We start from the raw sequence: 72,089 nt of genomic DNA on the forward strand, positions 1-72,089 counted from the left end.
TTGAAGGTCAGGAAGGGTGATGGGAGGAGATACCCCTCATCCAAGGTAAGGAGCAGCAGCTATGCTTTGCTGAAGCAGCCGTGAAGAGATACTCCATGCCCAAGGTAAGAGAAACCCAAGTAAGATGGTAGGTGTTGCAAGAGGGCATCAGAGGGCAGAAACACTGAAACCATACTCACAGAAAACTAGCCAATCTAATCACACTAGGACCACAGCCTTGTCTAACTCAATGAAACTAAGCCATTCCTGTGGGGCAACCCAAGATGGGCGGGACATGGTGGAGAGGTCTGACAGAATGTGGTCCACTCGAGAAGGGAGTGGCAAACCACTTCAGTATCCTTGCCTTGAGAACCCCATGAACAGTATGAAAAGGCAAAATGATAGGATACTGAAAGAGGTACTCCCCAGGTCAGTAGGTGACCAATATGCTACTGGAGGTCAGTAGAGAAATAATTCCAGAAAGAATGAAGGGATGGAGCCAAAACAAAAACAATACCCAGCTGTGGATGTGAATGGTGACAGAAGCAAGGTCCGATGCTGTAAAGAGCAATATTGCATAGGAACCTGGAATGTCAAGTCCATGAATCAAGGCAAATTGGAAGTGGTCAAACAGGAGATGGCAAGAGTGAGCACCGACATTCTAGGAATCAGTGAACTAAAATGGACTGGAATGGGTGAATTTAACTCAGATGACCATTATATCTACTACTGTGGGCAGGAATCCCTCAGAAGAAATGGAGTAGCCATCATGATCAACAAAATAGTCCTAAATGCAGTACTTGGATGCAATCTCAAAAATGACAGAATGATCTCTGTTCATTTCCAAGGCAAACCATTCAATATCACAGTAATCCAAGTGTATGCGCCAACCAGTAACACTGAAGAAGCTTAAGTTGAACGGTTCTATGGAGACCTACAAGACCTTGTAGAACTAACATTCAAGAAAGATATCCTTTTCATTATAGGGGACAGGCATGCAAAAGTAGGAAGTCAAGAAACACATGGAGTAATAGGCAAATTTGGCCTTGGAATGTGGAATGAAGCAGGGCAAACACCAATAGAGTTTTGCCAAGAAAAGGCACTGGTCATAGCAAACACCCTCTTCCAACAACACAAGAGAAGTCTCTACACATGGACATCACCAGATGGTCAACACCGAAATCAGATTGATTATATTCTATGCAGCCAAATATGGAGAGGCTTTATACAGTCAACAAAAACAAGACCAGGAGTTGACTGTGGCTCAGATCATGAACTCCTTATTACAAAATTCAGACTGAAATTGAAGGAAGCAGGGAAAACCACTAGACCATTCAGGTTGACCAAAATCAAATCCCTTATAATTATACAGTGGAAGTGAGAAATAAATTTAATGGCCTAGATCTGATAGATAGAGTGCCGGATGAACTATGGAATGAGGTTTATGACATTGTACAGGCGACAAGGATCAATACCATCCCCATGAAAAAGAAATGCAAAAAAGCAAAATGGCTGTCTGAGGAGGCCTTACAAAATGCTGTGAAAAGAAGAGAAGTGAAAAGACAAGGAGAAAAGGAAAGATATAAGCATCTGAATGCAGAGTTCCAAAGAATACCAAGAAGAGAAAAGAAAAACTTTTTCAGTGATCAATGCAAATAGAGGAAAACAACAGAACTGGGAAGATTAGAAAACTCTTCAAGAAGATTAAGAAGCCAAGGGAACATTTCATGCAAAGATGGGCTTGATAAAGGACAGAAATGGTCTGGACCTAACAAAAGCAGAAGATATTAAGAAGAGGTGGCAAGAATACACAGAAGAACTGTACAAAAAATATCTTCATGACCCAGATAATCACGATGGTGTGATCACTCATCTAGAGCCAGACATCTTGGAATGTGAAGTCAAGTGTGCCTTAGAAAGCATCACTACGAACAAAGCTAGTGGAGCTGATGGAATTCCAGTTCAGCTATTTCAAATCCTGAAAGATGATGCTGTGAAAGTGCTGCACTCAATATGCCAGCAAATTTGGAAAACTCAGCAGTGGCCACAGGACTGGAAAATGTCAGTTTTCATTCCAATCCCAAAGAAAGGCAATGCCAAAGAATGCTCCAACTACCGCACAATTGCACTCATCTCACATGCTAGTAAAGTAACGCTCAAAATTCGCCAAGCCGGGCTTCAGAAATACGTGAACCATGAACGTCCTGATGTTCAAGCTAGTTTTAGAAAAGGCAGGAGAACCAGAGATCAAATTGCCAACATCTGCTGTATCATGGAAAAAGCAAGAGAGTTCCAGAAAAACATCTATTTCTGCTTTATTGACTATGCCAAAGCCTTTGACTGTGTGGATCAAAATAAACTGCAGAAAATTCTGAAAAAGATGGGAATACCAGACCACCTGACCTGCCTCTTGAGAAATCTGTATGATTTCTCAACAGTTAGAGCTGGACATGGAACGACAGACTGTTTCCAAGTAGGAAAAGTAGTGTGTCAAGGCTGTATATTGTCACCCTGCTTATATAACTTCTATGCAGAGTACATCATGAGAAATGCTGGACTGGGAGAAACACAAGCTGGAATCAAGATTGCTGGGAGAAATATCAATCACCTGAGATATGCAGATGACACCACCCTTATTGCAGAAAGTGAAAAGGAACTAAAAAGCCTCTTGATGAAAGTAAAGAGGATAGTGAAAAATTTGACTTAAAGCTCAACATTCAGAAAACGAAGATCATGGCATCCAGTCTCATCACTTCATGGGAAATAGATGGGGAAACAGTGGAAACAATGTCAGAATTTATTTTGGGGGGGGCTCCAAAATCACTGCAGATGGTGATTTCAGCCATGAAATTAAAAGACACTTAGTCCTTGGAAGAAAATTTGTGAGCAACCTAGATAGTATATTCAAAAGCCGAGACATTACTTTGCCGACTAAGGTCCGTCTAATCAAGGCTATGTTTTTTCCTGTGGTCATGTATGGATGTGAGAGTTGGACTGTGAAGAAGGCTGAGCACCGAAGAATTGATTCTTTTGAACTGTGGTGTTGGAGAAGACTCTTGAGTGTCTCTTGAACTGCAAGGAGATCCCACCAGTCCATTCTGAAGGAGATCAACCCTGGGATTTCTTTGGAAGGAAGGATGCTAAAGCTGAAACTCCAGTACTCTGGCCTCCTCATGAGAAGAGTTGACTCGTTGGAAAATAATCTGATGCTAGGAGGGATTGGGGCAGGAGGAAAGGGGGACGACAGAGGATGAGATGGCTGGGTGGCATCACTGACTCGATGGACACGATTCTGAGTGAACTCCGGCATTTGGTTATGGACAGGGAGGCCTGGTGTGCTGGGATTAATGGGGTCGCAAAGAGTTGGACACGACTGAACGACTGAACTAAACTGAACTGAACTGATTTTTTATATATATATATATATATATATATATAAGTTTTTGCCTGTACAATGTTTTTTTTGCTGGTCAGGACTTCTCTATTTGCAATGAGCTGGGGCTATTCTGTAATTGCAGTACAGTGGCTTTACAATCCTGTCTTTCTCCTGATGCAGATCACAGGCTCTAAGACACCCAGTCTCAGTAATTTGGGCCCATTGGTTTTGTTACCCTGGGACATTTGAAATCTTCCCAAGCCAGGTCTCAAGCACATATCTTAAGCACTGTAACAAAAGGGAAAACACTCTGGAAGGAATTTGAAATACATCACTTTTACATGAAACTGGCAATAGCCTATTTTTAAGCAGACCAACAGTGGATGGTCCACTACTTCAAGTAACCTGAGACCAGGACTGATTTAGCTTCCCCTTCCAAGTGTTCCTACAGCATCTTGAAGCTGTCCCCACCATGTCACTTTGTTCTTGCTTGAGTTTCTGAAACTCACACTAGAACACAGCTTCCAGAGGACAGGACTGTCACTTGACTCATCTGTAAGTATACGCCAGTAGATCTTGTCTCAGTATACCAGACTCTAATGTCAAGACAAGGCTAACACAAAGATCAGTTATTCTATTACGAGTGTTAGGTTACAGGTTCAACTACTGTAATCGAACCTTGAATAACATTGTCTTAATTACAATACAATTTCAATTATCTTTCATATACTATATGAAAGGTCTCTCCACAGAGATGAGGGCCCACTTCTTTCTTGTTACATCTTCCACCTGTGCTACTTACCTCTGGTCTAACATAGCTGTTCCAGCCCCTGTCATTACATGTGCATTCCAGCTAGTGGGACAGAAAATAATACTCGCATTCGGAAGTGACATATCACCTCTACTCAAAATCCAATGGCTGAATTATTTTCTATGGTCATGACAAACCTGGGGGTGGTGGGTCCATAGAAAGGCAGGGGAATGTGATCCTACTACAGAACATTCATGATAAGTAACAAGGGCCACCACCCTTCATTCATGTCCCTGTAATTCATTCTTCTTTTGTTCTCCCCACACAGCTTTCAGCCTGTTTTGGTCTACAGATATAGATATGGATGTGGTTATAAAGAAGAAATGGTCAAGACTGTACAAATATGGAGAAAACAAGAAATGAAAGAAGATAAAGTAACAATGCAAAATCTATAGGAAAATATGCTTATAATCATAATTTTGCAGTTATAAAATTTAGATATACCTGAGATTGATGAATCAATTCATAAAATAAAAATAAGAGAAGTGTAAAATATAAATATATTCACTAAATCCAACAAATTAATAAGGCTATATCATATTAAACAAATAGTATTATCAGGATTAGTTTGAATGCACATTGCAAGAAACTAAAACAACCATAACTTTAGCAAGATAAACTTGATTTTTCTCTCCCACTGAAGCAAACCTGGAGGTGGGCCAGTGAGAGCTTGGGTGGTATCCTTCTCCAAGGTTACATGATTGTCCAATACAACTGCAGGAGTTCCAGCTATCACAATTAAAATCCAGGGAGCAGTTAGGAAGAAGGCAGGGAATGGAAGAGACTCATCTCTCAGTTAAATCAGCTCCTTGAAAGCAGTCTTCCAAGAAATCCCTCTTATAGTTCTGCTTGCATCTCAGTCACCAGACATCACCAAGAGCACTGGGGGTAGGAGATGCAGTCCTGTAGCTACTGGGCTCATGGCTATATAACAAACTATTTTCAGTTTTGAAACAGAAGCATAGAATAGATCATTTTGAAGGCAGCCAGCAGTTTCTGCCTTAAAGAACAAACCTTTTCTGAACATATTATGCTGAATAGTTGGGCACAGTGTGGGAGACAGGAGGATGAGCACCAATGAAAGACAGCTGGATGGATCTGAACTGTGCTTCAGGAAAAAAGAAAAAAAAAAAAAAGACAGACTGGTCAGTAGAGATCTAAGGACTGAAGGGAGGAGTATACACACCACATGACCCAATTTGTTTTGAAAACTGCTTTTCCAACTCAGGTCCCAAATCTCTCTCAATTCTTCAGATTCTAAATACCTTGTCTTTGCTACCTCACATTCTGACCTACCTGTCTTGCCTTCCTTACTTCTGTTCGCATTACTTCACCATCCAGTCACCAGCATTGCAAGATTCAGTACTGAGGAGTTAGCAACACTTTCTAGAAGTGTGTAGAAACACAATGACTATTTCTACTTTCATATTAGTTTCTCCTGATCAAGGTCTTTTGAAGGACTGATATGGCTAGAATTATAAAGATCTCACATTTGAGGCCTTTTAGAAACCATTTCTTATTACATTGGTGTGTTGATGGTGATGCAGTCTCATAGTTGTTGTACGTCTGAGAAAGTATTTTATCTTGTTTTTGATATGTATTGTTCGTAGGTATAGAATTCTGAGTCAATTATATTTCTCTCAGCACTCTAAGAAGTGGTGACAGTATTCTCTGGCTAACGTTTCATACGCCTAATATGCTGTCTTTCACATTTTTTGTTCTACTGTGCCTGTTTTTCCTTCTGGTTACATTTCTTTGGTTGATTGTTTTTAACAATGAATTGTCATGCACCTTTGAATAGTTGTCTCATTTCTTGTCCTTGAATTAATTGAACTTCTCTGTTAATAAGTTTAAAGCTTTCATCATGTCTTGAAAATTTTAAGCCAGTAATTATGAAATTCTTTTCTCTATTCTCCTTCTTTCACTTCCTGTGGGATTCCATTCTCATATATTTCAGTGTTATTAAAATTTTTTCAAATAAATGTGAGGCACAATTAATTTTTTCCCACAGTCTTTTCATTCCATGTCTCTATTTAACACACTCAATATTCTTCAGCTTCATGACTATAAAAGTTATTAATCTAGGAAGCATTTTAATGTCCTTCCCTGCTAATTATGTAATGTATTTTTTAACTTTGCTTTTACTACTTGATTTTTCCCTCATTATGAATATTTTCTTGCTTCTTTACACACTGCAATTTTTTTTCTTTTTAAATTTATGTATTTATCTTAGAGTATAATTACTTTACGATATTTTGATTGACCTAGGACAAGTGTTTTCACAATTCATATGGAAACCTTAAATTGGATATTGGATTAGAAAACTGGTAATTATAACTCTGTATGTGAGACAGCAAAAGAGGCACAGATGTATGGATATGACAATTTTTACCCTTTGGAAACTGGATATTTTTATTTTTTATTAATTATTCCTGTGACTGTTTGCAAATACTGTTAATTTCTTGAAAACAATTGTATTTTATGAAGGCTTGCTGTTCAGGTTTTTTAGCTGATATAAGACCAGCCTTTAGACCAAGTTTACTATTCCCCACTAGTAAGGCAGTATTGTCTTCAGGGCCCTACTGATGTCATGGGAATTATGAATAATTTCCATGCTGGTGGGTGGGGATACAAAAAGACTTGGCACAATTTGAGACTCAAGGATTGCTCCCTATAATCCTGACCATTACTATCAACCCTCTGCTGAAAACTGGAAGGGTATCACCTGTACACTCACACAGTTCTCTGTGTGTAGCTCTCTCCTGTGAACTCTAAGACTCCTGTCTAGAGTCTGAAATCTTTCTTCTTGAGGAGACCGTTTGTCTCTGCCTAGATAGCCTTTCCATGTATGTGTTGGAAACTATTTCTAGAGTTGGGGAAATTGTAGAACTCACCTTACTTGCTCCCCGCTTCAGGAATCCATTCTCTGCTTCCTGACATTTGATGTATAAAACTGCTCTTTCATTTATCTCTTCTACTTTCAAGTTGTTTGAGACAGGAGGATAAATGTGTCCTTTGCTCCTCTATGTCTACCAAAATGGAGGTTCCCCTAAAATCAGAATTCTCTGAATGCCTTGTGAATTCTAGGCAGTAATTTCTGTGCATGGGTGCAGACTAAGTAGGGATATGTGTTGGGGATTTGGGGAGGCCCATCTTGTTGGAGAAACATGACAATTACAACTATCATTTGCTATGGGGTATGTTCAGTTCAGTTCAGTTCAGTTGCTCAGTCATGTCCGACTCTGCAACCCCATGGACTGCAGCATGCCAGGCTTCTCTGTCCTTCACCAACTCCTGGATCTTGCTCAAACTCATGTCATCGAGTTGGCGATGCCATCCAATCACCTCATCCTTTGTCATCCTCTTCTCCTCCTGCCTTCAATCTTTCCCAGTAATAGGGTCTTTTCTCATGAGTACGTTCTTCACATCAGTTGGCCAAAGTATTGGAGTTTCAGCTTCAGCATCTGTCCTTCCAATGAATATTCAGGATTGATTTCCCTTAGCATTGACTGGTTGGTTCTCCTTGTAGTCCAAGGGACTCTCAAGAGTCTTATCCAACACCGCAGTTCAAAACCTTCAATTCTTCATTACTTACCATTCTTTATGCTCCAACTGTTGCTTCCATACATGACAACCGGAAACAACATAGCTTTGATTTACTGAACTTTTTCAGCAAAGTAATGCCCCTGCTTTTAAAAACGCTGCTAGACTTGTTAGCTTTTCTTCAAACAAGTAAGCATCATTTAATTTCATGGCTGCAGTCATCATCTGCAGTGATTTTGGAACCCCCCAAAATAAAGTCTCTAATTGTTTCCATTGTTTTCCCATCTATTTGCCATGAAGTGATGGGACGAAATGTCATGATCTTCATTTTCTTTTAAACCAGATATTTCACTCTTCTCTTTCATTTTCACCAAGAGGCTCTTTAGTTTCTCTTCATGTTCTGCTATTAAGTGGTGACTTCTGTATATATGAGGTTATTGATATTTCTACCAGCAAACGTGATTCCAGCTTGTGCTTCATCCAGTTCGGCATTTCACATGATGTACTCAGCATATAATTTAAATAAGCAGGGTGGCAATACACAGCCTTTACGTACTCCTTTCCAGATTTGGAACCTTTCTGCTGTTCCATGTTCATTTCTAACTGTTACTTCTTGACCTGCATTATCTAGGAATACAACTACCTAGGGAGGCAAAATACTTGTACTCAGAAAACCGTAAGATACTAAACAAAGAAATCAAAGATTATACAAACAGAGATATATATCCTGTTCTTAGGCTGGAAGAAAAAATATGAAAATGACCATACTCCACAAAGCAATTTATACATTCAATGCAATTCCTATCAAATTCCAATGGTATGTTTTCTGAGAATTAGAACCAAAAATTTTACAATTTATAGGTAAATACAAGAGACCCTGAATAACCAAAGCAATCTTTAGAAAGAAAAAAGGAGCTGGGGGAGTAAGGCTCTCTGACTTCAGACTATACTAAGAATCTACAGTCATCAAATAATTATGGTACGGAAGCAAAAACAGTATAGATCAATGGAACAGGTTAGAAAGCCTGGAGATAAACTCATGCAACTATGGTCACCCATTCTATAACAAAGGAGGCAAGAATATGCAATGCAGAAAAGATAATGGTGCTGTGAGAACTGGACTGTTATATGTAAATGAATGAAATTAGAACACTCCCTAACACCATACACAAAAATAAACTCAAAATGCATTAAAAACCTAAATATAAGTCCAGATACTATAAAACTGTTGGAAGAAAACATAGGGAAATCACTCTGACATAAATTGCATCAAGTTCTTTTTTAATCAATCTCCTCTTTCAATCTAGAATAATGAGAATAAAAACAAACCAAAAGAAAAAAAAAAAAAAGATTTCTCAGAAGGCAGGTAAGATGGTCTGGAATTCCAATTTCAGTATGTTTTCCACAGCTGTGATCCACACTGTCAAAGGCTTTTGCATGGTCAATAAAGCAGAAGTACGTATATTTCTGGAATTATCTTGCTTTTCTATGATCCAATGGATGATGGCAATTTGATCACTGGTTCTTCTGCCTTTCCTAAATCTAACTTGAACATATGGACATTCACAGCTCATGTACTGTTGAAGACTTGATTGGAGAAATTACTTTGGTAGCATGTGAGATGAGTGCAACTGTGTGGTAGTTGAAGATTCTTTGAAGTCGCCATTCTTTGAAATTGCAATGAAAATGACCTTTCCAATCCTGTGGCCACTGCTGAGTTTTCCAAACTTGCTAGCATATTAAGTGCAGCAATTTGACAGCATCATCTTTTAGGATTTGAAATAGCTCAACTGCAATTCCATCACCTCCACTAGCTTTACTCGTAATGATGCTTCTTAAGGCCCTCTTTACTACACATTTCAGGACGTCCAGCCCTAAGTGAGTGATCACACCATCGTGTTGGTGTTATCTTGGTCATTAACATCCTTTTTGTATAGTTCTTCTATATATTGTTTCAACCTCTTCTTAATATATTCTGCTTCTCTTAGGTCCATGCCATTTCTGTCTTTTATTTGGCCCATCTTTGCATGAAATGATCCTTCCCTACATCTAATTTTTTTGAGCAGATCTCTGGTATTTCCCATTCTATTTTTTCCCTCTATATCTTTGCACTGATCACTTAAGAAGGCTTTTTAAAAAATCTGTTCTTGCTATATATGGAAATCTGCATTCAGATTGGTGTGTGTTTCTTTTATCTTTTGCCTTTTGTGTCTCTTCTTTTCTAAGTTATTTCTAAGGCATCCTCAGACAACATTTTACCTTTTTGCATTTCATTTTCTTGGGGATGGTCTTGATGAGTACATGCAGATTAAAAAACAAAGATAACTGCATCAAGTTCCATTATTTCATGGCAAATACATGGAGCAACAATGAAAGCAGTGACAGACTTCATGTCCCTGGGTTCCAAAAATCACTGTAGATAGTGACTGCAGCTGTGAAAAAATAAAAAAGACACTCGGTCCTTGGAAAAAAAAAAAAAGCTATGAAAAAATTGACAGCATACTAAAAAGCAGAGACATTACTTTACCAGCAAAGGTCTGTAGAGTCAAATATATGGTTTTTACAGAAGTCATGAACAGATGTAAGAGATGGACCATAAAGAAAGCTGAACACCAAAGAACTGATGCTTTTGAACTGTGTTGGACAAGACTCTTGAGAGTGTCTTAGACTGCAAGGAGATCCAACCAGTCCATTCTAAAGGAAATCAGTCCTGAATATTCATTGGAATGACCGATGCTGAAGCTGAACCTCCTTTACTTTGGACAATTGGTGGGTAGAAATGACTCATTTTAAAGGACTCCAATGCTGGGAAAGATTAAAGGCAGGAGACAAAGGTGAAGACAGAAAACGAAATTGTTGGGTGGCATCATGAACTTGATGAACATGAGTTTGAGCAAGGTCTGAGAGTTGGTGATGGACAGAGAAGCATGGCATGCTGCACCCCATGATATATATCAAGGAGTTGGAAATGACTGAGAGATTGAACTGAACTGATGTACAAAGGACAATCAGGGAGCAGGCAGAAGTCTTTAAGGAAGGAGGAAAGAACAATTTCTGGATAGCTGAAAATTTGGGGTCAGTAGGCCATTTCAAGCTGGAGAAGTTTTAGGGAAGCATTTGAATGCCAGGTGGAGAGAATGGTAAAAGAAAAGCAGGGTGGCAGTGCTGGGATTTCCCAGATGACTAGATCCCACTTCTATTAAACTTTTTTAATGGTCAATACTGTTAGGTTATTGGAAACATGAGAATTGTTTTTAAGTGGTAGAGCAATATTCAGTGGAAGGACTGATGATCAAAATGAAGCTCCAACACTTAGGCCAAAGATGTCAAGACCCAGCTCTTTGGAAGAGACCTTGATGCTGGAAAAAAAAAAAAATTGGGCAGAAAGAGAGGGAATGAAAGGATGAGATTGTGAGATGGCATCACCTACTCAAAGGACATGAATTTGAGGAAACTACACGAAATAGTGAAAGACAGGGAGGCCTGTTTTGTTACCGAACATGTAATCACAAAGAGTCAGACATGACTTAGCAACTGAACGATACCAGTGAGGACACAGGGTCCAGTGAAGGCTCTGGTCCTGGTTGGAGTGGAGAAAGACTTAGTTGGAAGGAGAGGCTTCCAAATATCTGGTGCAGGTCCTTGAATGCAAGTCAAGGAGCACAAAATTTTGAATGTGGTACCAAGTATTGTTTTCTAAAATACAAAATTTCTTTTCTGCAGGAAAGAGAGCTTTGACTGAGTTTTTTCTCTAGATTTTACTGAGGGATGTCGAATGGATCTGGAGTCTGATGAGTCTACAAATATCAAGTGACCAGCTGCTGCAGGGAGAAGCTTGTGGTAGACATTCTGCATTAGGTGGAAAACGAATCCAGAAAAAGTGTCCCTTCTGGCATGTACATGCCAATCTATCACATTGTTTCAGCAGATCACTTCAATGTTGTTTTGGAGCAAGCAAGAAATGGATGGGTGGTTTGCTTTTGTCAATTCCTGTGGGTAGTTAGATGACTAAATATTTGGTTACTTCATTGCATGGTTTGAATTATGCTTGGGAAAGAAAACTAGATCCAGCTCACACATATTTGGTCGTTAAACAGAAATCATAGGAAGGTTTCTAAGGCAACTGTAGGTAATTTAAACATGAAGGGCCAAATGGGGACAGTTTCATTTAACAGGCTGAGAATCTCCAGGTTGTCATAGCTGTTGCGATGACAAGTATCCATAACAGCTAGTTCTTGCTACGCTGGAGATGTGGGAAACTGAAAAGAGATGAAAAGCCTTACAACTCTCCTTGCAGTGTGATTTCAGGCTAGAAGTAGTTGACAAGGAAAGGCTGACTGGTAAGGCTGGGAAGGGAGCAATCTGATCCTGTAATCATTAGCTCTTGTTGGGGCCCAGAAAACAGAAGCATCAGCTCAGTCAGAGTTCTGGGTCAGGGTTCAGAGACAGATGTCATTTGGCTTCAATCAATATTTAGCCTTGGGAATGGCACCCATTACCTCTAAACAGAAGACTTCCTTCTCCCCAGGTGGCAGAGTAATTCACATTTTTTTTCCAGACTCAGGAACCCAGAAAGCCCTCTCAGGGCCAATTGTTCTTAGCGGGCACACATGCATCTAGACGTGGAATTATCATCATCGTGCCCAATGATCAGATGAGAATACTGAGGTTAAAGTACTTGATCAAGGTCACACAGCTAAGCATTTGAAAGGCCTCAAACCCAGGGTAACAGTCCTCAAATTGTATGTTTTTGCTCCACACCGACTGGAAGTGTTGGGTGGTGATCTGGCAACAATGCTTGGGCAAGCAGTATTCAGCCTTAAATTGAAGTAAGTAAGGAAAACCACTAGAACATTTAGTTATGACCTAAATCAAATCCATTATGATTTTATAGTGCAGATGAAAAATAGATTCAAGGGATTAGTTCTTGAAGCCTCAAGAACTATGGATGGAGGTTTGTAACAATGTACAGGAGGTGGTCACCAAAACCATCCCCAAGAAAAACAAATGTGAGAAGGAAAAGGGGTTGCCTCAGGAGGCCTTAAAAACAGCTGAGAAAATAAGAGAAGTGAAAGGCAAAGGAAAAAGGGAGAGATATATCCCATGGAATGTGGACTTCCAGAGAATAGCAAGGGGATATAAGAAAGTCTTCATTAGTAAACACTGCAAGAATTAGAGGAAAATAATAGAATTGTAAAGAGTATAGATCACTTCAGGAAAATTGGAGCTACCAGAGGAACACTTCATGCAAGGATGGGCACAATAAAGGACAGAAACGTCAAAGACTTAATAGAAGCAGATGAGATTAAGAAGAGGTGGCAAGAATGTACAGAAGAACTGTACAAGAATGGTCATAAAGACTAGGAGAGTGATGATGCTTGGGTCACTCATGTAAAGCTTGATATACTGGAGTATGAAGTCAAGCGGGCCTTAGGAAGCATCACTGGAAACAATGATAGGCAAGGTGATGGAATTCCAGCTGAGCTATTTAAAAATCCTAAAGAATGAGGCTGTAAAAGTGCTGCATTCAATATGTCAGCAAATTTGAAAAACTCATCAGTGGCCACAGTGCTGGCAAAGGTCAGTTTTTATTCCAATCCAAAAGGAAGGCAATTCCAAAGAATGTTCAACCTATCATGAAATAGAGCTCATCTCAATTGTTTGCAAGGTAATGCTCAAAATCCTGCAAGCTAAGCTTCAACACTACATGAATTGAAAAATTCCAGATGTACAAACTGGTTTGAGGAACCAGAGATCAATTTGCCAATATCCATTGGATCACAGACAAATCAAGGGAATCCAAGAAAATATTTCCATCTGTTTAACTGACTATCATAAAGCCTTTCACTGTGTGGACCACAACAAACTTTGGAAAATTCTCAAGGAAATGGGAGTACCAGATCACCTTACCTGTCTCATGAAAAGTCTGTATGTAGCTCAAAAAATGGCACTTAGAATCAGACACAAAACAACTGAGAGATTTAAAGGGGGAAAGAAATGTGACAAGGTGTACATTCTCACTCTGGTTATTTAATTTCTATATAGGATACATCATTCAATATACTGGAATGCATAAATCCCAAGCTGGAATAAAGATTGCTTGGAGAAATATCAACATCCACAGATATGAAGATTACATTGCCCTAATAGCAGAAAGCAAAGAAGAACTAAAGAGCCTCTTGGTGAGGAAAGGATATTCAAAAACTGGCTTAAAACATAAACATTCAAACAACTATTCACAAATTTATAGTCAACATTCATGGCACCTGATCGTACCACATCATGGCATATAGATGAGGGAAAAGTGGAAACAGTGGCAGATTTTATTTTCTTGGGCTCCAAAACCACTGTGGACCTTGACAGCAGCCACAAAATTAAAACACACTTGCTCCTTGGAAGGAAGGAAGGCTATGAAAAACCGGCACAGTGTATTAAAAAGCAGAGACTCACTTTGCTACAGAGATCTCTAGTGTCAAATCTATGATTTTTCCAGTAATCATGTACAGATGTGCAATCTGGACCATAAGAAATGGTGAATGCCAAAGAATTGAGCTTTTGAACTGTGGTTCTTGAGAAGATTCTTGGGAGTCTCCGAAACAACAAGGAGATCAAACTAGTCAATCTGAAAGGAAATCAACCTGTGACCACTGCTGACTCAGCTGAAACATCTACTGAGGGTCTCCAGGTGCAAAGAATGGTTGCTTCCACTGAAAAAGTGACTAACCATGGAAGCTCCAAGCAAAAAGTTTATAGCTCTACCCCTGGAGGAAGCTCAGAAAGGCTGAAGGCTCTGTGTAACCTGGTTCCCCGATACATGTGTTGCATTCTCCCCAAAAACATTGGAGGCAAAGAAGGGGCATTCTGGGCCCTGGAGGAGGTGTGATGGCTCAGGGATCCACTGGGGCTACCACTTACCAGGTAGGGCTGTAAAGGACAGAGCAGGCATATGTGGCAGATAGCTGGTGACTGGGGTGTGGGAAAGAGAGGGAATCATCTCTGCATGAAGTACCTCATCCAAAATCCCCTAGAGGAGAAGCCCAGTAATAAGATAATCTGAGATGGGACAAAAAGAGTCTATTTCATTATCCCTTATAATTCCTCTGAATGAGGACGTGGTGGAGTTGGTGGGTCATCACAAATTCTTCCATGGCCTAGACCATCTGCCAGTTGCTATCCTTGAGGCTGCCTCTCCCCAGCTTCAGTCATGTAGTTCTGGAGGAAACTGACAATCATGTGTGCTGCAGTGTCAGGGCCAAAGACCATGTAAAGCCAGTCATATGACCCCATGTCCCTGCCAGGATGGTTGATCTAGGGCTGTACATGTGATCAGAGGTGGGCCATTCAGGGAACACCCTTGAACTCTGACATCTGCTATCTTCTTTCCTTACTAGCTGATGCCTTCAGGATTTAAAACCCTAGGGCAGGTAGCTTGAACTCCCTAACTATTTGGAGAAACCTTATGGAAAAATGCTGCCAGGCTAAGACCATCAAAGTAGACCAAAGGGAAAGAGTGAAGATGAGAGAGAATTGATGACTTCTGATTTCTTGGGTCTAGTCACTGAGATCTTTGTATTTGCTCTGATTCTTGTTTTCTGGATTCCCAGAATCATTTCAGTGAGTCTCCCTTTTCCTTGAAGCCAGTTGGAGTAGGGTTCCTCTCAATTTTGATTCAGACATGGTTCTAGATCCTTCATTCCCAGACACAAACAGAGGCAACCATTTGTTTCAGCACCATTAAGAGTGAAACTCTTTATTCTTTACTGAGAATAGGGTGTACAGACCACGAAATACAGTTCACCAGCATCCTGGGGAGCAGTGCCCGAAATGTGACTGAGTGTGTGTTAGGAGCGTCCTTACTGATTCCTGAACCACTCCAAGCATTTACACTGCCAGTGCCAGGCCAAGTTGGTCATTTCCTCGATCAAAGACCGAGAAATACACCTTCAGGAAGACATCACCCAAGAGCCAGATCTCTGTAGATGAACTCAATTGGTGCCCTCTAAAGGTGGTATAGCAGCAGCCTCTAGAATCCTGGGGGTGTCAGAGACACACACCAGTCAGCATGAGCCCTTACCGGTGACTTCCCCCAATATCCAGACCCAGCACTATTCTTTGCTTTATTTCCCTCTTTTGTTAAGTATCAAGGGGTTTTCTCAGTAGCAGGGAATGCAGAGTTCATCCAAAATCAAAGAGGGCCAAGACACGAGGTTGTCATGAGGAAGGGTGTGATGAGAGGAGGAGTGGGAGTTGGGGAAACAGAGGAATGAAAAACAGCAAAGTCCTACTGTAGAGCATAAGGAACTATATTCAATATTCAGCCATAAATCACATGAAAAATAACAAGAAAAATATGTTTTATCTGTATAACTGAGTCACATTGTTGTGCGGCAGAACTTAATGAAACACTGAAGATTAGCTGCCGGGGTCCAGCCCTGGTGGATCCAGGGAAATTCGAAGCATGGATGGCGTAGGCAAGGAGAAACTTATTTTATTTATTTAATTAGAAATATAGGATTAGATTAGGAAGAAATAGTGTAGTAGGAAAATTAAGTGAAGAAAGAAAGCTGAATAACTTGGTTTATGTAGGAAGCCAATAAAGTTCCAGACAAGGAGCTTGCACGATCTACGTTAGGCCACCGGCATCCTCTTGAATACCAGGGGTGCCCCGCCTTGGGCTCCCCTTCTTGTGAATCTTAAAAGCTGGGACAAGTAAGTAGACATGGTGAGCCTCCATGCCCCAGATGGGAATTCAGCCAGAAATTAGAGAGGAGACATGGGGGAAACCAGTCCAGCGACTGGCCCATCCTCTATTGTTCAGAGGGCCTTTTATACTTTTTGATTATACATAGAGATCAATGGGTAACACAAAGTTATGCAGTGTTAGCAGCCCAGACTCTTATCAAAACCAGGCTTTTCACTCTGCATACCTAGTTGTATACACAAGTCTTAGGTAATTTACATCATCTTCTGGCCAAAAGGGCCAATTAACATTTTACAGCCTTTTCTCTGATAAGGGTTTGTCAACCAGAAGACTTATTTGTGTTGATCTTCCCAAAATCTGGTGCCACTCTCAGAAAGTACTAAATAAAGTTACATTCTTACATAGCAAGGACACAAGAGGAGTGCAGTGATATATAACAAAGAGAAAAGTAATTAACTCACAAGTCTAGTGTTTCTAACATCAAAACTATTATATATCTTTTTCCATATCCCATTTACATTGATTAACATCCTCCCAGGTGCCTAAGGGATAAAGAATATGGAGGCCTGGTGGCAATCATTGAGTCAACAGTGAAAACCCGTCACCAAAATGATTTTTAGCTCTTTAGAAAAGCCTCTGTACCTTTAAGATGCTTTAATCTTTGTGCCTCTCATGGTTGGGGGGCTGTAAGCAATTCACAAGCTGTAAGAGGTCCGGGGGACCTGTTAGGCAAACTAGAGAGCTATCAGAGGGGGGTTAACTGAAACATCCCTTTCAAATGCAGAAGACTAAAGCCCTGATTTGACTTTTTCCAGAGAATATCAGAAGAGCAGAGTGCAAAAGCTGGCAGATTTTTGGTTTTGGGGGTACGTGCTCAGGAAATTCCAGGGGGAACTCCTGAAGCCTAATCACATCTTTGCGTTTTGTCAGGCTTCCTTCCTCATGACCTTGTCATGGGCAGGATTCCTCATGCTGGCTCCCAGCAGTTAGCCACACTTCAATATAATTATTTAGAAAAGTACAAGAGAGTCCATAGTTCCCATCACTCCCTGTTTCTTTCCTTCTGACTCCTACTCCTTGTTTTCTCTGCAGAGAATGTTGATTCTCCTCCTGTGCCCTCACAATCCATACTTTATTTAAAAACTTTATTTTGTATTGGAGTATAGCTGATTAACAATATTCTGAGTTTCAGGTGGACAGTAAAGGGACTCAACCATATGTATCAAGGTATCCTGGTCCCAAGGACACCCCTCCAATCCAGGCTGTCATATAACTGAGCGGAGTTCCCTGTGATACAAAGTAAGTCGTTGTTGGTTATCCATCTTAAATAGAGCAGTGCCCACAACACGACTTAACTCAGGAACTCTGGGAAGCCTCCTTTGGCCCACACTCACCCTCTTTGGCCATTCCAGGCTTGGGTGGGTAACATACTCTTGTTCCTCATCCCCACTGGTCAGTCTGTTTCTCTCATCACCCCTAGGAAGTCCCCAGTGTCCCAGTGCAGAACACCTTGAGATGCTATTTGCATGGAATCCACTGCAGTTTTGCCTAGAACCAAGCAACCCTCCATATGGCTCAATGAGTTTGTGGTTTTAGAATTCCTGAAATTCCCTCTCTTCCTCAAAGTCTTCTTTGAGCCCATCAGCCTGCTTTGAACTCTCGCAGGGAGCTGACATGAAGCCTCCACCCTATGTCGGGGCTCAGCAGTCTCTCTGCACCCTTTATTCACCTTAGTATCCAACCTCCTCACAGAGGGGTCTGGTACCTCAGCTCACAATGGAGGCGCCTTGCTGGAACAGTGGGAAGATGCAGCCGAGAACTAGGCTGACCATGTAATTTATCATCCAAACCAGGAAAACTTTGAGAAGGGAACAGAGACTGTTACCTTATGCTGGGTCATCATACTGGGACTGTTCCCAGCCATTTTCCTTGTAACGTGGCCTGTTTCAGGGACTGCTAGAGCTGAATTTCATGTTCATGCACCTATGGGTTCAGATTCAATTGAAGCCCTTTGAAGACTGAAGACCTTAGTGTTTCTCTCTCCTTGTTACTCCCACCATGCCATAAAGTTTTGCATATCCACATTTATTTCAGGAAGATCAGTGTCCCACAGAGCCCTTACTTCTCAAGTGATTGGTTTTGTGGGAGCCCAAGCACAGGCCTCAGCAGCATCTATAATGGTGTTGCATGGCCTCCAAAGGGCGCCCTCCTCCCAGCAGCAGCCCAAGGGTTCCTGCAAGCTCCAGTTTGAGAACCAACTCTCAGTACTGTCCCCTCACCTTGAGGATGTAGGCTCGACCTGGCACTGGGTAGTTGATGCTATTGATGGTGAAGATAATAGAGGGCAGGGTATTGACCACAGAACATGAAACATAGTGCTGTTAGACAGAGAGGGAGAGAGGTTGGCCCTGGAGATCCTTGTTTTGTGTGGAGACTGGGAGTAATCCTGGGGCATGACTCTTCACTTCAGAACCCCGTGGCCTGGCGCCAATGAGCTTCTGGATGTTATTGACCAGTTTTCTTGGACCCATTATATCTGATGTTCCGGTGTCCACAAAGACCTAGCAGCCATCAGAACAAGCAATAACATTTCTGTTCATGAAGATGCTGAGAGACAGTGGAAGAAAGTGGGCATTTCCCCAGAGTTGCCCCCTTCCAGACTGTCTCTTGCCCTCCTTTCCTTTACTCTCGACACTGCACCTTTCTTGACATCCTTAAATGCAGTACTTGAATACACAAGGATCTTTTCTACCTTGACACAAGCTGGTCTTCCTTTCTAGAAGATTCTACTCCACTTTGACTAGCAAATTTCTTCTCATCTTCCAGATTCCACCTTCATTGTATTGTTTTTGGGAAGTCTTTCCCTCGGTGTTTATTAGTCTCCTATCTTGGTCACTCTTTGTAGACCCTTCCTCATGTCTGCTGCTGCTGCTGCTGCTGCTGCTGCTGCTGCTGCTGCTGCTGCTAACACTTCAGTAGTGTCCGACTCTGTGTGACCTCATAGAGCAGAGCCCACCAGGCTCTGCTGTTCCTGGGATTTTCCAGGCAAATTACTGGAGTGGGTTGTCATTGTCTTCTCCTCCTCATGTCTAGCGTGTACCAAAGTCACAATTCACTATGTGGGCAAGTCACTTCATGTACATCTGCCTTCTTAGATGTGAGGGTGAGTTTTATTCTCCTTGGCTCCCTAAAGTGCCTAGAACACAGTGGACTCCCAATGCTTGTCTGTTCAACGAGTGAATGAAGACTGAAAAAATAATAAGAAACATCCAGAGAGCTGCATCTGATGGGGAACAGATAACAGGTCTCACACAGGGTGAAGATGGAGATTCGCAGGGGTAACAGATTCTCATAGTAGAGGGAGAGGTGGGCTCCTCTGGGAGAGGGTGTCTCCTAGCACTGCTCCTACAACCAGTTCAGACCCTGAGACCCTGGCCAGGAAATACATGACTATCCCAAAAAACTCCAAAGGATAGGTTAGCTTTTGTCTGAGGGCATCACACAGAATCCTATCAATTATGCCTCTTGTCCTCAGTTCACTCCTGGATCCCACCTTCCTGACTCTGTTTTATAGCCCCTGTCCCACTGTGTGCCGTAGAACATGTGGTGACCTTTTTATTAGTTGCTTTCACATATTAAGACTGCAGCCAATCTCCACTGCTAGGTAGCTTCTCCCTAAGTAGATCGGTTTTTCCCATTTTCTCAGGATTGTCCCTGTTTTGAAAATGACATTTATCTGTACTGAGAACCTCCTATGTCCTAGGTAGCCCTGGACAGTCAGTCATCTTACCATAACTCTGTTCAGGCTGGTGAAATTCTCCCTGATTCTCTATTCACTCCACTGTAGAGTCCTCTAAACATGCTCCCCACCTCAAAGGGCAGTGGATGCAGCTCTCTCCCAGCTGCACAGACTTCTCTGGACTCTTTTAGGACCCTGGTCAGAGCCTTGCTCAGAAGGCCTGGGGATTATGAATGCATGGGTTGTTTGTGCATCTATGTGCTTGTGTGTTTGTTTGTATGTGTATTTCTATGTGTCTCTGTGTGTGCTTTTGTGTCTCCGACTAACTATGCATGTTTATATGTGTCTCTGTGTAGGTTTATATGTGTCTGCTCATGTGTTTCCATGTGTCTGTGTGTCTGTCTGTGTCGTTGTGGGTTGTGTATATGTCTGTGTGACTATATGTCTGAGAATGCATTTGTGTGTGTCTGCCTGTGTCCATGTACAGTATTGGGAGCGTTACTTGGGTTGTCCTTCAGAGAGAGAGGATTGCCGGTCCATGTGTACACTCCAGTCACCTGCTTCGATCAATGGTATCCAGTTGAACTCTCCCTCATAGTAGTGGTGGTCCACCCCACCAAACATCACTACACTGCCCTCCCACTCATTTCTGTAGAGAGAAGAGGGTGGGGGGGATCCTTGGAGGACAGTAACAACAGGACTGTCTGAGAGCTGTGCTTGTCCACCCATCGAGGCCCTAATAAGATCCCCATGTACAGATGCAGAAATCGAGTCTAGGAGAGATTGAGTTCCAGACTGAGGTCTGTTACTGGCTATTGAGTGGCACAGAAGAGGTTAGAAGCTGAATCACTTGGCTGGGCTCCACCCACTATGTCTTCTGAAGACACCCTGAACCTCCAGCAACCTGAGTGCTCAGACACCCTCAGAGGACATGGTACTGAAGTGTTTTGGTTTCTCCTTGTCCACCTTGTCATTTTTCAGAAAAATCAAGGCCTGGGTGTTCTAAGGGTGTGGGTTCAGTTCACACAGCATTGGCTCCACTGGCCTGTGAACTCTACTGTCCAAAGGGCCCCACACTCAGAATGGGCCCCACACTCAGAAGGGACCCCACATCTGCTCTCCCTGTCTTGAAATGCCTAATATTTCTTGAACAAGGGGTCCCACACTTTTGTGTCCCACACTTTCATTTCTCACTGGCTCCTACAAATTGGGTAGCTGGTCCTGGGCTCCTAGTACAATACTAACGAGGAAGGAAAAATATCCATCATCCTTCTCCTTCCTTCCTTATCAAATTCATAAGCAAATCCTAATGCCTTTTCCTTCAACTTCTTTTCTGTTGCCTTCCATTAAACTTCCTCCTTGCTCACCCCCTTAGATCATGTTACTGGTCTTGAGCCCAGGATTGTTCAGTGTTCTTAAAGTTGTTTCAAATCTTTGTGATGCACAATTATTTTTTTCCCACAGTGTTTTCATTCCTATTTTCCATGTCTGTATTTAACATACTCAATATTCTTCAGCCTTATGACTATAAAGATTATTATTCTAGGAAGCATTTTAATGTCCTTCCCTTCTAATTATGTAATGTATACTTTAACTGTGTTTTTACTAATTGATGTTTCCCTCATTATGGATATTTTATTGCTTCTTTACACATTGTATTTTTTTTTCTTTTTAAATTTATATATTTATCTTATTTAGAGGATAATTACTTTACAATATTTTATATTAGTTTTTTTTTTTTTTTTAGTTTAAATGCTAAGGAAATAAATAAGGAATGATAATGGATACACTCTATTGTTCTCCACATTCTGGTCAGGAAACTGAAGTTCAGAGACGTTAAATAACCTATCCAAAGGCCCTCAGCTAGGGAGTGGCAAGCCCCAATATGTGCTAGGGCAGCACAACACCAGAGTTTATCCTTTTAAAGTGTACAATACTGCCTTTAAGAAAAAAAAAAAAAAGAGAGAAAGAAAGAAATTTATTTATTTTAGTTGGAGGCTAATTACTTTACAATATTGTATTGGTTTAGCCATACCTCAACATGAATACACCACGATGTACATGTCTTCCCCATCCTGAACCCCCCTCACAATTCCCTCCCTGTATCATCCCTCTGGGTCATTCCAGTGCACCAGCCCAAAGCATCCTGTATCCTGCATCAAACCTGGACTGGTGATTCATTTCCTATATGATATTATACATTTTTCAATGCCATTCTCCCAAATAATCCCACCCTCTACCTCTCCCACAGAGTCCAAAAGACTGTTCTACATATCTGTGTCTCTTTTGCTGTCTCGCACACAGGATTATAGCTACCATCTTTCTAAATTCCATATATATGCCTTAGTATACTCTATTGGTGTTTTTTTGTTTGTTTGTTTTTCTTTTCAGATGATCTAAGGCTAATTTATTTATTATCTTTTAATATAAATTTATTTTAATTGGAGGTTAATTAGTTTACAATACTGTATTGGTTTTGCCATACATCAACATGAAGCTGCCACAGGTATAAGCAACTTAGATGTCCATCAGCAGATGAATGAATAAGAAAGCTGTGGTATATATACACAATGGAGTTTTACTCAGCAATTAAGAAGAATTCATTTGAATCGGTTCTAATGAGGTGGATGAAATTGGAGCCTATTATACAGAGTGAAGTAAGCCAGAAAGAAAAAACACCAATACAGTATACTAACACATATATATGGAATTTAGAAAGATGGTAATGATAACCCTGTATGTGAGACAGCAAAAGAGACAGAGATATATAGAATAGGCTTTTGGACTCTGTGGGAGAGGGAAAGGGTGGGATGATTTGGGAGAATGACATTGAACATGTATAATATCATATATGAAAGGAATCACCAGTCTAAGTTTGATGCATGATACTGGATGTTTGGGGCTGGTGCACTGGAACACGTGTATTGGTGTTTTTCTTTCTGGCTTACTTCACTCTGTATAATAGGCTCCAGTTTCATCCACCTCATTAGAACTGATTCAAATGTATTCTTTTTAATGGCTGAGATGTCCATCAGCAGATGAATGGATAAGAAAGCTGCATTACATATACACAATGGAGTATTACTTTACAATATTTTGATTGACCTAAGACAAATATTTTCACAATTCATATGGAAATTTTAAGTTGGATATTGGATATGGCAGTTTTTACCCTTTGGATGCTGGGTATTCTTAATTTTCATAAACTATTCCTGGCACTGTTTGCAAACACTGTTAATTTCCTGGAAACAATTGTATTTTTTGAAGGGTTGCTGTTCAGATTTTTTAGCTGATATAAGACCTGCCTTTAGACCTGGTTTACTATTCCCCACTAGTAAGGCAGTATTGTCTTCAGGGCCATACTGATGTCATAGGAATTATGAGTAATTTCCATGCTGGTGGGTGGGGACACTATTAGAGTTGGCGCAGTTTGAGACCCAAGGATTGTTCCCTATAATCCTGACCAGTACTATCAACTCTCTGCTGAAAACTGGAAGGGTATCACCTGTACACTCGCACAGTACTCTGTGTGTAGCACTCTCCTGTGAACTCTAACTATCTAGAGTCTCAAATCTTTCTTCTTCGGAGACCGTTTGTCTCTGCCTAGATTGTCCTTCCATGTATGTGTTGGAAAGTATTTCTAGAGTTGGGGTAATTGTAGAACTCACCTTGCTTGCTCCCCGCCTCAGGAATCCATTCTCTGATGTCTGACATTGGATGTAAAAAACTGCTCTTTCATTTATCTCTTCTATTTTCAAGTTGTTTGAGTTCAATTCAGTTCAGTCGCTCAGTCGTGTCCGACTCTTTGCGACCCCATGAATCTCCCCACGTCAGGCCTCCCTGTCCATCATCATCTCCCAGAGTTCACTCAGACTCATGTCCATCGAGTCAGTGATGCCATCCAGCCATCTCATCCTCTGTCACCCCTTCTCCTACTGCCCGCAATCCCTCCCAGAATCAGAGTCTTTTCCAATGAGTCATTATTCTCCTGAGGTGGCCAAAGTACTGGAGCTTCAGCTTTAGTATCATTCCTTCCAAAGAAATCCCAGGGTTGATCTCCCTCAGAATGGACTGGCTGGATATCCTTGCAGTCCAAGGGAGCCTCAAGAGTCTTCTCCAACACCACAGTTCAAAAGCATCAATTCTTCGATGCTCAGCCTTCTTCACAGTCCAACTCTCACATCCATACATGACCACAGGAAAAACCGTAGCCTTGACTAGATGGACTTTAGTTGGCAAAGTAATGTCTTTGATTTGAATATACTATCTAGGTTGGTCATTACTTTTCTTCCAAGGAGTAAGCGTCTTTTAATTTCATGACTGCAATCACCATCTACAGTGATTTTGGAGAACAAAAAAATAAAGTCTGACACCGTTTCCACTGTTTCCCCATCTATTTACATGAAGTGATGGGACTGGATGCCATAATCTTCATTTTCTGCATGTTGAGTTTTAAGCCAACTTTTTCACTCTCCTCTTTCACTTTCATTAAGAGGCTTTTTAGTTCCTCTTCAATTTCTGCCATAAGGGTAGTGTCATCTGCATATCTGAGATTATTGATATTTCTCCCGGCAATTCTGATTCCAACTTGTGTTTCTTCCAGTCCAGCGTTTCTCATGATGTACTCTGCATAGAAGTTAAATAAGCAGGGTGACAATATACAGCCTTGACACACTCCTTTTCCTATTTGGAACCAGTCTGTTGGTCCATGTCCAGTTCTAAGTGTTGCTTCCTGACCTGCATACAGATTTCTCAAGAGGCAGGTTAGGAGGTCTGGTATTCCCATCTCTTTCAGGATTTTCCACAGTTTATTGTGATCCACATAGTCAAAGGCTTTGGCATAATCAATAAAGCAGAAATAGATGTTTTTCTGAAACTCTCTTGTTTTTTCCATGATTCAGTGGATGTTAGCAACTTGATCTCTGATTCCTCTACGTTTTCTAAAACCTGCTTGAACATCAGGGAGTTCACGGTTCACATATTGCTGAAGTCTGGCTTGGAGAATTTTGAGCATTAATTTACTAGCATGTGAGATGAATGCAACTGTGTGGTAGCTTGAGCATTCTTTTGCATTTCCTTTCTTTGACCTTTCCAAGTCCTGTGGCCACTGCTGAGTTTTCCAAATATGCTGGCATATTGAGTGCAGCACTTTCACAGCATCATCTTTCAGGATTTGAAACAGCTCAACTGGAATTCCATCACCTCCACTAGCTTTGTTCATAGTGATGCTTTCTAAGGCCCACTTGACTTCACATTCCAAGATTCCTGGCTCTAGATTAGTGATCACATCATCATGATTATCTGGGTCATGAAGATCTTTTTGGTACAGTTCTTCCGTGTATTCTTGCCACCTCTTCTTAATATCTTCTGCTTCTGTTAGGTCCAGACCATTTCTGTCCTTTATCGAGCCCGTCTTTGCATGAAATGTTCCCTTGGTATCTCTAGTTTTCTTGAAGAGATCTCTAGTCTTTCCCATTCTGTTCTTTTCCTCTATTTCTTTGCACTGATCACTGAAGAACGCTTTCTTATGTCTTCTTGGTATTCTTTGAAACTCTGCATTCAGATGCTTATAACTTTCCTTTTCTCCTTGGCTTTTCACCTCTCTTCTTTTCACAGCTTTTTGTAAGGCCTTCCCAGACAGCCATTTTGCTTTTTTGCATTTCTTTTCCATGGGGATGGTCTTGATCCCTGTCTCCAGTACAATGTCATGAAACTCACTCCATAGTTCATCAAGCACTCAATCAGATCTAGGCCATTAAATCTATTTCTCACTTCCACTGTATAATCATAAGAGATTTGATTTAGGTCATACCTGAATGGTCTAGTGGTTTTCTCTACTTTATTCATTTTCTGTCTGAATTTGGCAATAAGGAGTTCATGATCTGAGCCACAGTCAGCTCCTGGTCTTGTTTTTGTTGACTGTATAGAACTTCTCCATCTTTGGCTGCATAGAATATAATCAATCTGATTTCGGTGTTGACCATCTGGTGATGTCCATGTGTAGAGTTTTCTCTTGTGTTGTTGGAAGAGGGTGTTTGCTATAGCTAGTGCATTTTCTTGGCAAAACTCTATTAGTCTTTGCCCTGCTTCATCCCGCATTCCAAGGCTAAATTTACCTGTTACTCCAGGTGTTTCTTGACTTCCTACTTTTGCATTCCAATCCCCTATAATGAAAAGAACAGATCAAAAAACGAAGATCACTGCATCCAGTTCCTTTATTTCATGGCAAATAGATGGAGAAACAATGTAAGCAGTGACAGAGTTTATTTCTGTGGGCTCCAAGATAACTGCAGATAGTGACTGAAGCTGTGAAAACAAACAAACAAACAAACAAAAACAAAATAAAAACACTTGGTCCTCAGAAGAAAAGATATGGAAAACCTTGACAGAATACTAAAAAGCATAAATATTACTTTACCAGCAAAGATCTGTAGAGTCAAAGCTATGGTTTTTCCAAAAGTCATGAGTGGATGTGAGTTTGGACCATAAAGAAAACTGAGCACCAAATAATTGATGCTTTTTGAACTGTGTACTGAACAAGACTGCTGAGAGTCCCATGGACTGTAAGGAGATCCAACCAATCCCTCTTAAAGGAAATCAGTCCTGAATATTCATTGGAAGGAGTGATGCTGAAGCTGAATCTCCATTACTTTGGCCAAATGATGAGCAGAAATGATTCATTATAAAAGACTCTGATTCTGGGAAAGATTAAAAGCAGGAGGCAAAGGGGAAGACAGAAGACAAAATTGTTGGGTGGCATCATCAAGTTGATAAACATGAGTTTGAGCAAGTTCTGTGAATTGGTGGTGGACAAGGAAGCCTGGCATGCTGCACCCCATGATATAGCAAAGAGTTGGACATGACTGAAAGATAGAACTGAACTGATGTACAGAGGATAATCAGGGAGCAGGCAGAAGTCTTTAAGGAAGAAGGAAGGAACAATTCCTGGATAGCTGACAATTTTGGGTCAGCAGGCCATTTCAAGCTGGAGAAGCTGTAGGGAAGTAATTCAATGCCAGGTGGAAAGAAAGGAAAGAGAAAGCCAGGGAGGCAGTGCTGAGATTTCCCAGAGGACTAGATCCCACTTCTATTAAACTTTATCAGTGTTCAATATTGTTAGGTGATTGGAAACATGAGTTTTGTTTTGGAAGTGGTAGAGCAATATTCAATGGAAGGATTGATGATGAAGATGAAGCTCCAACACTTAGGCCAATGATGTCAAGTCCCAGCTCTTTGGAAGAGACCCTGATGCTGGGAAAGATTGTGAGCAGAAGGAGAGGGAATAAAGGATGAGATTGTGAGATGGCATTACCTACTCAAACGACATGAGCTTGAGGAAACTCCACAAAATAGTGAAAGACAGGGAGGCCTGTTTTGTTGCCGAACATGTAATCAGAAAGGGTAAGACATGGCTTAGCATCTGAACAATACCAATGAGGACACAGGGTCCAGTGAAGGATCTGGTCCTGGTTAGAGCGGAAAAATATTTCGTTGGAAGAGGAGGCTTTGCATTCTCTGGTACAGATCCTTGAATCCAAGGCAAAGAGCACAAGATTTTGAATATGCTACCAAACATTGTTTTCAAAAAAAAAAAACAAACAACAACAACAACAGAAATCTCTTTTATGCAGGAGAGAGAGCTTTGACTGAGTTTGTTCTCTAGATTTTACTGAGAGATGTTGAAGGGATCTAGAGTGGGCTGAATCTGCAAACACCAGGTGACCGGTTGCTGGAGGGTGAAGCTTGTGGTACACATCTGGCACTAGGTGGAAAATGGATCCAGAAAAAGTGTCCATTCTGGAGTGTACATGCCAATGTACCACATTGTTTCAGAAGATCACTTCAAAGTTGTTTGGGAGCAAGCAAGAAATGGATGGGTGGTTTGCTTTTGTCAATTCCTGTCGGTAATTAGATGACTAAATGTCTGGTTACTTCATTGCATGATTGGAATAAACTTTGGGAAAGAAAACTAGATCAAGTCCACAAATATTCGGTCGTTAAACAGCAAGCATAGGAAGGTTTCTAAGGCAACTGTAGGGAATTTAAACATGACGGGCCAAATGGGGACAGTTACATTTAACAGGCTGAGATTGGACTGTACAGGTTGTCATAGCTGTTGCTATGACAAGCAGCCATAACAGCTAGTTCTTGCTATGCTGGAGAAGTGGGAAACTGAAAAGAAACCAAAAGGCTTACAACTCTCCTTGCAGTGTGATTTCAGAATAGAAGTAGATGACAAGAAAAGGCTGACTGGTAAGCCTGGGAAGGGAGCAATCTAAGCCAGTAATGATTAGCTTTTTGGGGGGCCCAGAAAACAGAAGCATCAGCTCAGTCAGAGTTCTGGGTCAGGTTCAGAGTTAGATGTCATTTGGGTTCAATCAATATTTAGCCTTGAGGATGGCAGCCATACCCTCTAAACAGAAGATTTCCATCTCCCCAGGTAGCAGGATAATTCATACTTTTTCCAGACTCAGGAACCAAGTAAGCCCTCTCAGGGCCACCTCTTCTTAGCAGGCACACATGCATTTAGAGATGGAATTATCATCATCATGCCCATTGACCAGATGAGAAAACTTTGGTTAAGGGACCTAATCAAAGTCACATAGCTAAGCACGTGAAAAGCCAAGCACAAACCCAGGGTACCAGTCCTCAAATTGTGTGTTTTTGCTCCACACCCACTGTAAGTAGTGGGTGGTGATACGGCAACAATGCTTAGGCAGAAGCAAGCAGTATTCAGGCTTTAATTGAAGAAAGTAAGGAAAACCATTAGAACATTCAGCTATGACCTAAATCAAATCCTGTATGATTTTATAGTGGAGATGAAAAATAGATTCAAGGGATTAGGTCTGGAGGCCTGAGTATCTATGGATGGAGGTCTGTAACATTGTACGGGAGGTGGTCACCAAAACCTTCCCCAAGAAAAACAAATAGGAGAAGGAAAAGGGGTTGCCTGAGGAGGCCTTAAAAACAGCTGAGAAAATAAGAGAAGTGAAAGGAAAAGGAGAAAGGCAAAGATGTCCTCATTGGAATGCAGACTTCCAGAGAGTAGCAAGGGGATATAAGAAAGTCTTCATAAGTGAACACTGCAAGAATTAGAGGAAAATAATAGAATTGTAAAGAGTATACATCGCATCAGGAAAATTGGAGCTACCAGAGGAACACTTCATGCAAGGATGGGCACAATAAAGGACATAAAAGTCAAAGACCTAACAGAAGCAGATGAAATTAAGAAGAGGTGGCAAGAATGCACAGAAGAACTGTACAAAAACGGTCATAAAGACTGGGATAGGGATGACGTCTGTGTCACTCATGTAAAGCTACATATACTGGAGTAAGAAGTCAAGTGGGCCTTAAGAAGCATCACTACAAACAATGATAAGCCAGGTGATGGAATTTCAGCTGAGCTATTTAAAAATCCTAAAGAATGAGGCTGTAAAAGTGCTGTATTCAATATGTCAGCAAATTTGGAAAACACAGCAGTAGCCACAGTGCTAGGAGAGATCAATTTTCACTCCAATCCAAAAGGAAGGCAATTCCAAAGAATGTTCAACCTATCATGCAATTGTGCTCATCTCACTTGCTAGTGAGGTAATGCTCAATATCCTTCAAGCTAAGTTTCAACTCTATGTGAACTGAGAACTTACAGATGTACATACTGGTTTGAGGAACCAGAGATTAAATTGGCAACATCCATTGGATCATAGAGAAAGCAAGGGAATCCCAGAAAACATTTTCATCTGCTTCACTGATTATGCTAAAGCCTTTCACATAAAGGACCACAACAAACTTTGGAAAATTCTTAAGGAAATGGGAGTACCAGATCACCTTACCTGTCTCCTGAAAAGTCTGTATGTAGCTCAAAAAGCGGCAGTTAGAATCAGACACGGAACAACTGAAAGATTTAAAACTGGGAAAGCAGCCTGACAAGGTGTACATTCTCACTCTGGCTATTTAACTTCTATACAGGATACATCATTCAATATGCTGGACTGCATAAATCCCAAGCTAGAATAAAGATTTCTGGGAGAAATATCAACATCCACAGATATGAAGGTGACACTGCCTTAATGGCAGAAAGCAAAGAAGAACTAAAGAGCCTGTTGGTGAGGAGAGGAGATGCAAAAATTGGCTTAAAACTCAACATTCACAAAACTCTTCACAAACATATATTCAACATTCATGGCATCCCGTCCCATCACATCATGGCAAATAGATGAGGGAAATGTGGAAACAGTGGCAGATTTCATTTTCTTGGGCTCCAAAACCATAATGGACCTTGACTGCAGCCAAAAAATTAAAAGATACTTGCTTCTTTGAAGGAAGAAATGCTGTGATAAACCTGCACAGTGTATTAAAAAGCAGAGACTCCCTTTACTACAGAGGTCTTTAGTGTCAAAGCTATGATTTTTCCAGTAATCATGTACAGATGTGTGATCTGGACCATAAGAAAGCGTGAATGCTGAAGAATTGAGCTTTAGAACTGTGGTGCTTGTGAAGATTCTTGAGTCCCTTATACAACAAGGAGATCAAACCAGTCAATCTGAAAGGAAACCAACATGTGATCCCTGCTGACTCAGCTGACTTCTACTGAGGGCCTCCGGGTGGAAAGAACGGATGCTTCCAGTGCAAAAGAGTCTAACCATGGCAGCTCCAAGCAAATAGTTTGTAGCTCCACCCCTGGAGGAAGCTCAGAAAGGCTGAAGGCTCTGTGTACCCTGGGTCCCCTGATACATGCGTTGCATTCTCCCCAGGAACACTGGAGGCCAAGGAAGGGGAATTCTGGGTCCTGGAGTAGAGGGATGGCTCAGGGATCCCCTGGGGCCACCACTTACCAAGTAGGACTGGAAAAGACAGAACAGGCATATGTGGTGGAGACCTGGTGACTGGGATGTGGGAAAAAGAGGGAACCAGCTCTGCATGAAGTACCTCACCCAAACTCCCCTGGAGGAGAAGCCCAGTGATAAGTTCATCTGAGGTGGGACAAATAGTCTATTTCATTACCCCTTATAATTCTTCTGAATGAGGAGGTGGTGGGTCATCACAAACTCTTCCAGGGTGTAGACAATCTGCCAGCCAGTATCCTTGGTGCTGTCTCTCCCCAGCTTCAGTCATGTAGTTCTGGAATAAATTGTCAATCATGTGTCCTGCTGGGTCAGGGACAAAGACCATGCAAAGCCTGTCATAAGACCCCATGTCCCTTCCAGGATGGCTGATCTAGTGCTGTACATGTGAATTGAGGTGGGTGATTCAGAGAACACCCTTGAACTCTGATGTCTGCAATCATTTTTCCTTACTAGGAGATGCCTTCAGGATTTAAATCCCTAGGGCAGGTAGCTTGAACTCCCTCACCAGGTGTAGAAGCTTTAAGGAAAATAGTTGCCAGCCTAAGACCATCAAAGCAGACCGAAGGGAAATAGCAAGGGTGAGAGAGAATTGATGACTTATGATTTCTTGGTTCCAGTCACTGAGATCTTCATATTTGTTCTGAATCTTGTATCCTGGATTCCCAGAATCATTTCAATGAGTCTCTCTGTTCCTTGAAGCCAGTTGTAGTAGGGATCGTCTCAATTTTGATTCAGACTTGGTTCTAGACACAAACTTCACTCCCTGACACAAACAGAGTCACCCATTTGTTTCAGCACCATTAAGAGTGAAACACTTTATTTTTTTACTGAGAATAGGGTGTACAGAACACCAAATACACTTCACCATCATCCTGGGCAGGAGTGCCCAAAGTGTGAGTGAGTGTATGTTAGGAGTGGCCTTACTGATTCCTGAAGCACTTCAAGCATTTACACTGACAGTGCCAGGCCAATCCTGTCATTTCTGCGATCAAAGACTAAGAAATACAGCCTCAGGAAGACGTCACCCAGGAACCAGGTCTCTGTAGATCTCCTCACAATTTTCTCTTTAAAGATGGAATAGCAGTGGACTCTAGAATCATGGGGGAGTCAGAGACACATAGCAGTAAGCATTAGCCCTTACTGGTGACTCCCCCCAATATCCAACCCTGCCTAGCACAATTCTTTGTTTTATTTCCCTCTTTTGGTAAGTAACAAGGGGTTTTCTCAGCAGCACGGGATATGAGAGTTCATCCAAAACCAAAGAGGGCCAAGACATCAGGTTGTCATGAGGAAGGGTGTGGTGAGTGGAGGACTGGGAGGTGGGGAAACAGAGGAATGAAAAACAACACAGTCCTACTGTAGAGGGTAAGGAAATATATTCAATGCTTAGTGTTAAACCACATGAAAAATATATATATATACATATTTTTTTTTTACTTGTATAACTGAGTCACATTGTAGTGCAGGAGAACTTAATGCAACACTGAAGATTAGCCACACTTCAATATAATTATTTAGAAAAGAACAAGTGTGTCCATAGTTCCCATCACTCCCTGTTTCTTTCCTTCTGACTCCTGCTCCTTGTTTTCTCTGCAGAGAATGCTGGTTCTCCTCCTGCATCCCCACAATCTGTGCTTTATTAAAACATTTTATTTTGTATTGGAGTATAGCTGATTAACAATATTCTGAGTTTCTGGTGGACAGTAAACGGACTCAACCTTATATATCCAGGTATCCTGGTCCCAAAGACACTCCTCCCATCCTGGCTGTCATATAACTGAGTGGAGTTCCCTGTGCTACACAGTAACTCATTGTTGGTTATCCATCTTAAATAGAGCAGTGACCACAACACTTTCTTGAAAACTTAACTCAGGAACTCTGAGAAGCCTCCTTCGGCCAACACTCCAGGCTTGAGTGGGTAACGTACTCTGGTTCCCCATCCCCACTGGTCAATCCGTAGCCCTCATCAGCCCTAGTAAGTCCTCAGTGCCTTAATGCAGACCACCTTGGATGCCATTTGCATAGAATCCAGTGCACTTTTGCCTAGAACAAAGCAACCCTCAAAATAGCTCAATGAGTTTGTCATTTTAGAATTTCTGAAACTCCTTCTCTTCCTCAAAGCCTCCTTTGAGTCCATCAGCCTGCTCTGAACTCTCGCAGGGAGCTGGCATGAAGCCTCTCCCCTGTGCTGGGGATGAGCAGTCACTGTGAACCCTTTATTCACCTTATTATCCAACCTCCCCACAGAGGGGGTGGGTACCCCAACTGACAAAGGAGGAACCTGTCCAGAGCAAGGGGAAGATGCAGGCGAGAACTAGGCTGACCACGTAATCATTCAAAGCAGAAAAATCTACAGAAGGGAAGTCAGACTGTTAACTTATCCTGGGACATCACACTGGGACTCTCCCCAGCCATTCTCCTTGTTACATAGCCTATTTCTGGGGCTGCTAGAGCTGAATTTCATGTTCATGAACCTAAGGGTTCAGATTGAATTGAAGCTCTTTGGGGACTGACGACCTTAGTGTTCCCCTCTCCCTGACTCCCAATATGCCATATGGTGTGGCCTCTCCACGTATTTCAGGAAGATCAGTGTTCCACACGGCCTTTTACTCTCAAGTGTTTGGTTTTGTGAAGGCACTGGCCCAGCCACTGGGCTCAGCAGCATCTGCAATGGTGTGACATGGCCTCCAGAGGGTGCCCTCCTCCCAGCAGCAGCCCAAGGGTTCCTGCAAACTTCAGTTTGAGAACCAACTCTCAGTATTGTCCCCTAACCTTGAGTATCTAGGCTTGAGGTGGCAATGGGTAGTTGATGCTATTGATGGTGAAGATAATAGAGGGCAGAATATTGACTGCAGTACATGAAACATAGTGCTGTTAGAGAGAGAGGGTGAGAGGTTGGCCCTGGAGATCTTTGTTGTTTGTGGAGACTGAGAGTGACCCTGGGGTGTGACCCTTCACCTTGGAACCCCGAGGTGTGGCACAAATGAGCTTCTGTATGTTATCGACCAGTCTTCCTGGGCCTTGGATATGTGATGCACCAGTGCCCACCATGGCCGTGCAGTCGTCAGAACAAGCAATAACCTCTCTTTTCATGGTGATGCTGAGAAACAATGGAAGAAAGTGGGTGTCAAGGTCACTCTGAGTCTCCTCAGAGTTGCCCCTTCCTGACTGTCTTCTAAACAGCCCTTCATCTCTTTCCCTCTTTTCCTTTGCTCTCGACACAGCACCTTTCTTGACATCCTCAAATGCAGTACTTGAATACACCAGTATCTTTTTTACCTTGACACAAGCTGGTCTTCCTTCCTAGAAGACTCCACTCCACTTTGACTAGCAAATTTCTTCTCATCTTCCAGATTCCACCTTAATTGTATTGTTTTCGGGAAGTCTTTCTCCCGGAGTTTATCATTCTCCTGTCTTGGTCACTGTCTGTAGATCCTACCCCATGACTGCTACTGATGCTGCTGCTAACTCACTTCAGTCATGTCCTACTCTGTGTGACCTCATAGAGGGCAGCCCACCAGGCTCCACTGTCCCTGGAATTTCCCAGGCAAAGTACTGGAGTGGGTTGTCATTGCCTTCTCCTCCTCATGCCTAACATGTACCAAACTCACAGTTCACTATGTGGGCAAGTCACTTCATGTACATCTACCTTCTTAGATGTGAGGGCGAGTTTTATTCTCCTTGCCTCCCTAAAGTGCCTGGCACACAGTGGATGCCCAAGGCTTGTCTGTTCAATGAGTGAATGAAGACTGAGAAAACAATAAGAAACCTCCAGAGAGCTGTATCTGGTGGGGAACAAATAACGGGTCTCACACAGAGTGAAGATGGAGATTCGCAGGGGCAACAGATTCTCATAGTAGGGGGAGAGAGGGGCTCCTCTGGGAGAGGGTATCTCCCAGCACTGCTCCTACAACCAGATAAGACCCTGAGACCCTGGCCAGGAAATACATGACTAGCCCACACAAACTGCAAAGGAGAGGTCAGCTTTTGTCTGAGGGTATCACACAGAATCCTATCAGTTATGTCTCTTGCCCTCAGGTCACTTCTGGATCCCACCTTCCTGATTCTCTGTTATAGCCCCCACCTCACTGTGTGCCCTTGAACACGGGGTGCCTTTTTTATTAGTTGCTTCCATATCTTAAGAATGCAGCCAACCTCTCTCCACTGCTGGGTAGCTGCACCCTAAGGAGACCAGTTTTTCCCATTTGCTCAGGACTTTCCCTGTTTTTACAGACATTTATCTGTACTGAGAACTTCCTATGTCCTAGGTAACCCTGGACTGCTGGTCATCTTATCGTAACTCTGTCCAGGCTGGAGAAATTCTCCATGGTCCTCGGTTCACCACACAGTAGAGTCCTCTAACCATGCTCCCCACCTCAAAGTGCAGTGGGTGCAGCTCTCTCCCAGCTGCACAGACCTCTATGGACCCTTTTAGGAACCTGGTCAGAGTCTCGCTCAGAAGGCCTGGGGATTATGAACCCATGGGTTGTTTGTGTATCTATGTGCTTGTGTGTTTCTTTGTATGTGTGTTTGTATGTGTTTCTGTGAGTGCTTGTGTGTCTCTGACTAGCTATGCCTGTTTTTATGTGTCTCTGTGTAGGTTTATAAGTGTCTGCTTGTGTGTCTCCAAGTGTTTGTATGTCTTTCTGTGTCGTTGAAGGTGGTGTATATGTCTGTGTGACTGTGTGTCTGAGAATGTATTCGTGTGTGTCTGCCTGTGTCTGTGTACTATAGTGGGAGCATCACTGGGCTGACGCTCAGAGGGAGAGGCTTACCAGTCTACGTGTACAGTCCAGTCACCCACTTGGACCAATGGTACCCAGTTGAGCTCTCCCTTGTAGTAGCAGTGGTCCACCCCACCAAACATCACCACACTGCCCTCCTGCTCATCTCTGTAGAGAGAAGTGAGGGGGGGGGATCCTTAGAGGACAGTAAAAACAGCACTGAGAGCTGTGCTTGTCCACCCATCAAGGCCCTAATAAGGTCCCCATGAACAGATACAGAAATAGTGTCTAGGAGAGATTGAGATCCAGAATGAGGTCTGTTATTGTCTCATGAGTGGCACAGAGGAAGTTAGAAGCTGAATCACTTGTCTGAGCTCCAACCACTATGTCTTCTAAAGACGTCCTGGACCTCCAGCGACCTGAGTGCTCAGCACCCTCAGAGGACAGGGTGCTGAAATGTTTTCACTTTCCCCTTGTCCACTTTGCCATTTTTTCAAGAAAATCAAGGCCTTGGAGTTTTAAGGGTGTGGGTACAGGTCACCCAGAGTTGCCTCCACTGGCCTGTGACCTCCATTGTCCAAAGGGTCCCAAATTCTAAACGGACCCCACCTCTGCTCTCCCTGTCTTGAAATGCCTAATATTTCTTGAACAAGGGGTCCCACACTTTTGTGCCCCACACTTTCACTTCTCAGTCACTCCACAATTTGGTTAGCTGGTCCTGGGCTCCCAGTAGAATGCTAATGAGGAAGGAAAGATATCCACCATCCTTCTCCTTCCTTCCTTATCAAATTCATAAGCACATCATATTTCTTTTTCCTCCAACTTGTTTCCTGTTGCCTTCCATTAACCTCCTTCATAACTCACCCCCCTAGACCAACTTACTGGTCTTGAGCCCAGCAGTCGGATTGCGTTCCAATAAAATTTTATTTATAAAAGCCAGTGGTGAAGCCACGTAGGGCCCTGCGGTCAGATTATCCTTGGTTAGATTATCTCTCAGGATACTTGTTTATCAATTGTTCTATAATTTTTGTGCAACTGAAAGGGTATTACAGCTAAGTTGGAGAAAGGAATTGTCCATCTCGGACTTACTTGCTCAAGTAGAAGACAAAAACAGGCTCAGAAATGGCACCTAGATTCTTCAGCTTGTCAAAGATGGGGATGGCTCTAGAGAAGGATATGTTGGGGTAGTTAAGCCCACAATGCCATCAAAAGTTTTGTGCACAAACTCATATTGGGCCACGCTTAGACCGAATGGCTGGTCAATACTTACAAGGTCCCCAATCTGTGGGAGAGAAGAGTGTTCCCACTTACAGATACCTGAAGTGGGGCTAGGACTGGGCTGGGGCGCATTGCCATTAAATCCTCAGAGAAGAATTGAGGCTGGGCTCTGTCTTTGGTTTCCCACCGACGGTTAGAGCAAGGTGGAAGGGGAATTTGGGTTCCATTTGAGAGGGGCTGTGAATCTTAAAAAACATCTGTCCCTCTGAAAAACAACACCTGAGTGAGTCAAATTGGCCTCGTGGTTTCTGTACAGGTGGGGCAACCAAGAATCAGGCCAGGTCCCATTGGTGCCACCTTATGGACAAAACAATCGAGAGCAAGATAGCCTTCTCTTTGGCATCACTGTGACCTAATGACAGGAATGGACTGCATTCTCTGTAACGTACTGTGGATTCTGCATCTGTCCAGGAAGACAAAAGCTGAAAACACAATCTTACTTGCAGGATTCTATGAAATTACTGCTTGAGGAATTCACTTATGGGGATACGTGTATATTTCTGTGAGTGTGTATGAGAGAGAAAGAGAGAGAGGGGAACTACTTCAGTATTTGGGGGGAGGCAGGCTATAGGTTTATTAATTCTCAAGGGTCCTCTACAGGAGGACTCATTTATCAGGCTCCTTGACTTCTCAGGCCTCCAGTTTCCCACTCTGGATACCTGAAGCCCTTGACTGGCCCCAGGGTCCCCAGATCAGTTTTATCCTGTCCCCAAACACCCCACAGCAACTTCAGTCCTGAAAAGCCAGCCTAACTTCACCTTTTACCACATGTGTGCCCTCAGCAAGGCCCTTGCTGTCTGCACCTCAGTTTCCTCATATGTCTCATGACCTAATCAGAGTAACTGCTTTGTGGGGTTGTTGCAGATTTAAACCAGTTATCAGCTGAAAGTGGCTGGAACAGTCTGTGAATATAAAAGTGGGTGCTTTTATCCATTCTTCTCGCTCCCAGCTAAATGAAACTTGAACTGCTTGCTCATGGGTAGAGGAGCTGCAAGTCCACACCACAAGCCACTCTCTGGGTTAGCTAATTTGTTTGCTTGTGTGTCACCACAGGTACTGCCTCCCCGCAGACATGATCCTGTGGATAAGATGGCCAATATCTATGGAAGTTAGGCTAGGAAGGGTCCTGCCAGATGGTCCTGCGTCTGTTTTGCAAGCAGTGATCACTAAATAGCCAGTCGTGACTCAGCATTTGTTACACTGTTACCCGAACTGTGTCATGAACAACTCCTTTCATTCTCCCAGATCCATAGGTGATGCTGAAGGTCTTATTGATAAGCTGGAAGGTGGAAGACTGATAATGTCTGAACCTAGCTTGTGTAGCTGCAGACACAAGAAATGAGTGTCATCAGATGCAAGAGTGGAAAACAGGGTGGCAGGGCAAGTGAAGGATAGTTCCGGTAGGGGGTGTCTGTACTCTCAAGAGGATGTACAGTTGCGAACGATGGAGAGCACCCACAAGCCAGATGAGCCTGTGTCAAAGACAACCTAGAATTCCTGAGGGGGTGTTCCAATGGTGATGTTACTCACGTAGACCAGCTAAAGGGAGAAGGAGGGAGTGGGTTAGCACAGAACTGGCTAACCTCTGTTCCCACACTGATGTCTCCCTCTGGGTATCACATATATCTTGAGATCACTTTCTAACCACCGTGCTGCTCACAGACTTTGGTCACAGACATGTCTGCATTTGATATATTTTTCCTGTGCTTCATTGTATGCAAGATATTGACTCCATGACCAGGCGTTGAAGTGGTACCTCTTGCCTGGGAAACCCAGAGGCATAATCACTGGGCCTCCAAGACTGCTGGACACCCAGGGAAGTCTTTGTGCCTTCGTTTGAGAAGCTATGTAGTCTCTTCAAACCAAGCCTTAGCACCCCTTTCTCCAGGAGGTCCTATTTGATCAAACACAGCCACTCCCTCTAAACTCAGAACACATCCAATCAACTCCACACAGGTGACCCTTTCCTTTGACATGTATTTACTCTTTGCCTATCTCTCAGGCTGGCATGGGCATTCTTGAAGACAAAATAAGCCCTTTTCTAATCTAAAAACAATAAGCACTGTGTTAAATTCTTATGGCCATACACAGAATACAGGTTCAGTATCTTTTTTCTGCTGTCGTTGTTACATCTGTGAAAACTGAATTCCTCTACCTAGGGATTTACAATTGCTTTGCAGTTGGTTCTACCTTTTGATCAGTGATGGTTCACTCTTCATCTGTAACTGAGGTGCTCACTTAGTTCATAAGGAACAATCACCCTTAAATTAATGACACATGTTTGACACAGAAATGGATATTTACCTGCCACCTGGTTATTGCCAGGCCCAGTCACAAAGACCAACAGTTGAGGATGAGACTGCCTTCTCCTCTGGTTAGGGTCCCTGTTTTCCAGTGTCTCTGCCTCCTGCAGGAACCCCAACCCCAACATCCCACCTGACACCTCCAGATGAGCCCCATGCTTGTCTAGAGCACCAGGGGGCGCTGTGGAGCACCATTCTCCCAAATACTCACATCTAGGCTGTTTCTCAGCGGGTTAATTGTCAAATTCCAGCCACGGAAAGAAATCTGGGACAGTCTGTTACCAAACTCCTTCAAGAAATTGCTCAGTATGTTTTTTTCCACTGAGGGTTTTTCTCATGGTCTTCACTCTCCTTAGAGGTATTCTTTCACCAAACATTTGACAAAGAAAACAAAGAAGATGCCACAATTAGTTGTCAGTGTTAAGGTATAACTGTCATTGTAATGGCCCTGTGTGTTTTCCAATCATTTTTATGAGGCACATTTTTATCAGAATTTTATACATATACCATGGTAAAGGCATAGATTTAAATACAGGTTCTGTTCTGCAATTTGGGTAAGATATATGACCATGTAGTGTCTCAGTCTCCCCTTCGGCAAAATGGTGGAATGTAACAATATAAACCCTCCAAATAGAATATCTTGGGGGTAAGTGAAGTGATGGATATAAGGTACCTGTTAAATAGGAAGTGTCAACAATGATGGCCATTAGCATTGCTGTTGCCATCCAGCTCATTCCTTCTCAGAGAACCTCAAGGAAGGAGGTAGAAGGGGGACTCTTATCCTCTTTTACAAGGGAAAAAATTGAAATGCAAGAGGTTTCTGAGTTGGCTGTGGTCACACTGCTTGTCAGATATAAAACAGTGTATATAAAACAGGGTATCTTCCTCCAAGTTAAAAGAGAAGAGAGAGTTGAAAGAAGAATCCTAGATATAGGGAATAAGTAAGGGAAATTCAGAGGCTTGAGTAGGAAGGACACGTCAAATGAAAAATTAACAGCAAACAACACAAAGAGAAATATACTCCCAGTCACTTCCAAAGAGATGGAGAGATAAATGACAGTGATATAGAGATGCAGACATAGGCATATACACATTGAAGTAGACAGGGGGAAAAGAGGACATGTTGAATAAAATGTAGAAAAGTGCTATTCCTCAGGACCACATCAACATCTGCATAGACTGTGCACTGAACGGTTGCAAGGAGTTGCATTTTCAATAGGTCACGACATGACAGGACCCCAAGATTTGTGAAACCCAAATCTACACCAAAACCTTGGTATCCACAGTTCCTATAGCAAGTTACTTATCAATAAGGAAGAGTTGAACTTTAAGACTCTTAGGGAAATATCCCATTCCCTTCTAAACCTGATGGCTGGAAGAATAATCAGATGAAAAGAAAAATCTGAGAAATGAATATGATGTGACATATAGTCCCCTACTTACTTGACTATGCACTCTGAGAAGGCCACCAGCCCGAGGAGCACAAGCCACTTCATGCTTCTTTCCTGGCTCCAAGTACTCAGGGAGTACTTTAGGTTCTTAGCATGTAGTGGTGACCGGGAGCCCCTAGTTACATAAGTTCTGACCTACCCTAATTTTCCCCTTTTTTAGGCCACTAAAAGATCTGGAAAACACACACACACACACACACACACACACACACACACACACACACGTCTCGATAACATCTTTACCTTCATCAGTGTCCTTGGCAAGTGGACTTTGAAGCTTTTCAGAATACAGCGAATTGAACTGTAATCTCTTCCTTGAAGCTTGGGTGGAAAATCAAACTGATCTGCATGGACATCTAAGAAGACGGAGAATCTTGCCTACTTGCAGAAATAACTGCTAAGAACACCATGAAAATGGATACTAAGGCCCATGCTTGACACACGTGGTTTCATGTCATCTTCCGAGCCACCTCATGAGATATGCATTTTTGTCTTCACTGTTGAGGACATTGCTAAGATGATAAGTTGTCAAATGGCAAAGTGAAGACTTCAGGGAAAGCCCAGGGACATACAACTGGCCTTAGGTAGTGGGTCTATTGGCAGATATCAGGAGCATCTATGATACCAGGCTGCATCAAGGATTTAGGGCAGAGAAGTACTTCAATTGCATGGTTCCAGTATTGGAATAAATGTCATATGCATCCACAAGTGTTTTATATCATCCAACAGCTGTACAAAGAAGAACTGTGTGCTAGGTTCTGGGTTAAAGGCTTCAAAGTCAAAGTTGATCAAGACAAAATTAGTCTTTATCTTAAGAGAGCTAGAAGTCTAGTTCTCATGAACGCATGGCCCCAGGAGGCAGGAGAAATGATACTAGGGCTAAGTGGCCATGTTGGAATCTGGGCAGCACAGGCCTTAACTCTTGGGGCAGCCTTTCTTCCACTTCACCCATGCTGGAAAGCAGGCCAGTCAGTGATGTTTTCAAGAGAATCAGAAGTTTGTATATTTCTGTATAATCTACTGTTTTTAATGTTAGCAATTAATTTTATTTTCCTTGAAAAAAAAATAAAAGTGGGAACAAAATCTCCACAGCGATGTGCTGGAATCAGCCTTCAGTTTCTGCAGGTTTTTGTTTCTGGCTGAGAGCTGGGAGTGCAGTGGGGACAGAGAAGAATTTAATTCATGTTGATTTATTTTAAAAGAGACTGAATGCATACTAAACATGTTGACTCATTGGAAAAACCCTGATATTAGGAAAGATTGAAGGCAAGAGGAGAAGTGGAAGCCAGAGGATGAGATAGTTGGATAGCATCACCAAGACAATGGGCATGAGCTTGAGAAAGCTCCGGGAGTTCTTTATGGATAGGGAAGCCTGGCATGCTGCAGTCTTGCCGTTGCAAGGAGACGGACACAACTGTAGGATTCTACTGAACTGAAAAAACTGAGAACAAAAACTAATTAATCTAATTACATCAAGTTGTTGACTGGCTACCTATAACAACACATTACTTCAGTTCAGTTCAATTCAGTCGCTCAGTCTTGTCTAACTCTTTGTGACCCAATGAATCGCAGCACGTCAGGCCTCCCTGTCCACCACCATCTCCTGGAATTCACTCAGACTCACATCCATCGTGTCCGTGATGCCATCCAGACATCTCATCCTCTGCCATCCCCTTCTCCTCCTGCCCCCAATCCCTCCCAGCATCAGAGTCTTTGCAAATGAGTTAACTCTTCTCATGAGGTGGTCAAAGTACTGGAGCTTCAGCTTTAGTATCATTCCTTCCAAAGAAATCCCAGGGTTGATCTCCTTCAGAATGGACTGGTTGGATCTCCTTGCAGTCCAAGTGACTCTCAAGAGTCTTCTCCAACACCACAGTTTGGGGAGTGGGGGGTGGGGGGCGCCAGGCAGGTGGGGCGTGAAAGCTATGACTCTTCGGCTCTTCCTCCTCCCTCCCAGACCTATCTCCGCTTCCCGCTCCAACGCCCGGATGATCTGAGCCGCGGGCCTGGACGCAGCCCGGCTCCTCCCCTCCTCCTCCCCCTCCCCGGCCTGACCTGGCCGGCCGCAGCCGTGGTGACTCCCCTCCTGCCCCCTCCCCAGCCGCTGTCGCCGCCGCCTCAGCGGACCAGGGACTTGCCTGTCCGCGGCTGCTCCGGACCTAGAGAATCAAGACATAATGGGAGCATTTTTAGACAAACCAAAGATGGAAAAACATAATGCCCAGGGGCAGGGTAATGGGTTGCGATATGGGCTAAGTATCATGCAAGGCTGGCGAGTTGAAATGGAGGATGCACATACTGCTGTGATCGGTTTGACAAGTGGACTTGAAACATGGTCCTTCTTTGCTGTGTATGATGGGCATGCTGGTTCTCAGGTTGCCAAATACTGCTGTGAGCATTTGTTAGATCACATCACCAATAACCAGGATTTTAAAGGGTCTGCAGGAGCACCTTCTGTGGAAAATGTGAAGAATGGAATCAGAACAGGTTTCCTGGAGATTGATGAACATGAGAGGTATGTTGGAGAAGAAAAACGGTGCTGACAGAAGTGGGTCAATGTTATGCTCTGAGCCCGTATCTCCGAACAGACCAAGAGAGCAAGTCCACCACAGTATTGCAAACACAAGAAGGGAGTTTGTTTATTCCTAGCACGCTAAGGGCCCAAGTCTCATCCCACACAAGGGAATCTGACAAGAGCCCTGAACAAAGGAGTATCACGGCTTATATACAGGCAGTTCTTTGTCTCAGTTACAGGAGTAGCTGGCGTTACATGATTGGCCAGGCAGGATAAGCGCATATCCTGTCTCTTTCTGGTAAACATGACTCAGGTCCTAGAGCCCGTTGTTTGGTCCCTAACATTCCCCCCTGTCCTTAGATCATATAGAGGAAGCTTCATCTCGGTCTTGAGACACAGTTTGATATTGTTGTCGAAGCACAAACAGCTGTACTGTATTTATGCGTTTTTTTTACAAAGGCTATAAGTCTATTGATAATACATGGGCCAAAGGTAAGCATTAGTAAAAGTATTAGCAGGGGTCCCAACAAGGTGGAGATTAGGGTGGTCAACCAAGGGGATTGTTGAAACAAAGACTCAAACCATCTTTGTTGAGCCTCACGTTCTCGTTTACATTGGGCTAGTCCCTCTCTTATTTTGGCCATAGATTTTTTTACTGTTTTTGTGTGATCAGCATAAAAACAACACTTTTTTTTTAGGGCAGCACAGAATCCCCCCTGTATCTCCCCACAGATCTTTTAGTTATGCCTGGGCGCACCTAGACATGCCCAGAATGCATGATTTTGGAGCTTGCCCCTCTTTCAGGGTATATTTACCATCGGCTTAAGGTCAAAGTATAAGTCTGGCCACCAAGTATTTGGTGGATGTATTTCAGCGGTGGAGTTAAGCATCTCACGTATTAGTCTATTTTGCAGTTTTTAGGTGATTTTGACGGGTTGATGTGGGTTCACGCTGGCAACTCCGGAGCAGAGTAACTGGGTCATCCACAAGACGGCAGAGCCGAGTTGTCCTGGTCCTGTTGGCGACTTCGAAGCTTTAGCCTCAGGGGGTTGGACGGGTGCAGAGATGCTTCCCATTCTTTCTTAGCGTCTTCCTGCTCTGCTGAAGCAGCTGGGCATACGTGGTTCCAATGAACCCAAGGCCTGATACCGTCGACCTTTAGGGCAGTTGGGGTGGTAAGAAGAACAATATAAGGACCCTTCCATTTGGGTTCTAGTGCTTTGGTTTGGTGCCTTTTGACCCATACCCAGTCTCCTGGGCCAATGTCATGTGACGGAATAGTTCCCTTATTTTGACCCACATGTATTTCCCGGAGCAGTTTCCAGACACGAGAGTGCACCTTGCTTAAGGCCATCAAGGCCTCTTGGAATTGCCCCAACATGGGAGGCAGTAGTTTCTTCCCTTTAAATATTGGACATACAGGGGGAGTTCTCCCATACAGAATTTCAAATGGGGTCAGATTAAGTTGATAAGGAGTATTACGCTCACGGAAGAGGGCGAAGGGAAGGAGGGTCACCCAGTCCCCGCCAGTCTCTATAGCCAATTTAGTTAAAGTTTCTTTTAGAGTCCGATTCATTCTTTCTACTTGCCCTGAGCTCTGTGGACTGTATTCACAATGTAACTTTCATTTAGTCCCCAGGGCTAGGGCAAGGCTCTGAACTATTTGACTCACAAAAGCAGGTCCATTATCAGAGCTGATGGTCACTGGCAGGCCAAACCTGGGAACTATTTCTTCTAAAATCTTTTTTGCCACTATCATCATGGTTTCTCCCTTTGTAGGAAAAGCCTCCACCCACCCTGAGAAGGTATCCACCAACACTAACAAGTACCGGTAACCATTCTTGCCTGGCCTTACCTCGGTGAAATCTACTTCCCAATGTTGCCCTGGTCCTTCTTCCTGATACCTCAGTCCTGCATGTTGTCCTTTTCCTGGCCTCATCTGTTGACATGCCTTACAAGCATGCACTATGCTCTTTACAGTTGTCTGGTGCCGGGGAAATCGGAGGTGTGCAGTTTGAAAGAGCATCAGAGTCTTCTTTTCTCCCAGATGAGTAGACAAGTGCAAATGCTCACATAGTTGCCGTCCCAACTGAGCAGGGAGTATCAAGTAGCCGTCTGAGTCTTGGTACCATCCATTTTTATCTTTTTGAAGGTTGGTGTGTTTTTGGATCCAAGCAAGGTCTGTGGATGAATACTCAGGGGATGGGGGCAGAGTTCCCATACCAGGAGGTGGAAGTCCGATCGCCAACACAGGGGTGATGAAATCTTCATCAGCTACTTTTTGAGCTGCCAGGTCTGCAGCATGATTCCCTCATGCCGTGGGGCTGTCACCCTTCTGATGTCTAGGTACGTGTACTATTGACACAGCCTGAGGCATCTGTACACCCTCTAAAAGTCTACGGATTTCAGGCAAGTTTTTAATTTCTTTTTTTTTTTTTTTTCAGCTGTCAAAAACCCCTGTTCCTGATATATTGGGCCCTGGATGTGTACCGTGCCAAAAGCATAGCGACTGTCAGTGAAAATAGTTATTTTTTTTTTCCTTTGGTTCTCTCTAATGCTTGAATCAGGGCAATTAACTCTGCCTTTTGTGCTGAGGTATCCGGGGGAAGGGCCTCTGCCCATATTGTCTGTCCAGAGTCATCTACTACTGAGGCTCCTGCCCGTCTCTGTCCATCTTTTATATAACTGCTGCCATCTGTGGACCATTTTAGCTCATTGTTATCCAGTGGAGTATCGGTTAAGTCTTTTCGCATTGCTGTTACGCGGGCCAGTATCTCATCACAATCATGGAGGGGGCTATTTTCCTCCGGATTGGGCAAAAGAGTGGCCAGATTTAGAGTGTAGGGCATTTGGAAATGAATCCGTGGGGTGTCAAGTAGCAAGGACTAGTAGTGTGTCAAGCGGGCATTAGAAATCCATTTACCTGGGGGTTGCTTTAAAACTCTCTCCGTGGCATGAGGAGTGTAGACCAAGAGTCTCTGTCCATAAGTCAGTTTATCAGCATTGTGGACTAAGAGCGTGGTGGCCGCGATGATACGGAGGCAAGGTGGCCATCCAGCTGCCACTGGGTCCAGTCTCTTGGAAAGGTAAGTTACAGGTCGCTTCCATGGTCCCCATCTCTGTGTTAGTACCCCTTTTTTTATCCCCTGCTTTTCATCTACAAATAATTGGAAAGGCTTAGATGGATCAGGGTGGGCAAGGGCAGGAGCTTCTAGCAAGGCTCGCCTGAGCTCTTGGAAGGCCTCTTTTATTGGCTCAGTCCATTCCCAGTCCTTGTTTTCTTTGGTCCCTTTATATAGGGGCCTGGCCTTTTCTGCAAACCCCAAGATCCATAACCGGCAATATCCCACAGTTCCCAGAAATTCTCTCACTTGTCTAGGGTTAGCCAGCTCAGGGATCTGGAGGATGGTTTCTTTTATAGCCTGTGTTAGCCACCTCTGGCCCTGTTTTATCTTATAACTGAGGTATGTAACCTCTTGCTTGGCAATCTGGGCCTTTTTGGCACTGGCCCTGTAACCTAAAGTCCCCAAGGTTTGGAGAAGGTCACCTGTTGCCTCTTGGCACTCTTTCTCTGTAGCCACTGCCAGCATAAGGTCATCAACATATTGTAATAAAACAATGGTAGGGTGTTCAACCCGATACTCATGGAGGTCTTCGTCCAGGGCCTCATTAAATAACGTTGGCGAGTTTTTGAAACCCTGTGGTAAGCAAGTCCATGTCAGCTGCACAGGGGTCTGACTACTGTCTTCTTGCCATTCGAAGGCAAAGATCTCTTGGCTTGCAGGGGCAAGAGGCAAACTGAAAAATGCATCTTTTAAATCTAAAACAGTGTATCAAATGTAATTTGGAGGTAAGTTTCTTAGCAATGTATAAGGGTTAGGAACCATAGGATGAATATCATTCACCCGTTTGTTGACTTTGTTGACTTTGTAGATCTTGAACCAGTCTAAAATCAGTTCCCCCAGGCTTTTTCACAGGCAACAGGGGAGTGTTCCATGGGGACCGGCACCTTTTCAGGACCCCAGCGTCTATGAGGCATTGTATATGAGGAGTAATTTCTTCTCGAGCCTCTTGACTCATGGGATACTGCCATGCCCTCACTGGGGAAGCACTGGCTTTCATTGCACAATGATAGGGGGCCCTCTGTTTGGCCAGTCCCATTCCTGCTGTTTCAGCCCAGGCCTGAGGGTATCTTTGAACCCATGGTTGTACTTCGGGGCTTATTGTCGCTGGGGCCTCTGGCAAGTAGAGTCTGTATTCATCTTTTAATGCCAGACACAGGACCTGAAGAGGATGCCCGGTCCCATCTAAAACCGACACTTGTCCATGGTCGAAATGAATTTGGGCATTCACTTTAGACAGTAAATCTCTTCCCAACAAGGGTGCTGGACACTCAGGTATCACCAGAAAATAATGGGTTACCTGGTGGGCCCCCAAGTTCACATGCCGTTTTGTAGTCCATCCATATCGTTTAGTCCCAGTTGCTCTCTGCACCCAGCTACTTTTTTTTAGACATGGGTCCATCTTTTTGGTTTAAGACTGAGTATTGGGCTCCCGTGTCCACCATGAATCCAACCAGTTTCCCCTCCACATTTATAGTTACCCAGGACTTGGGGAGGGGCTTCGAGCCCTGACCCCCTAGTCGCTATCCTCACCCACATAGAGAATATGACTGTCTGGAGAGGGAGTCTTGTTCTTGGGGTCCTTGGGCCCCTCTTTTAGATTTTTCTTGGGGCATTTATCTTTCCAACGTCCAAACTCTTTACAAAACGCACATTGGTTTTTCTCAAGCTTACGCCTTGTCGTTTTTTCTTTAGTTTTTGAGTCCAATTTTGTTCCTTTCTGGAACCTGTTTTTGTTTTCAACCCCAGCAAAAAATATCTGGGCCAGCTCTTTTTGATGTTTACGGTTTTCTTCAGCTCTAAATTCTCTTTCTTCTCTTCTAATGCGGTCCTCTCTCTCTTCTGGGGTCTCTCTATGATTAAAAACTCTCTCGGCTGCCCTCACTAGATCTTGCAAGGATTGTTCACTTAACCTCTCTATCTTTTGTAACTTTTTTCTAATATCGGGGGCTGCTTGATTTACAAGTGCTAACATAACTGCTGCTCGTGACTCATCTGCCTGTGGGTCCATAGGGGTACACTGTCTAAAAGCTTTCATTATCCTTTCCAGGAAGGCTGCTGGGCTCTCATTTGGTGCTTGTCTCACTGAATTTATTTTGGCCAAATTAGTTGGCTTTCTGGTGGCCGCTTTGAGGCCAGCCATGAGAGTCTGATGGTACACTCGGAGACGCTCCTTACCTTCAGCGCGTTCGAAGTCCTAGTTGGGTCGCACCAAGGGGAACCCCTCCTCAATGAGGTTAGACTGTATTGTGGGCCTCCCATCCACCCCTGGCACATTTTTCCGGGCTTTTGACAGGATCCGTTCGCACTCCTCTGTAGTAAAAAGTACCTGTAATAGTTGCTGACAATCATCCCAAGTGGGATTGTGAGTAAACAGGATAGACTCTAAAAGATCAATAAGACCCTGCTGTTTTTCAGAGAAGGAGGGAGTCTGGGTTTTTCAATTGTATAAATCACTAGTGGAGAAGGGCCAATACTGATATGTCTGTTCTCCACCCTCTCTGGCTGGCCCCGCCCGGACCGGAAACGCATGAATGGTGGAGGAGGGAACCTCCCGGTCTTCTTCCGCTATGCCGGCCATTTTTTTTTTTTTTTTTTTGCCCCTTTTCTGGGAGGAGCTGAAGGCTTGGTTTTCTTTTTGGCTTCTCCCGATGAAACCTGTGGAACCTGTGGAAGCAAGGGCAGGGGAAAGGGAAGGGAAGTGAGGGGCTGAAAAACAAATGGTTTTAGCCAGGCCAGGGGGTTTTCCACCAGGTCCTGTCAGACCAAAATGTATGGAGTTTGGTCTGGCTAGGTGTCCCGAAGGGTAGGGGGCGAGCACCTTCTCTCTGACTGCTTGAATAGTAGGCAGGCCGAAGATGCCTTCTTGTGGCCAGCTGACATCAAAAGCAGGCCACTCGGCAGAACAAAACATTACTAACTTGCTTTTCTTCACCAGTAATGATAGATTCTGTGCTCTAGACTTGAAATCAGAGAAGTGGTTAATCATAAGTGATAAAGGAGTAGAAGTTGTTTGTCCCATGATCACAGAAAAGTACACTGGGAGCCAACAGAGCACACAAAGAGCAACGCAGACACCACGAATAGACAAACAGATAACAAACACAAGGTGGCCACTGACAATGCACTCAATCTTACCTGCAGGATGTTCACAGAGCCAGCCACCTCCCCAGCACAAAACCGGGCCCCGGCCTTATGCTGGACTTAATCCAGTAACCAGAGCCAGCTGCCTCCCCAGCACAAAACCGGGCCCCGGCCTTATGCTGGACTTAATCCAGTAACCAGAGCCAGCTGCCTCCCCAGCACAAAACTAGGCCCCGGCCTTACGCTGGACTTGCCTCTGCACTTTACAGCCAGATGCCTCCCCAGTACGATACTGGGCCCTGGACTTAATCTGGGCTTCTGCAACATTAGCACCGGTGCTCAGAGCTCTTATCTCCTAACGAGGTTACTCCCTTCTACCAGGAGAGTTGTCCTCCCTGGCGGGACAGAGATCCTGGATGAGCCCCCAGATGTTCTGCTCCAAGCCCGTATCTCCGAACCGACCGAGAGAGCAAGTCCACCACAGTATTGCAAACGCAAGAAGGGAGTTTGTTTATTCCTAGCATGCTAAGGGCCCAAGTCTCATCCCACACAAGGGAATCTGACAAGAGCCCCGAACAAAGGAGTATGGCTGCTTATATACAGGCAGTTCTTTGTCTCAGTTACAGGAGTAGCTGGCATTACATGATTGGCCAGGCAGGATGAGCACATATCCTGTCTCTTTCTGGTAAACATGACTCAGGTCCTACAGCCTGTTGTTTGGTCCCTAACAGTCAACAGCTGTGGGTGTCCTCATTTCTCCTCAACACACCTACTTCAACTGTGGAGACTCAAGAGGGTTACTGTCTAGGAACAGGAAAGTTTACTTCTTCACACAAGATCGCAAACCAAGTAATCCGCTGGAAAAAGAACGAATTCAGAATGCAGGTGATTCTGTAATGATTCAGTGTGTGAATGGCTCTCTGGCTGTGTCAAGGGCCCTTGGGGAATTTGATTACAAATGTGTCCATGAAAAAGGTCCTACAGAGCAGCTTGTTTCACCAGAGCCTGAAGTCCATGATATTGAAAGATCTGAAGAAGATGATCAATTCATTATTCTTGCATGTGATCATATTTGGGATGTCATGGGAAATGAAGAGCTCTGTAATTTTGTAAGATCCAGACTTGAAGTCACTAATGACCTTGAGAAAGTTTGCAATGAAATAGTCGACACCTGTTTGTATAAGGGAAGTCGAGACAACATGAGTGTGATATTGATCTGTTTTCCAAATTCACCCAAAGTATCGCCAGAAGCAGTGAAGAAGGAGGAGGAGTTGGACAAATACCTGGAAAGCAGAGTAGAAGGTGGATCACTTAAGAAAAAATAAGTAGCTTTATTAAAGAAAAACCTCAGCATAATCAAACTTTTATAACATGTTAACTTTTAGATCTTTACGTACATGACTTCAACATTTGGTGCTTAGTGTACACAAGTGGGAAAGGGCATTTCTCTAGTAGCTGTTGAGGTATTTGTTACTGTCCTATTATAGTTATATTAGAAATAACAAGTATGGCCCAGTACATTCTGTTCAGGATACTTGGTAAAGTGTTTGTATGCTTTCAAATTCTTGATTAATTCACTGGCATGAATAATTTTATGCCAGGAAAGTCTGATTTATGGTTTATTATAAATAGATTGTTTATGATGGTGATAATTTGAATGCCATCTTTTGTGTGAAGCTGTATTTATGAATTTAACATCTTTGGGAATTTCAAAATAAGAACTTAAAGATTATAGCCTGGCTATTAATACCTTTCATGTACCACAGCTTTTAAAAATTTATTTTAAACTATTTCAAAGCTTCTTGCCTAAGCCATAAACTGCCTCACCTAGACAACATAAACCTGAATAGAAGACATACTAGGTCTCTACCTGGCAGAAATGAAATGCTGGATAAATTCAAGTAATTAAGTTGGAAATTACGGAAGTGTATTTATCATAATTCTGCAGATTGCTTTGAGACAATTGCAAAGGCATTTGTAACTCTCAAGTGTGATGCCTTCAAATATTTGAAAAATGTTAAAATAATTATTGATGCAGCTGCTATTTGGTATAAATATTAAGTATCGCCAGAGAATTACAGTTTATTGCATATATGCAATAAGCATGGAGATTATATATTTTCTTTAAGCAGGAAAAACTTGACATGTCTATGATAGTGTTAAAGCACATTTTTGGGGGGGCTCCTAATGTTATTACTTTGCACGTTAAAGACCTTTAATAGCATGTAAACATTGACACACTATATACTTAAATGCTGTTGTGCCTGCATTATTAAAATTAATATGCACTTAAAAAAATAAAAGCATCAATTCTTCGGCATTAAGCCTTCTTCACAGTCCAAATCTCACATCCATACATGACCACAGGAAAAAACATAGCCTTGATTAGACGGACCTTAGTGGGCAAAGTAATGTCTCTGCTTTTGAATATACTATCTAGGTTGCTCACAACTTTTCTTCCAAGGAGTAAGCGTCTTTTAATTTCATGGCTGCAGTCACCATCTGCAGTGATTTTGGAGCCCCCCAAAATAAAGTCTGACACTGATTCTACTGTTTCCGCATCTATTTCCCATGAAGTGATGGGACCAGATGCCATGATCTTCGTTTTCTGAATGTTGAGATTTAAGCCAAATTTTTCACTCTTCTTTCACTTTCATCAAGAGGCTTTTTAGCTCCTCTTCACTTTCTGCATAAGGGTGGTGTCATCTGCATATCTGAGGTTATTGATATTTCTCCCGGCAATCTTGATTCCAGCTTGTGTTTCTTCCAGTCCAGCGTTTCTCATGATGTACTCTGCATAGAAGTTCAATAAGCAGGGTGACAATATACAGCCTTGATATACTCCTTTTCCTATTTGGAACCAGTCTGTTGGTCCATGTCCAGTTCTAACTGTTGCTTCCTGACCTGCATACAGATTTCTCAAGAGGCAGGTCAGGTGGTCTGGTATTCCCATCTCTTTCAGAATTTCCCACAGTTTATTGTAATCCACACAGTCAAAGGATTTGGCATAGTCAATAAAGCAGAAATAGATGTTTTTCTGGAACTCTCTTGCTCTTTCCATGATCCAGGGGATGTTGGCAATTTGATCTCTTGTTCCTCTGCCTTTTCTAAAACCAGCTTGAACATCAGGGAATTCACAGTTCTCGTATTGCTGAAGCCTGGCTTGGAGAATTTTGAGCATTACTTTACTAGCATGTGAGATGAGAGCAATTGTGCAGTAGTTTGAGCATTCTTTGGCATTGCCTTTCTTTGGGATTGGAATGAAATCTGACCTTTCCCAGTCCTGTAGCCGCTGCTGAGTTTTCCAAATTTGCAGGTATATTGAGTGCAGCACTTTCACAGCATCATATTTCAGGATTTGAAACAGCTCCACTGGCATTCCATCACCTCCATTAGCTTTGTTCCTAGTGATGCTTTCTAAGGCCCACTTGACTTCACATTCCAGGATGTCTGGCTCTAGATCAGTGATCACATCATCATGATTATCTGGGTCGTGAAGATCTTTTTTGGTACAGTTCTTCTGTGTATTCTTGCCACCTGTTCTTAATATCTTCTGCCTATGTTAGGTCCAGACCATTTCTGTCTTTTATCGACATCATCTTTGCATGAAATGTTCCCTTGGTATCTCTAATTTTCTTGAAGAGATCGCTAGTCTTTCCCATTCTGTTCTTTTCCTCTATTTCTTTGCATTGATCACTGAAGAAGGCTTTCTTATGTCTTCTTGGTATTCTTTGAAACTCTGCATTCAGATGCTTATACCTTTCCTTTTCTCCTTTGCTTTTCACCTCTCTTCTTTTCACAGCTATTTGTAAGGGTTCCCCAGACAGCCATTTTGCTTTTTTGCATTTCTTTTCCATGGGGATGGTCTTGATCCCTGTCACCAGTACAATGTCACAAACCTCAGTCTGTAGTTCATCAGGTACTCTATCTATCAGATCTAGGCCATTAAATCTATTTCTCACTTCCACTATCCCATCATAAGGGATTTGATTTAGGTCATTCTTGAATGGTCTAGCGGTTTTCCCTACTTTCTTCAATTTCAGTCTGAATTTTGTAATAAGGAGTTCATGATCTGAGCCACAGTCAGCTCCTGGTCTTGTTTTTGTTGACTGTATAGAGCTTCTCCATCTTTTGCTGCAAAGAATATAATCAATCTGATTTCAGTGTTGACCATCTGGTGATGTCCATGTGTAGAGGCTTCTCCTTTGTTGTTGGAAGAGGGTGTTTGCTATGACCAGTGCATTTTCTTGGCAAAAGTCTATTAATCTTTGCCCTGCTTCATTCCGCATTCCAAGGCCAAATTTGCCTGTTACTCCAGGTGTTTCTTGACTTCCTACTTCTGCATTCCTGTCCCCTATAATAAAAAGGACATCTTTTTTGGGTGTTAGCTCTAAAAGGTCTTGTAGGTCTTCATAAAACCTTTCAACTTCAGTTTCTTCAGCGTTACTGGTTGGGGCATAGACTTGGACAACTGTGATATTGAATGTTTTGCCTTGGCGATGAATAGAGATCATTCTGTCATTTTTCAGATTGTATCTAAGTACTGCATTTCAGACTCTTTTGTTGATCATGATGGCTACTCCATTTCTTCTGAGGGATTCCTGCCCGCAGTAGTAGATATAATGGTCATCTGAGTCAAATTCACCCATTCCAGTCCATTTTAGTTCACTGATTCCTAGAATGTCAACGTTCACCCTTGCCATCTCTTGTTTGACCACTTCCAATTTGCCTTGATTCATGGACCTGACATTCCAGGTTCCTATGCAATATTGCTCTTTATAGCATCCGATCTTACTTCTATCACCAGTCACATCCACAACTGGATATTGTTTCTGCTTTGGCTCCATCCCTTCATTCTTTCTGGAGTTATTTCTCCACTGATCTCCAGTAGCATATTGGGCACCTACTGACCTGGGGAGTTCCTCTTTCAGTATCCTATCATTTTGCCTTTTCATACGTTCATGGGGTTCTCAAGGCAAGAATACTGAAGTGGCTTGCCATTCCCTTCTCCAGTGGACCACATTCTGTCAGACCTCTCCACCATGACCTGCCCATCTTGGATTGCCCCACAGGCATGGCTTGGTTTCATTGAGTTAAACAAGGCTGTTGTCCAGTGCGATCATGGCACATTACTTAAGCGGTTTTAAAGTTCAGACTTATGACTCTACATTCAGAGTGGAATATCTTCTAAGGGAAAACAAAAGTCCTGCCCATCAAAACAAAACCAAAGAATACGAAAATGAAAAAAAGGAAAGAAATCTGACACTATGTTCAACAACTTCAGTTCAGTTCAGTTGCTCGGTCAAGTTCAACTCTTTGTGAGCCCATGAACGGCAGCATGAAAGACCTCCTTGTCCATCACCAACTCCTGGAGTCCACACATATTCATGTGCATTGAGTTGGTGATGCCATCCAACCATCTCATTCTCTGTCATCCCCTTCTCCTCCTGCCCTCAATCTTTCCCAACATTAGCGCCTTTTCAAATGAGTCAGCTCTTGAATCTTCTCAAGAACCACAGTTCAAAAGCTCAATTATTCGGCATTCACCCTTTCTTATGGTCCAGATCACACATCTGTACATGATTACTGGAAAAATCATAGCTGTGACACTACAGACCTCTGTAGCAAAGTGAGTCTCTGCTTTTTAATACACTGTGCAGGTTTTTCATAGCCTTTCTTCCTTCCAAGGAGAAAGTGTCTTTTAATTTTTGGCTTCAGTCAAGGTCCTTTGTGGTTTTGGAGCCCAAGAAAATAAAATCTTCCACTGTTTCCACTTTTCCCTCATCTATATGCTGATGTGGTGGGACCTGATGCCAAGAATCTTGAGTATATTTTTGCGAAGAGTGTTTTGGATGTTGAGGTTTAAGCCAGTTTTTGCATCTCCTCTCCTCATCAAGAGGTTCTTTACTTCTTCTTTGCTTTCTGCCATTAGGACAGTGTCATCTTCATATCTGTGGATGTTGATATTTCTCCCAGCAATCTTTATTGTAGCTTGGATTTATGCAGTCCAGTATATTGAATGATGAATCCTACATAGAAGTTAAATAACCAGAGTGAGAATGTACACCTTGTCAAGCTGCTTTCCCAGTTTTAAATCTTTCAGTTATTCCATGTATGATTCTAACTGCCGATTTTTGACCTACATGCAGACTTTTCAAGAGACTGGTAAGGAGATCTGGTACTCCCATTTCCTTAAGAATTTTCCACAATTTGTTTTGGTCCACACAGTGAAAGGCTTTAGCATAGTCAGTAAAGCAGATAGAAATGTCTTCTGGGATTTTCTTGCTTTCTCTATGATCCAATGGACATTGGCAATTTGATCTCTGGTTCATCAAACCAGTTTGTACATCTGGAAGTTCTCAGTTCATGTAGTGTTAAAGCTTAGCTTGAAGGATTTTGAGCATTACCTTGCTAGCAAGTGAGATGAGTGCAATTGCATGATAGGTTGAACATTCTTTGGAATTGCCTTTCTTTTGGATTGGGATGAAAATTGACCTTTCCCAGCACTGTGGCCACTGCTGAGTTTTCCAAATTTGCTGACATATTGAATACAGCACTTTTACAGCCTCATTCTTCAGGATTTTTAAATAGCTCCGCTGAAATTCCATCACCTCTCCTATCATTGTTTGTAGTGATGCTTCCTAAGGCCCACTTGACTTCTTACTCCAGTATATCTGGCTTTACATGAGTGACACCAGCATCGTCCCTATCCCGGTCTATCCTGGTCTTTCTGACCATTTTTTGTACAGTTTTTCTGTGCGTTCTTGCCACCTCTTCTTAATCTCATCTGCTTCTGTTAAGTCTCTGAATTTTCTTTCCTTTATTGAGCCCATCCTTGCATGAAGTGCTCATCTGGTAACTCCAATTTTTCTGAAGCAATCTATACTCTTTACAATTATATTATTTCCCTCTAAATCTTGCAGTGTTCACTTATGAAGACATTCTTATCTCTCTTTGCTATTCTCTGGAAGTTGGCATTCCATTCAGTACATCTTTCCCTTTCTCCTTTGCCTTTCACTTCTCTTATTTTCTCAGCTATTTTTAAGGCCTCCGCGGGCAACCCCTTTTCCTTCAAACATCTGTTTTTCTTGGGGATGCTTTTGGTGACCACCTCCTGTAAAATGTTACAAACCTCCATCCATATACCTTCAGGCTTCCACCTAATCCCTTGAATCTATTTTTCATCTCCACTATAAAACCATAAGGGATTTGATTTAAGTCATAGCTGAATGTTATCCATACTTACTTCAATTAAAGTACTTCGGTTAAAGTACTGCTTGCTTCTGCTTAAGCATTGTTACCAGGTCACCACCCACCACTCCCAGTCGGTGTGGAGCAAAAACTCACAATTTGAGGACTGTTACCCTGGGTTTGTGCTTGGCTTTTCACGTGCTTAGCTGTGTGACCTTGATCAAGTCCCAAAACCTCAGTTTTCTTATCTGGTCAATGGGCACCGTGATGATAATTCCACCTCTAGATGCATGTGTGCCTGCTAAGAAGAAGTGGCCCTGAGAGGGCTTACTTGGTCCTGAGTCTGGAAAAAGTATGAATTATTTTGCCACCTGAGGAGGTGGAAACCTTCTGTTTAGAGGTTATGGCTGCCATCCCCAATGGTAAATACTGATTCAAGCCAAATGACATCTGCATCTGAACCTGACCCAGAACTCTGACTGAGCCAATGCTTCGGTTTTCTGGGCCCACAAAAAAGCTAATCATTACTGGCTCAGATTGCTCCCTTCCCAGACTTACCAGTCAGCCTTTCCTTGTCAACTACTTCTAGCCTGAAATCACACTGCAAGGAGAGTTGTAAGGCTGTTGGTCTCTTTTTGGTTTCCACATCTCCAGTGTAGCAAGAAGTAGCTGTTATGCTTACTTGTCCTAACAACAGCTATGGCAACCTGTACAGTCCAATCTCAGCCTGTTAAATGTAACTGTCCCCATTTGGCCACTCATGTTTAAATTACCTACTGTTGCCTTAGAAACCTTCCTATGCTTGCTGTTTAATGACCAAATATTTGTGGACTTGATCTAGTTTTCTTTCCCAAGTATGACTCCAACCATGCAATGAAGTAACCAGACATTTAGTCATCTAATTACCCACAGGAGTTGACAAAAGCATACCACCCATCCATTTGTTGCTTGCCCCCAAACAACTTTGAAGTGATCTTCTGAAACAATGTGATAAATTGGCATGTACACATCAGAAGGGACACTTTTTCTGGATCCGTTTTGCACCTAGTGCCAGATGTCTACCACAAGCCTCGCCCTCCAGCAGCCAGTCACCTGGTTTTTGCAGACTCAGCCCACTTCAGATCCCTTCGACATCCCTCAGTAAAATCTAGAGAACAAACTCAGTCAAAGCTCTCTCTCCTGCAGAAAACAGTTTTTTTTGTTTGTTTGTTTGTTTGTTTGTTTTTTAGAAAACAATTTTTGGTAACATTCAAATCTTGTGCTCCTTGCTTTGGATTCAAAGTCCTGCACCAGAGGATGGGAAGCCTCCCCTTTCAACTAAATCTTTCTCTACTCCAACCAGGACCAGAACCTTCATTTGTCCCTGTGTCCTTACTGGTATCATTCAGTTGCTAAGCCATGTCTGACTCTTTGTGATTACATGTTCAGCAACAAAACAGGCCTCCCTGTCTTTCATTATTTCATATTCTCATTTCTCTCCTTCTGCATACAATCTTTCCCAGCATCAGGGTCTCTTTGAAAGAGCTGGTTCTGGACATCATTGGCCTAAGTGTTGGAGCTTCATCATCAGTCCTTCCATTGAATATTCCTCTACCACTTCCAAAACAAAACTCATGTTTCCAATCACCTAACAATATTGAACATTGATAAAGTTTAATAGAAGTGGGATCTGGTCCTCTGGGAAATCTCAGCACTGCCACCCTGCCTTTCTCTTAACATTCTCTCCACCTGGCATAGAATTGCTTCCCTACAGCTTCTCCAGCTTGAAATGGCCTGCTGACCCAAAATTGTCAGCTATCCAGGAATTGTTCCTTTCTCTTTCCTTAAAGACTTCTGCCTGATCCCTGATTGTCCTCTGTAAATCAGTTCAGTTCAATCTCTCAGTCACGTCCACTCTTTGCTATATCATGAAGTGCAGCATGCCAGGCTTCCCTGTCCATCACAAGCTCCCAGAGCTTGCTCAAACTCATATTCATCAAGTTGATGATGCCACCCAACAATTTTGTCTTCTGTCTTCCCCTTTGCCTCCTGCTTTTAATCTTTTCCAGCATCGGGGTCTTTTATAATGAGTCAGTTCTAGCCATCAATTAGCCAAAATAATAGAGGTTCACCTTCAGCATCGGTCCTTCCAATGAATATTCAGGACTGATTTCCTTTAAGATGTACTGGTTGGATCTCCGTGCAGTCCAAGGGATTCTCAAGAGTCTTGTCCAGCACACAGTGCAAAAGCATCAATTCTTTGGTGCTCAGCTTTCTTTATGTTCCAACTCTCACATCTACTTACAACTTCTGGAAAAACCATAGCTTTGACTGTACAGATCTTTGCTGGTAAAGTAATGCCTATGCTTTTTAGCATTCTGTCAAGGTTTTTCATAGCTTTTCTTCCAAGGACCAAATGTGTCGCCCCCCCCCCACCCCCCACAGCTGCAGTCACTATCTGCAGTTATTTTGGAGCCCAGGAAAATAAACTATGTCACTGCTTTCATTGTTTCCCCATGTATTTGCCATGAAATAATGAAACGGGATGCAGTAATCTTCATTTTTTGAAATATATGTACCTCATCAAGACCATCCCCAAGAAAACGAAATGCAAAAAGGCAAAATGGTTCTGGGAGAATGCCTTGGAAATAATGTAAAAAAGAAGAGAAGCAAAAAGCAAAAGGAAAAAAAAAAAAAACACATGCCAACTTGAATGCAGAGTTCCAAAGATAGCAAGAGGAGATTAAAAAAAAAAAAAATGCCTTCCTAAGTGATCAGTACAAAGATATAGAGAAAAACAATAGAATGGGAAAGACCAAAGATCTGCTCAAGAAAATTAGAGGTAGGGAAGGATGGTTTCATGCAAACATGGGCCAAATAAAATAAATAAATGGCATGGACCTAAAAGAAGCAGAATATATTAAGAAGAGGTTGAAAGGATATATAGAAGAACTATACAAATAGGATATTAATGACCCAGATAACCACGATGGTGTGATCACTCAACTAGAGCTAGACATCCTGACATGTGAAGTCAAGAGGGCCTTAAGAAGCATCACTACGAGTAAAGCTAGTGGTTGTGATGGAATTGCAGTTGAGCTATTTCAAATCCTAAAAGATGATGCTGTTAAAGTGCTGCACTTAATACACTAGCAAATTTGGAAAACTCAGTGGTGGCCACAGGATTAGAAAGGTTGTTTTCATTGCAATCCCAAAGAAAGGTGATTTCAAAGAATGTTCAGCTACCACACACTTGCACTCATCTCACATGCTACCAAAGTAATTTATCCAAGCAAGTCTTCAACAGTACATGAACTGTGAATTTTCATATGTTCAAGCTGGATTTAGAAAAGGCAGAGGGACCAGAGATCAAATTGCCATCATCAGTTGGATCATAGAAAAAGCAACAGAATTCCAGAAATATACCTACTTCTGCTTTATTGACCATGTAAAAGCCTTTGACAGTGTGGATCACAACAAACTGTGGAAAACTTACTGAGACTGGCATACCAGACCATCTTGCCTGCCTTCTGAGATATCTGTATTCAGGTCAAGAAGCAAGAGTTAGAAGTGAATATGGAACAGCAGACTGGTTCCAAATCAGGAAAGGAGTAATTAAAGGCTGTATATTGTCACCCTGCTTATTTAAATTATATTTTGAGTTCATCATGCGAAATGCCCAACTGGATGAAGCACAGGCTGGAAACACAGTTGCTGGGAGAAATATCAATAACCTCAGATATGCAGAAGAGACCACTCTCATGGCAGAATGTGAAGAGAAACTAAAGAGCCTCTTGGTGAAAGTGAAAGGGGAGAGTGAAACATCTGGCTTAAATTCAACATTACAAAAATGAAGATCATGGCATTTCATCCCATCACTTCATGGCAAATAGATGGTGAAACAATGGTAACAGTGAGAGACTTTATTTTTAGGAGCTCCAAAATCACTGCAGATGATGACTGCAGCCATGAGATTAAAAGGTGCTTGCTTGTTTGAAGTAAAGTTATGACAAGCCGAACAACATTTTTAAAAGCAAAGACATTACTTTGCAAAAAAAAGTTCAGTATAATCAAAGCTATTTTCCAGTTGTCATGTATGGATGTCACAGTTGGAGCATAAAGAATGGTGAGAAATGAAGAATTGAAGATTTTGAACTGTGGCATTGGACAAGACTCTTGAGAGTCCCTTAGACTATAAGGAGATCCAACAAGTCCATGCTAAAGGACATCAATCCTAAATATTCACTGGAAGGACAGATGCTGAAACTCAAATACTTTGGCCAACTGATGTGAAGAACTTACTCATTAGAAAAGGCCCTATTACTGAGATAGATTTTAGGCAGGAGGAGAAGAGGATAACAGAGAATGAGATGGTTGGATGGCATCACTGACTTTATGACATGAGTTTGAGCAAGATCCAGGGGTTGGTGAAGGACAGAGAAGCCTGGCGTGCTGCAGTCCATAGGGTTACAAAGAGTCAGACGTGACTGAGCGACTGAACTGAACTGAACTGAACATACCCATAGCAAATGCTATTTCTAACTGTCATGTTTCTCCAGCAAGATGCGGTTCGCCCAAAGCCCCATATCCCTAGTAGTCTGCACCCATGCACAGAAGTCACTGCCTAGCATTCACCAGGCATTCAGTGAGGTCTGATTGCAGGGGCACCTTCATTTTGCTAGACATAGAGGAGCAAAAGACACATTTATTCTCCTGTCTCAAACAACTTGAAAATAGAAGAGTAAATGAAAGAGCAGTTTTTTACATCAAATGTCAAGCAGCAGAGAATGAATTCCTGAGGCAGGGAGCAAGGAAGGTGAGTTCTAAAATTGCCCCGACTCTAGAAATAGTTTCCAACACACATGGAACAGCTCTCTAAGCAGAGACAGTCTCCCAAGAAGAAATATTTAAGACTCTAGATATTTAGAGTCCACAGGAGAAAGCTACACACAGAGAACTGTGGGAGTGTACAGGTGATACCCTTCCAGTTTAGAGCAGAGAGTTAATAGTACTGGTCAGGATTATAGGGAACAATCCTTGAATCTCAAACTGCACCAAGTCTAATGGTGTCCCCACCCACCAGCATGGAAATTACTCATAATTCCCATGACATCAGCATGGCCATGAAGACAATATTGCCTTACTAGTGGGGAATAATAAACCTGATCTAAAGGCAGGTCTTATATCAGCTAAAAACTTGAACAGCAAGCCTTCAAAAAATACAAATGTTTCCATGAAATTAACAGTGTCTGCAAGCAGTTCCATGAATAATTTTTAAAAATTAAGAATATCCAGCATCCAAAGGGTAAAAATTGGCATATCCAATATCCAACTTAAAATTTCCATATGAAGTGTGAAAATATTTGTCCTATGTCGATCAAACTATTGTAAAGTAATTATCCTCTAATTAAGATAAATAAATAAATTCAAAAAGAAAAAAGTCTCCAATGCTTAAAGAAGCAAGAAAATATCCAAAATGAGGGAAAAATAAATTAGTAAAAACACAGTTAAAATATATATTACATAATTAGCAGGGAAGGATATTAAAATGCTTCCTAGAATAATAATCTTTATAGTCATGAAGCTGAAGAATATTGAGTATGTTAAATAGAGATATGGAAAATAGGAATGAAAATACTCTGGGAAACAATTAATTGTGCATCACAGAGATTTGAAACAATTTTAAGAATATTGAAATATATGTAAATGGAATCCCACAAGAAGTGAAAGAAGGAGAATAGAGAAAAGAACTTCATAATTACTGGCTGAAAAATTTCCAGATCTGATTAAAGCTTTAGCAGCACTGTTTATAATAGCTAGGACATGGAAACAACCTAGATGTCCATCAGCAGATGAATGGATAAGAAAGCTGTGGTACATATACACAATGGAGTATTACTCAGCCGTAAAAAAGAATTCATTTGAATCAGTTCTGATGAGATGGATGAAACTGGAGCCGATTATACAGAGTGAAGTAAGCCAGAAAGAAAAACACCAATACAGTATACTAACACATATATATGGAATTTAGGAAGATGGCAATGACGACCCTGTATGCAAGACAGGGAAAGAGACACAGATGTGTATAATGGACTTTTGGACTCAGAGGGAGGGAGAGGGTGGGATGATTTGGGAGAATGACATTCTAACATGTATGCTATCATGTAAGAATTGAATCGCCAGCCTATGTCTGATGCAACATACAGCATGCTTGGAGCTGGTGCATGGGGATGACCCAGAGAGATGTTATGGGGAGGGAGGTGGGAGGGGGGTTCATGTTTGGGAATGCATGTAAGAATTAAAGATTTTAAAATTTAAAAAATAAAAAAATAAATAAAATTAAAAAAAAAAAACCATTAACACAGAAGGTCAGTAAATTCAAGGACAAGAAATAGGACAACTATTCAAAGGTGCATGATAATTCATTGTTTCAAACAATCAACAAAAGAAATGTAACCAGAAGGAAAAATAGACAGAATAGAACAAAAATGGGAAAGACAGCAGATTAGGCATAGGAAAAATGTTTCCCAGAGGACACTGGCACCACATCTTAAAATGCTGAGAGAAATATAATTGACTCAGAATTCTATACCCAAGAAAAATACATATCAAAAACAAGATAAAATATGTCAGACATACAACCACTATGAGACTGCATCACCACCAACAACCAATGTAAAAAGACATGTTTTTTTTCAGTTCAGTTCAGTTAAGTTCAGTCATGTCTGACTCTTTGCGACCCCATGAATCGCAGCATGCCAGGCCTCCCTGTTCATCACGAACTCCCAGAGTTCACTCAAACTCACGTCCATCGAGTCAGTAATGCCATCCAGTCATTTCATCCTCTGCCATCCCCTTCTCCTCCTGCTCCATATCCCTCCCAGGATCAGAATCTTTTCCAAAGAGTCAACTCTTCGCATGAGGTGGCCAAAGTACTGTAGTTTCAGCTTTAGCATCATTTCTTCCAAAGAAATCCCAGGGCTGATCTCCTTCAGAATGGACTGGTTGGATCTCCTTGCAGTCCGAGGGACTCTCAAGAGTCTTCTCCAACACCACAGTTCAAAAGCATCAATTCTTCGGTGCTCAGCCTTCTTCATAGTCCAACTCTCACATCCATAGTGAAGTGAAGTCGCTCAGTCATGTCCGACTCTTTGCTACCCCATGGACTGTAGCCTACCAGTCTCCTCCGTCCGTGGGATTTTCCAGGCAAGAGTACTGGAGTGGGTTGCTGTTTCCTTCTCCATACCAGGCCTCAAATGTGAGATTTCCATAATTCTAGCCATCTCAGTCTTTCAAAAGACCTTGGTAAGGACAAACAAATATTAAAGCAGAAATAGTCATTGTGTTTCTACCCAATTTGAGAAATTATTGCTAACTCCTCAGTTCTGGATCTTGCAATGCTGGTGGACTTGATGGAGAAGGGATGTGAACAGAAATAAGGAAGGTGAGACAGGTAGGTCAGAATGTGAAGTAACAAAGACAAGGTATTTAGAAGCTGAAGAATTGAGAGAGATTTGGGATCTGAGCTGGAAAAGCAGTTTTCAAACCACATTGGGTCATGTAGTGTGTATATTCCTCACTCCAGTTCTTAAAAGATCTATACTGACCAGTCTGCCTCTTCTTTTCTGGAGCACAGTTCAGGACCATCTAGCTGTTTCATGTTGGTGTTCCGTTCTCCTGGCTTCCACACTGTGCCCAGCCGTTCAGCCTAATTCATTCAGAAAAAGTTTCTTTTAGGCATGTGATGCAAGCTACCTACAAAATGATCTATTCTCTGCTTCTCTTTCAAAACTGAAAATAGTTTGTTATATAGCCATGAGCCCAGTAACTACTGGAGTGCATTTCCTACCCAGCCATGCTCTTAGTCATGACTGGTGACAGAGATGCAAGCGGATATTTAAGAGGGATTTCTTTAAAGACTGCTTTTAAGGAACTGATTTAGCTGAGAGATGGAACTCTTCACTTCTCTACTTTCTTCCTAACTATTGTCTGGATTTTAGTTGTGATGGCTGGAACTCCTGCAGTTGTACTGGACAATCATGTAACCTAGGAGATGGATACCACCCAAGCTCTGGCTGGCCCACCTCAAGCTTTGTTTCAGTGGGAGAGAAAAATGAAGTTTATCTTGCTAAATTTATAGTTGTTTTAGTTTTTTGCAATGTGTATCCAAACTTAATCCTGACACTACTATGTGTTTACTATGATATAGCCTTATTATTTTGTTGGGTTTAGGGAATATTTAAGTTTTACATTTCTCAATTTTTTTTATTTTATAAATTGATTCATCAACCATGATACCTAAATTGTATAAATGCAAAATTATGATTATAAGCATGCTTTCCTTTAGATTTTGAATTTTTATCTTTCTTATCTTCTTTCCTTTCTTCTTTTCTCCATATAGGTACAGCCTGGATTGTGTCCTCTCTGTTAACTTCATCCATATCCATATCTTCAGGCCAAAACAGACCAAGAGCTCTGTGGGGAGAACCAAAGAAGAATGAATACAGGGATATGAATGAATGGTGGTGGCCCATGTTATTCATCATGAATGTTCTTCAGTAGGATCACATTCCCCTGCCCTTCTGTGTGCCCACAACCCCCATGTTTTCCATGAACATGGAAGATACTTTGGCCAGTGGAATTTGAGTAGAGGTGATACGTCACTTCCATACTGAAGTATTATTTTCTGTTCCAGTACCTGGAATGCAGACGTAATGACAGAAGATGGAGCAGCCATATTAGACCAGAAGTAAGTAACACAGGTGGAAGATATGACAAGAAAGAAGTTAACCCTCATCTCTGTGGAGGGACCTGCACTAACATTATATGAAAAAGAGTTTAAATTTTATTGTATTTAAGATAATGTTATTCAGGGTTTGATTACACTTGTTGGACCTGTAACCAAACACTCATAATGGAATAACTGATCTTTGTGTTAGCCTTGTCTTGACATTAGGGTCTGAATGAGACAGTATCTACTGATGTATACTTAGAAGTGAGTCAAGTGACAGCCCTGCAGTCTAGAAGCTGTGCTCTAGTGTGGGATTCAGAAACTGAAGCGAGAACAAAGCCATATGGCAGGACAGCTTCAAGATCTTGTAGGAACCCTTGGGAGGGGCATCTCAATCAGTCCTGATCTCAGGTGGTTGCTTGAAGCATGGACAATCCTCTATCAGTCTCCTCATAAATAAGGCATGGTGCCAAGTTTCATGTAAAAGTGATTTATTTCAAATTCCTTCCAGAGGGTTTTCCCTTCTGAGCCAGTGCTTAAGATATGCGTTTGAGACCTGGTTTGGGAAGATGGCAAATGCTCCAGGGCAACCAACCAGGTGGGCCAAAACTATTGAGTCTAAGTGCCCTAGAGACTGATCTATATCGAGAGAAGCACAGGATTGAAAAGCCAGTGCACTGAAATTACAGAGTAGCCCCTACTCGCTGCAAATAGAGAAGCCCTGAGCAGCAATGAAGACCTAGTTCAGCCAAAATTTAAAAAAAAAAAAATTCTCACAGATAAACCAGTGATGTCTCAGAGGAAGCAGGACATGAAAAAGGATGAAACCAGTCTGGGTCTGATATCATGCAAGTCATGGAGAGGGAAGGAAGAGCCTGTTTTCACAGGGAACTTGGGATGTAAGTTGTGCCTCAAATGCGCCTCAACCCAAGGCTAGGGAGCTGGGATTTCACTCTCCTACTAGCGCCTCTGTCTCACCCTTCAACTAACACCCAGCTGGTGTCTCCAAGCCCTTGTATTAGATCCTCCAAAGAAAAATCAAAGGTGGCACTAGAAACAGAAGACTCCAAAGCTCAGGAAAATATAACCTCAGAAAATATCTAGATTTCTGCACCCATTCTGGCATATCCAGCATCATATCTGAAATCCTGCAAGTCTAAATAACTCCATGGGTCTCTACATGTAAGCATTTTAGAAAAAAATCAGCTTTTAATCTATATAGTAGTATAGTTGATTTATACCATCATATTAATATTTGTTGTATGAGAAATTAATTCCCTTATACATAGAAATGTATCCATTCTTTCTAGATTCGTTTCTCATACAGGATAATACAGACTACTGAGCAGAATTCTTGTGCAATACATTAGGTCTTTGTTGATTATCTATTAAATAAAGTAGTATACATATATTAATCTCAAACTCTTAATTTATCCCTCTCCCGCCTTTCCACATTGGTAACTATAATTACTGTTTTGATGGAGGGAAGTGTCTAGGCACTTTTTGGTTCAGGGTCTGTACTTGTGAAGGTGGAGTGACCAGGGAAAGCAAGCCTGAGAGAGACTCATTTGAGATGATGTTAAATGTTGAGAAGGACATGGGCATGCAAAAAGCTGGGAGAAAACATTGTAGATGTGGGAAGTAGCCCCGTTAAGGACCAATGTAACCAAGTTTAATGAATGGCTGCCATTCCATCGCCAATCTTCCTCCCATGCTTGGATCTTGGCCTACAGGTCAACCACCATGACCTCATCAGTTGTGAGTTAGCAGCAATGAGCCATTTCAGCCTTCCCAAGAAGGGAGAACCTGGGGCTATCATGAGGCTGAATATGCTCTGGACTCAGGGATGTGTACACAAACTGGTTATCAACAGGAGCATCAGGTGCCGGGGCACCACTAACGCCTCTGACTATCTCCGTGTATTTGTTCTCAGAGGTAGAAATGCCATGGAACAAATAGAGCAAAGAAACAAATAATGCCTCTTGTTTCATCTTGCCCTGTGTGATTCCTATTGCCCTTTGACCACACTGCTCTTAGCCCAAAATCTCTTTCCCCTTTTGCTTCCTCAAAGGCGGCTTGTGAATTACATCCACACCTGATTGTGAAGCCTAGTGGCTGGAACTCAACTCACAATCAGTTGGGACCCAGAGATCCCCAGCCTTGCCTCAGTTTCTGTCCTTTTTCTCCAACCAGATTCATAAAACAAAGTCCCTAAAACACGTAAGGGTGATGGTAATTCTCTCAAGGCCTTTGAATCTCCAAGGTCTATTTGGAGCATCAAAGAGAGAACATATTCCCTTGCATCCAGGCTAGTCTCAGACCACAACCTCCCTCAGCCAGGGGTTCCATGAGGAAACATAAGACCCTTATCTAAGTTGCCAGAAGGCTGAAAAGAGAATACTTCTCACTGTGAATGGATGTTCATGCTTTCCAGTCACCCAAAGGTCTGTGTTGTCTGAATGAGGATTGCGAGCTCTGGCGATTCTGAGTTGGGAGTGAGCCAGTCACCATCTGCAAGACAGCCTCCTAGGATCACTACACTTGCGGCTCCCCACTGTGCCTGGAACCCAGAAGAAACAGCCTGCAGTATCGCTTTCCTGCTGCTACAAGAAGGCAGGAATGCTGATAAAATCAGAACCAGACTTGAGGGGCAACAGGAGAGGAATTTCGACTATGGTGCCTGCAGATATCTGAGAGCTGTCCAGCAGTGGATATTATGGAGTTTTCTCTCATCTTTCCATTCCTGGAAGTTTCCTAGTCTGAGAACCAGAATTCCTGGGTCCCAAGTCTTCACTAATGTACCTGCAGCTTTAGAGTGCTGCATACAACCCAGGGTTCAGTTTCACACCTCTTGAATGAGGGAGACTGGACTTGCTCCAAAACACTTGTTCTAGGCTGAATCTCAGTGCCAATCAGTGGACAAGAGGCTCAGAGATGCGTGTTGCTGAGGATGCTGAGGCTGCCTCTGGTGGGAAGGGGGCTGTAACTGTCTGGTGATGTTCATGGGTCCTGGGATCAGAAATGGGTGGGGTAGAACACTTGGCACACAGCTGCTGTGACACCAAGGACGTTAGAGGCCTTGCCTACTGGAACTTACCATTATTTAGGTTCTGTGGGATGAGATCAGGTACTTAAAAGTCAGAAGTTACCTATGGAGAAGTCTGTAGTTTCCACAGCAGAAACCCAAATTAGGCTGATGAATCATCTCTGCTAAAAAACTCAGGGAACTAGATATGCCACGAATCTTAGACAAAACTTTTATTATTTTAAATACTATCTAAAGTAGGTCATCTTTTGAATGACCTGCCATTTGCTCTCTGCCTTGGGATGATACCCATAGGTAGAGTGGAATCAAAGGGCTCTGAGGGAGGCTGTCCCTCTCCCTGTGACTCAGCAGGAGTGACTACAGCTCTCTTCCCTCCACATCTGGAGCAGGAATTTCAGCAGGAAGGATGTGACCTCCAAGTTTAACCAGAAGACTCAGGTAGGTCTGGCCCTCAGGTAGGCACTATTCTTTTCCCAGTGCTTCTTCCTTCCCTCCTGCATCCTGTGCAAGCTGCCCACCTCCTGGTTCCTGGGTTCTGAATTCCTACTCCCTTCTCTGGCAAATATCCATGCAGTCCCACTTGTGGCTTCCTCTCTACCCAGACCCAATCCCTCACATGCAGATGGCACTAAAGAAGGGAAAACCAAGGATGGGTCTTCCCAGTTCATTCTTTCTAAAAATGTCCACATTCCTTCTGCTTCCAGACCCTGTCCTGAATTAGTAACATCTCCAGCTTGTTGACTCAGCTTAGCAGGGTAATGGAGATGCAGATGGCAGGAGTGGGGGGTGGTAAGGTTGTCAGGTGTGGGGGACGGTTTTCAGATGACAAGAGATGAGTTGGAGTAAGGAGCATGTTGTCCTCCAACCACTTATTCACTGGGGACCTGCCTGAATCTGCTATCTTGGCCTCTTCAGGGTATCTCTAAGCCAGAAGTTTCAAAATGGACTTTCTATAAACTGCTTTCTACAAAACGATTTCAAACATAACAAATATAATAAAGAAGAGTGTCATAAATGCTATATTTTATCATTTGAGGATCATAAATACAAAACTAACCTATTAGTCCCACCAGTTTTCATTGACTGGAGACTATGCAACATCAAGGTGGTGGCCAATTGAGTTTGCAGTGAAGATATTCTTGACTTGCATCAGTCTTTCTCTTCTTGCTATCTTCTCACATGTGGTGGTTTAAGGGAAGGAGGAAGAGTGAGAATAAGAGAGAAAAATCGAGAGAGGCTAAACCCATCATGAGGGACCACCGTCAAAAATCCATGTCAACCTGGGTACCTCCCAAAGGCCCTACTTCCTAATACCATCACATTGGGAGTCAAACGTGGACATGATTCAATCTATAGCAGCTATGCGATCTGCTTTTAAATCAAGACAGACACTAATTCCATTCTCTTTTTTACTTCTTATTATTTTTCCTGACGTATTTTAGGGTCTAGATGAACAATTCACAAAAGGTACATAAGGAGTATTTGGGATAAAAGAATGGGATTTTAAAAAAATGCACTTTGTTCCCAATAAAATTAACATCTAATATCCAGTCCATGTACAAATTTCCCTGATTCTCAAAAAGCAGTTTCCACAGTTTATTGAAAGAATGTACTCATATGTTGCACTTGGTTGTTCTCCTTTAAGATGAAATAACTGTTGCTCTCCCAATTTTAGTGTTATTCATTTGTTCAGAAACTGGGCGGTAGCAAGGTGGATTGTCTTACAGAATGCACCACTATTGGGTTTAGAGCAGGAGTCCACAATACAAGCACAGTGGGTCAGGGCCAGTACCAGTCCTTGGTCTATTAGGAACCGGACCTCCACAGGAGGAAGCGAGCTGCTGGGCAGTGAGTGAGGTTTCATCTGCATTATAGCTGCTCCCCATCACTCTCTCATCACTCCCAGAATTGAAAGTCTAGCTTGTTTTCCTGGAATTGTTTGTAGTTACATAACCTATGCTTAAAAGAAATAAAATAGCATAAATGTTGATGATCATTTTCCTTTCTCAGTGATCAAAATGGTGAGTTGGTGCCGTAGCAAGCTATCACAGTGTCAAATAAGAAGTTGACTATTAACATTTGGACACATTCGGCCAGCTTAAATTTAAATATTAAAAAACTAAGATCATGGGATCCAGCCCCATCCTTCATGGCAAATAGAAAGAGAAAAGGTGGAAGCACTGGCAGATTTCTTCATCTTAGCCTCTAAAACCACTGTGGATGGTGCCTTGCAGCCATGAGATCAGAGGATGTTTGCTTCTTGGCAGGAAAGCTATGACAAATATAAAGAGTGTGTTGAGAAGCAGAAACATCATTCTGCCCAACAAACTGGTAGATGTTTGGCCATTTCATTTGGATTTTTAAACTTTCTGTCCAGTCCCCATTGGGCTTTGAAATGCCTTAGCTTTCTGGTCCTTCACGATTCCCAAGATTATTTAGTGCATTTCTTGACCCAGTCCTGAAATCAGCCGTCTCTTTAAGAAACCATGCATCATCTGATGGGAAATGTATTTAGAACCTACATGTTAGACCTCAGAATAGTCACTGTTATCAAGTTGTCATTGCTTGTAGGCTTTACATTGGTCAGAGTAGGAAGTACACATTTTCCTTAAAAAATAAAGTAAAAAGGAATATAATTAGTTGGTACAAATTTATGCTTTTAGTTCAAGATTTAAGACAGCAGGGTTTGAATTAAACTTCTTTCTGTTACCTGTGAACCTCTTTTTCTAGCCACTGAAAGGCTTATTTCAGAACATTAGTATTAATTATTGTCTTATTTTTTTTACCTGTTAACATGCATATGATTCTGTCACAATAACAGAGGTTATGAGGAAAAATAAGTTGTTGAATATAGCTTCAGATTTCTTTCCTGTTTTTCTTTTGATTTTCTTTGGTTTTGTTTTGGATGGGCAGTATTATTTTTTTTCCTTAGAATATATTCTACTCTGAATTTAGTCATAATTCTGAATTTTAAAGCTACTTAAGTAATGTGTTGTTATGGGCAGCTAGTCACCAACTTGCTGCAATTAGATTTATCAGTCTCTTTGTTCTCAATTTCTTCAGTTCAGTTCAGTCCTTTCAGTTGTGTCTGTCTCTTTGCAAGGACATGGAATGCAGCATGCCAGGCTTCCCTATCCATCACCAACTCTTGGAGTTTACTCAAGCTCATGTCCATCGACTTGGTAATGCCAACCAACCATCTCACTCTGTCTTCCCCTTCTTTTCCTGCCTTCAATCTTTCCTAACATCAGGGTCTTTTCCAATGTGTCAGTTGTTCCTATCAGGTGGGCAAATAATTGGAGCTTCAGCTTCGACATTAGTCTTTCCAGTGAATATACAAGACTAATTTTTTTTAGGATGGACTGCTTTGATCTCCTTGCCGTCCAAGGGACTCTAAGAAAAACACCAATACAGTATACTAACACATATATATGGAATTTAGGAAGATGGCAATGACGACCCTGTATGCAAGACAGGGAAAGAGACACAGATGTGTATAATGGACTTTTGGACTCAGAGGGAGAGGGAGAGGGTGGGATGATTTGGGAGAATGACATTCTAACATGTATACTATCATGTAAGAATTGAATCGCCAGTCTATGTCTGATGCAGGATACAGCATGCTTGGAGCTGGTGCATGGGGATGACCCAGAGAGATGTTATGGGGAGGGA

At 42.4% G+C, this 72,089-nt stretch overlaps 1 protein-coding gene and 1 pseudogene across 1 annotated transcript; one reads left to right on the top strand and one right to left on the bottom strand.

Annotated features, from left to right (window-relative positions):
• On the bottom strand, positions 15,591-40,794 carry LOC102179182 (annotated as a pseudogene).
• On the top strand, positions 42,764-50,879 carry LOC102179463 (protein phosphatase 1A-like). The gene is given in 4 exon segments (XM_013976721.2): positions 42,764-43,264; positions 43,266-43,301; position 43,807; positions 50,202-50,879. Coding segments are annotated over 4 exon segments (969 nt in total). The 5' UTR covers positions 42,764-42,926; the 3' UTR covers positions 50,796-50,879.

The sequence above is a fragment of the Capra hircus genome, chromosome 29 (assembly GCF_001704415.2).
Source record: "Capra hircus breed San Clemente chromosome 29, ASM170441v1, whole genome shotgun sequence".
In the NCBI taxonomy this organism is placed as follows: Eukaryota; Metazoa; Chordata; class Mammalia; order Artiodactyla; family Bovidae; genus Capra; species Capra hircus.